The sequence below is a fragment of the Camelina sativa genome, chromosome 18 (genome assembly GCF_000633955.1).
Source record: "Camelina sativa cultivar DH55 chromosome 18, Cs, whole genome shotgun sequence".
In the NCBI taxonomy this organism is placed as follows: Eukaryota; Viridiplantae; Streptophyta; class Magnoliopsida; order Brassicales; family Brassicaceae; genus Camelina; species Camelina sativa.
The window spans coordinates 2,222,415-2,287,539 of record NC_025702.1 but is presented as its reverse complement, the minus strand read 5'-3'; the positions used below and the strand labels follow the sequence as shown (position 1 = coordinate 2,287,539).

Below are 65,125 nucleotides of genomic sequence, written 5' to 3'. Positions count from 1 at the left end.
ATTTCTTTAGGGTAGGAAGAAAAATTAACTTCTTTTTCTTATTTTCAGTATTCTAATGTTATATATATATATATATATATATATATATATATGTATTTGTGATAAATACTTTCACAAAACTTTTGTTGTTGGTTTATGTTTGGTAAGTTTTTTGTTTGAAAGTTTCATACACAAAATAAAATTTGTATGATTCTTATATATCATTTAATCATATTGCAAAAAGATCAATTTGATGTTTAACTAAATCAACACCAAACAATCAGAAAGTTTCATTTAAAATAATTAATTACAAAGTTATATTTTAATGTTATAAGTAGATTAGTATATGCAATTCCAGATAATATTATTCTCTTCTGTTTTTTATTTTAATATTTTAATTTTTATACACTTGCAGAAAATTTAAGAGAATCAAAAGAATACAAATGTAATCCTAGCTACATCTGATACTATTTAAATATTTTTTTTAATTAAAATGTATAAGTAGCTTTGGGGTAAAATTTGCATATCTACTAAATAGATCAAATAAAAATATTACTCAATAATTGGTGTAATTAATCATATACATTTTTATTGAGATATATGTAATTTTGCAACAGGTCAGAACATGTAAACAATATATATTTATACTATATACTCGCTTATATATCACACTCATTATAAATCTAATGTATAGGGAAGATCGGATACGAGACGGGAACAAGTAGTAATTTAAAAAAAAAATAAAAACATTATATAAACTATATTTCATAGAAAAAGAACAAAAAATAAATATATCAAGATGGGATTATAAAATTACGATAGTTAAATTAAATTTCATGTGAATCCAAAATTTATGGTGAAGCGGTTATTATTTCAAACGGTTAGAAATTTGATAAAGGTAAACTAATATAAGTTTATGTTATAAATGCTATACCAAATAATAATATTTACAAATAAAATGTTATGTGGATGCGAATCTTTTACCTACTTTCTTATTTGTTAGATTAAAATTTACAATCTCAAATTGATAAAATATTATTAAAATTACGGTTATAATATAAAAAACATGACATGCCGGTATATGGGATGAGACGGGTTCCCGAAACAGACATAAACGTATGTGCGGGTCCAATCCCTAGTAACCTATTATATGTCTCTTCACTTTAACATTTTTATAGTTACAAAACGCATACGTTAATTTTACATACTTCCTTCTTATATATTACAATTTCAGTCTTTTTGAATAAATTATTTAATTGATGGAAATAATATGAGAGGATCTATTTTTATTTTTTATTTTTTACTTCAACGATCTTTTTCTTTATGTAAAGGTGAGTATTTAAATTTTTTTAGAAACAATAATAATTGTATAATTTTCACAATCATTTTTTTCTCATCATTGAATCATTTTTTATCTTATATAAAAAGTAATCATTTTTTCTTGTAAAATTAGCAACTTAAAAATAAAATAAGTAAACAATATTATAATTTCAAATTTTATGATAAATATATATATATAGATAATTTCCTTATAATGATCTTTTCTAAATTTTAAAGCTGTTTAAATTTTATAATTATTTTATAATTCTGTATTACTATTTTTAAAACTGTTAAGAACAAAACTTTTGTTTTTCATTTGGAAGTTTACAAAAGCTTTTCTTATAAAGATTTTAATTAAAATTAGGTTTTCTTTTTTTCTATTTTATTTTTGTATAAAACTTTTTTATAGTAGATTTTGAATTTTTACATCTGAATAATACAATTGACACGTGTAACTTTGACTTTAAACTTTATATAATAAAATATATACTATTATTTTTTTTTTTTCTTTTTTCTATTATCCCTAATAATATATTTATTTAAAGAGATTCAAATATATGAAATTAGTGGAAAACATCATTGAACAGGAAACTTTTAGCAAATCAAATCGTTTATCTACAAAAGAATACTTAGCGTAATGAAGTTTACTTGTTGTGTGTGACTATGAATGATTCGATGATTTGATGGAAATTAGTAGATTTTTGTCGACTCTTTTTTCTTCTTCTTTTCTTACTTTGATTAATTAAGCTTTTAACTTGCACGAATGGTTCTCTTGTAAGACCGGAATCCTTGAATTCAAATTACTTAATTGTAAAAAGACAAAAATAAAGATTCCATGTTTTTGATGAGATTAGTGATTTTGATCCATGAAAGGTACCCACGTACTACTGTACGTAACTAATAAAGAGTAACAACGTAAGTAGTCTACGTTTAAGAAATACGACTATTATATATAGTTACGTTATAGGTCTGGATAAGAAAACCGGAATCAAAAAATAGAACTGAAATCGATTCAAAAAAATAGACCCAAATCCGAACACAAAATTTTGGATTTATTAACACTCTTTTATCCGAAAATCTGAACCTGAATTCGAACCTGAAAATAATAAAAATATATATTATTAATTTAGAATGTGAATACTAGATATTTTTAATCAATATCTGAAGTAATATCCAAAATTTCAAAATTTTATAGGAAATTCCGTAAATAAAACTTATATTTTCGTTTTAAATAATAGTCACGATAAATAATATGGTTTTTTAAATATTAATTTAAAAGTCTTTGTAAAATTTAAAATTATATGCGTCAAATAAGTGTTTATATATGGGCCCGTTTGTTTCGTGTACTACGTCAAGATACACAAACTAACATAGTCTGTACGCAAAACTTCAACATATATCTCTGAACACGGAAATGAACATAGTGTAACTAAAAATATAAATCCAAGCAGAGTTAAGTGAACAAATTAAAACTTGACTTCAGTTTGATACTGTACAGAAAAAATAAACTACGTAATAAACATCAACCATCAGTTAGTTATGTATAAATGTATGAGATCATTACTTCTAAACCAAAAATGCTTTGATTTGGATCGGTCACTACATGTGAAGATTACCAATTACATCCAATCTTTTTTTCACTATAAAACCCCATCTCAATACCCTTTTGGAATAATCAAACTAGTACCAAGAATCATTTTACTTTCCTAAAGCAATGGCTTTTAAACTGATGCAAATATGTTTATTGGTCTCTCTAATTCTATCAATATGGTTTTCCATCGCTCTTTCTCGTCCACTCGAAAATGAACTCATCATGCAAAAGAGGCACATCGAGTGGATGACTAAACACGGCCGCGTTTACGCGGATATGAAGGAGAAAAACAATCGCTACGTTGTGTTCAAAAGCAACGTTGAACGTATTGAACTCTTGAACAGCATGTCTGCCGGTAGACCGTTCAAACTTGCGGTAAATCAGTTTGCTGATTTAACCAATGACGAGTTCCGTTCAACGTACACTGGTTATAAAGGACTCTCGACTTTGTCTAGCCTAGGCCAAACGTTTAGGTACCAAAACGTTTCTTCTGGTGGTTTGCCCATCTCTGTTGATTGGAGGACGAAAGGAGCTGTGACCCCTATCAAGGATCAACGCAGTTGCGGTATAAACTAGATCTTTATTCATAATTTTTTTACATCTTTATAATATTTTGCTATGTTTTCATTTTGTTTCATACCATTTTATTGAGATAGTATATGTTGTTACGGGTTATCCAATAGTATATATACATGAAAATATTTATGATGGTGACACTAACGAAGTCATATTTTGTGTAGGATGTTGTTGGGCGTTTTCAGCGGTAGCGGCTATTGAAGGAGCAGCTCAGATAAAGAAAGGCAAACTTATCTCTTTGTCTGAACAACAACTTGTGGACTGCGACACAAACAATTTTGGCTGCGAAGGCGGTTTAATGGACACCGCCTTCGAGCACATAAAGGCGACCGGCGGTTTAACAACTGAATCAAATTATCCTTACAAAGGAGAAGATGGTAGTTGCAATTCCAAAAAGACCAACCCGAAAGCAACTTCTATCACAGGTTTCACTTTTAGCCGAACAGAACCAAAATCTGCTTATAAACAAAATTGGTTTTTCATTTTAACAGCCATAATCAGAAAAACCAAATTAAAAAGTAAAAAATACATTTATATTAATTAAGTCAAGGTAACATAATTTCTTTTTTTTTCATAAAAATAATTAAGTTAAATTTTAATCAAAAAACAAGCCCGAAATTCATTAGCCAAATATGTTGAACTTATTAATCTTGACATGGTTACACATCGTATATACATAGGTTATGAGGATGTTCCCGCTAACGACGAGAACGCACTGATGAAGGCAGTCGCACACCAACCAGTTAGCGTTGGAATTGAAGGAGGTGGTTTTGATTTCCAATTCTACTCGTCTGGTGTGTTCACTGGAGAGTGCACTACGTATCTTGATCACGCAGTGACTGCTATCGGATATGGTGAATCTACGAACGGATCGAAGTATTGGATCATCAAGAACTCTTGGGGAAAAAAGTGGGGAGAGAGTGGATACATGAGGATTCAAAAAGATGTCAAGGCTAAAGAAGGATTATGTGGTCTTGCCATGAAAGCTTCTTACCCTACCCTATGATATCAAATCCGGTTCAGTACCCGGTTATGCTTTTAATTGTGTATTTGCGTGTGCGGTTTATGTCTATAAATAATCTGAATTGTTTGTGTAAGAAAAAATTGTATTCAGAATTTCAGATGGTTGTATGCATTTAGTGAAATTGTAATTACGTTTATCATGTGATGCAAAAAGATTTGATAATTTCGAAACATTTCTTTTACATATAAGTCGATAAATTTGGACGGTATTAGCTAGGGGTAATTTGAAGCATATACACAATAAGATTTCACTGAGTGAAATTGAAAAATTGATAAGAAATGAAAGTTTAGATTTTTTCTAATAAACAAAAAATTCAGATATCTAATGGTAAAAATAATATCAGTTATCAGTTTATTTTGTTTTTTGGCAAGTATAGAATACATGCCAGAAAAATAAAATAATGTTTTTATGCATTTGGGATCCAACAATATGAAATTTTGGTAAACATAATTAGGATCTGTATTTTTTACACCCTTGCCCAAAAAAAAAAAAGGATTATGAATGGTTCAATCAAAACAACTAACAATTAAAACTGAGAAGACAGTACAAAACCGAATTTGGTTCGGTTTGGTTTAGTTGGTAGAATCTCAGCCGTTCGATTTATGTTTTGAATTTTTAAAAAGTTAAACCGGTTTTGGTTTGCTTCGATTTAAAGGTGACCCGACCCAGATTGACCCTGTTCCTTACACGACTCCTCTTTCTCTCTTCTCTCCGTCATCGTCGTCTTCGTCTTCTTCTTTCTAACACTTATTGACTCTTCTCATTAGCAAAATTGCAATCTCGCAGAGAAATAAGATCAGCCATGTCTGAGACAGAAGCTTCACCAACCGTTCTTCAATTCGCTCCATTGTACAGTTCCGTCGACGAAGGTTTCTGGCATAGCTTCTCGTCTTTGAAACTCGATAAACTCGGAATCGACGATTCTCCGATTCCAATCACCGGTAAGCACAAATACCCAATTCATCGATTTAATTACATAAATTCTGATGTATTAACTTCTGGGCAAGTTTTTATGATCCGTTTAGGTTAGAGAAACAAAAAAACTTTAATAAATTCAGATTTAGGTTTCCTATGTTTTTAATGTGGAAAATTTCAGGTTTTTATGGACCATGTTCACATCCACAAGTCTCAAATCATCTGACTCTTTTATCAGAGTCATTACCTTTAGATGAACAATCATTGATTGCTAGTACTAGCCATGGAAATAGGAATAAGTGTCCTGTTCCTGGGATTATGTATAACACCAATACCCTCGAAAGCTTCAATAAACTTGACAAACAAAGTCTGCTCAAAGCAGAAGCAAACAAGGTTAATTCAAAAACTTATCTCTGACTTGGTTCTTCTTACCAGTTCTTTTGTGGTGAAGTCTAATCTTATTTTGTTGGTGAAATTTATAGATTTGGGATGATATTCAATCAGGAAAAGCACTTGAGGACCCTGCTGTGTTATCAAGATTCCTCGTTATCTCCTTTGCTGACCTTAAGAAATGGAGTTTCCGTTATTGGTTTGCGTTCCCTGCGCTTGTACTTGATCCTCCTGCAAGTTTGATAGAATTAAAGCCAGCTTCAGAGTATTTTAGTTCTGAAGAGGCGGAGTCAGTATCCGCTGCTTGTAACGAGTGGCGCAACTCAGATTTAACTACTGGTACTCAACATTCTTGTTCTGTTCATGTATTATTCAAATTCAATCAGTAGTAGCTGAAAACTTATGTTACGTATCTGTGTGTTTGCTGTAGATGTTCCATTCTTTTTGGTTTCGGTTTCTTCTGATTCAAAAGCTAGTATCAGACATCTTAAAGACTGGAAAGCATGCCAAGGTGATCATCATAAGGTAGTAAGGTGTAACTAACTCTTCCATATACGTTAGGTACTAGGAAAATAATTCACCTTTACCTATCTCTCTCTCTCTCCAGTTGTTTTTTGGTTTCTATGACCCGTGTCACCTTCCTAATAATCCTGGCTGGCCACTTCGAAATTACTTGGCACTTATACGTGCAAGATGGAACCTCGAGACAGTTTGGTTCTTTTGCTACAGGGAGAGTCGTGGTTTCGCTGACTTGAACCTTTCCCTTGTTGGTCAAGCCTCAGTTACACTTGCATCAGGTGAATCAGCTGAGACTGTACCTAACTCAGTGGGATGGGAGCTTAATAACAAAGGGAAACGAGTACCCCGATCCATTAGCCTTGCTAATTCCATGGACCCAACAAGGTAAGTTTTTTGGTCTGCGTCAATGATTTCATCAAATAAATAGGTATAGTCTGATTAGAGAAACGGTTTCTCGTCTTATCGCAGGTTGGCTGTTTCTGCTGTTGATTTAAACTTAAAGTTAATGAGATGGCGTGCATTACCGTCTCTTGACTTAAACTTATTATCCTCTGTCAAATGCCTTCTTCTTGGAGCTGGTACATTGGGCTGTCAAGTTGCTCGCACCCTTATGGTATGTATCGAAGAGAGTGCAAGATCAAACAATCTTACAAAATCACTGATTAATTAAACTCTTCTTTATTTTTTTCTTTCTCTAGGGATGGGGAATCCGCAATATCACCTTTGTTGACTATGGCAAAGTAGCTATGTCTAATCCAGTCAGGCAATCTCTCTACACGTTTGAAGATTGTGGCGAGTTCAAAGCTGTTGCTGCTGTTAAAAGCCTCAAACAGATATTTCCAGCAATGGAATCTAGTGGAGTTGTTGTGGCTATACCGATGCCAGGACATCCGATTTCTAGCCAAGAAGAGGATTCTGTTCTCGCAGATTGTAAACGCCTTAGCGAATTGATTGAATCTCATGATGTCGTGTTCTTGTTAACCGATACAAGAGAAAGCCGGTGGTTACCTTCTCTTCTTTGTGCTAATGCCAATAAGGTAACTAAACTCTGTTCTCTTTCTTTCTATCTTTCTTGCTGGTTAAGTATAAGTATTAACAACAAATCTGCTTGATTTGAATTTCAGATGGCTATAAATGCAGCTTTAGGTTTCGACAGCTACATGGTAATGCGCCATGGCGCTGGCCCGACCTCCTTATCTGATGATATGCAGAATCTTGACATGGATAAGACAAACAAACAGAGACTTGGATGTTACTTTTGCAACGATGTTGTTGCACCTCAGGATGTAAATTCCCTTGGCTTCTTTGGTTTTTATATTTTGTTGTTGTTTTGTGATACCTCTGGTTCAGTTCTGATTCGTCGCTCTTTTCTTATATTTGCAGTCAATGACTGATCGAACTCTAGACCAGCAATGCACTGTTACACGCCCAGGTCTAGCCCCTATTGCAGGAGCTCTTGCCGTTGAGCTCTTAGTTGGAGTCCTACAACACCCACTTGGGTAAGTCTTTTGAAAACCAAATACATTGAGAATTCAATCCTCAGCCTTATCATCTTACATATGTTTAATACAGTATCAATGCAAAAGGCGACAATTCGAGCTTGAGTAATGGAGGAAACAATGATGATTTGCCTCTCGGGATATTACCTCATCAGATTCGAGGCTCAGTTTCTCAGTTCTCACAGATCACGCTGCTTGGCCAAGCCTCCAACAGCTGCACCGCTTGCTCTGAAACCGTAAGTTTTTCCACATGAAAACTTTTCTAGCAGAACCAAGCTCTCGCGAAGCTCATAACGGTTTTTTAACTTTTATTATATTCAGGTGATATCTGAGTATCGAGAGAGAGGAAACAGTTTCATTCTTGAAGCTATTAACCATCCTACATACCTGGAAGATCTAACCGGTTTAACCGAGCTTAAGAAAGCTGCTAATTCATTTAACCTGGACTGGGAAGACGATGATACTGATGATGAAGATGTAGCTGTAGATATGTAAATGTCCATAGACTAATATTGACAAGATGGTTTTCATATGATTCACTTAATCATCATTTTTTTACTACAGTGCAAATTCTAATCATAATTATTAGGTCTCATTTTATCACAATGAGAATTGTGAAATGCGATTGAAAACAAAAAAACTAACTAAAAATAAAATAAAACACAACAAAACTATTCGAATTGTGCATTGTTTTAATTCGTAAAGCGGTGGCATTCTGTAGCGGCAGTGCAACCTCGTCGGTAAGTGTTATCCGGTTGATCAGGTTTACCATCTGGTTTAGCTGGTTTGTTTTGCTTCATTGCATCGTAGTTTATATATCTTGAAGCTTGAAGAATCCTACAGCTCAAATCCAAACTTGATCTCATCTTCTTCATCATGGTGATCTTTTCTTTTTCACTGTTAATGCAATTGACACATTTCACCGGACGAGTTCCGAACACCAACGCTGGAAACAAAGACGCCGAGATGATGACGGCGATGATCATCAAGAACTTCATATCATTCATCATCGAGAATTTAAAGAGTGTAAAATAGAGAGTAGTGTGTTGATTTGTTTACGAGTTAGAGGTTTCTGATTTAAACACTTGGTTAGTCTACATTTTTATTATCGTTCATTTTTTGTAGGTTCATCGAATATTTCAACAAGATTCTTAGTCAGAAAAAAAAAAATTACAACGTCAAATTCATGGAATAAGAAGTTAATACGTCGACCTAAAAGATGAACCTACACAAACAAATTAATAATGATACACTGGACATGCTTTTGCCTCATATTGAAAAGTCAGTCAATTCAAATAATTAATTGGTAAAAAGGTGATTAATGATTTACATTTATCATAGATACATAAACTCAATAATAATGAGTATGTGATAGCGTTTGATACATTGGTTAAATAAACTACTTAGGGGAGTGTTTATAGCAAAACTGAGATTTGGGAAGATGCACTGAAACATGATTAAATTAATTGGAGGGATTTCGAATTTGGTGCAACTTTGAACCAATTTTTTTGGTGATCCAAGATTTTCTATTAATTCATAGAGTGTTTTTTTAAAAAAATTTGGTGACAGAAAAAGTTACTGCTGTTGTAACGTTTCTTTTGTCTTAAGATATTAACGCAAGTTACTGAAACGAAAATTATATTGCTAATTCGAAATTGAGAATGGCGTATCCTTAATTTAATTGGAAGAAGAACTGTAAACTACTCTACGTTTTTTTTAGAATAATGGGGAGAGAGAGGGTTCGACCTCTCGTACTCATGATCACTCACTAGCTATGGGACAAACGGAATAAGTGGTGCGCAGCAAATGAAAGTTATTCTTAAAAAATGAAAACCATGACCAACGTGGAGTGGACTAAATCACACTCGACGGCACCGGAGAGCATTTACGAGTAGTCAAAGAAGCCGCCTCCAACCACAATCCCCGTGCATGAAGTTGTATCCCTAATAGTTACAAGACTATCTCCCACGGGTTAGAAAATCCACGTACAGCAAACCACCACCACTATTTAACACTGAAGATCCCACCGGAGATTGTCTTGGAGCAAACCAATGCCGCGTCAAAACGAAGCAAGCTTTACGGATTCAAAACAGAAGCCGAGAGACAAAACCTTGCAGGCTACCTACAACCAAAAGTAAAGGAGAAGATTGCACCTCGTAGGTTTATAAAAAAAATAATAATAATAATGAATTTAAATATTTTACATACCAGGAATTGTTTATTTATAATATATGTTAGACTAAAGATGATATGGTACATGTTAAATTGTTTATTTATATTATTTAATTTCTTTAATATAAGTTAAGTTTATCAATGTCATAACTTTTTTCCTCTCTTATTATTGAGTTTAATAACCTTGTTATTAAATTTTTGTTTAACTTTGGTATTCCCGGATAATCAATAAGTGACCGATCATAACGTCTAAGAAGCAATAATACTTGTAGCTTAGGATGGTTATGGTGATATGTGCGTATTTATGGGTATTTTGTGGCCTCGCACATAATCTTTAAACGTATAAACAAAACAAACATGCTTCTATTAAAAACCAACATCGAAACAGGAAATATGCGTAGATATATTTTTTGGAACATATTTTTTTGTTAACAATCGGACACATACACTTATCATGTATGATTCCTTCTTTGTCTCGATATGCTTTTATTATTGTTTTTAATAAAATGATCAATTTGATTATGTAATGTAATTTCATTATAGACTGATGATATTGTGCATGTTGATTTGATCATATATATTATATATGTATGTTTTCTAATAAATGGTCAATTCAAATTTATCATTAAAGTATGTTTTTATATTAAATAATAAAGTAATAAAGTCATCAGTTTGACAAAAAAGTAGTATTACACAGACATTACATTATACATATATACGGGTTTTATAATACACAATATATAAATTATTTTCTCCTTTTTTTATTTATTTTAGGATGCATATAATACAAGTACAGTTGATAGAATAAATAGTACAATTACAACATAATTAGTTTAATTTACAACATTAGGTAATTTAAATCGACAACATGGACAGGTATGATGTTCTTGTAGCCACGTAACAACACACTACTCGTCATACACATGTCCACATTGTAATCGTATGAGTGTATTTTCATATTAACTTAGGTGATCTCATATCTTAATGATAAGGCTCACTTTCTCTCCTTTTTTGCTTCTGTATTGAATTGTGTTCATCTAATTGTTTATTGTCGGTTTGTAAGTTCTATGGAGAGATTAGCTTGATGAGTTTGTTTATTTTCTGTTTCTGAGATTATCGTAGGATGATTATTTGATCAAATTATTAACCGTGTTCCATTACATAACCCATCTCGTTGACAAATATTACGAATAAGCATGATAGGTGTATTAACTTTAAGATATAATTTATGATGTGGGAATCCTGTTAGATTGATAGTGTTTAAATACTCTACTGGATAATCTATACCAAAATCAGTCCCTTCGTATTCGTTATTACTAACTGAATCTGCACTGATGTACACCTTTGTGTTACCAGGTACCCAATCTAACATAAAATTATTAATTTCATCGACAGTATCATTTCTTGGAGTAAGTATAGCTCTTTCTTTCAAATAATTTGGATTGGCATGGTTTTGCTCAAATGCTGGGTAAACATGTTCTGCAATGGCTGAGATACTATCATCTTTAGCTTTTAGTAATAAACCATCATCAACAATTATTTGGTCAACTTCTGAATATTCTTCAAATAAATCATCCACTTTTTTAGCAGTACGGTTACCAACTTCCAAAATCCATTTTGCAAAATCTAATTCTGATTGTTTTAATCGCATATTAACTGATAGAATGAAAACTTGAAAATAATTCCAAAGATATGATCAGTTGATTGAGGCTGCAACACTATCTTGTCTGCTCCGTTTGATGAATAATAGGTAATGTTTGTCGAAAATCACCTCCAAACAGAACTGTTTTGCCACCAAAAGGCTTCATATCAGAATTTGGATCACTACTCATCATTACATCTCTCAAAGATCTATCTAGAGCTGCAAAAGCATATTTATGTGTCATTGGAGTTTCATCCCAAATAATAAGTTCCGTCTCAATAAGTAAATTTGCTAATAAAGTATTTGCTTTGATCTCACACGCAGAATCATCCATTGGAGATAAAGGTATTTTAAATCTTGAATGGGCAGTTCTCCCTCCAGGCAAAAGTAAAGCAGCAATACCGGAAGATGCTACTGGAATAACTATTCGTTCTTTTGAACGCAGGCGATTAATGATAGTGTTGTAAACAAATGTTTTACCTGTTCCACGTGGGCCATACAGAAAGAATAAACCACCTTGTTTATTTTGAACTGAACCAATAATAGCCTCATAAATTTGCCTTTGTTGAGCATTTAATAATGGAAATTGAGACAGGTGCTCAATTTTAAGTTTATCAATGTCATAACTCTTTTCCTCTTTTATCATTGAGTTTGATAATTTTGCTATTAAATTGATGTCTAACTTTGGCATTCCAGAAAAATCAATGAGTGACCGATCATAACGTCTAAGAAGCAACTCAATTTCCATTAAAGTATAACTCTGCATTTCCTCATCACTTAAGTTCAATCTTCTAAAATTAAACAATTTTCTTTGTTCGAAAATTATGTCATCACTTAGATCTTTCTAATGAGCATTCCATAATTTTAAAGGATTTGTAACTTCACAATGAACTAAAAGCATTGTAAATAAATTACGTAGTTGATTTGCTGTAGCCCATAGAGAGGCTTCTTTCATCGCTTCATGCCACTCTTCATCTCCTTCTAGAAGTCCCATAGCAACACATGCATCTTTAAATGATTTATGAGTTATACCATCAACTGTAAGTATATCTTCGTAACATGTTGGACCTTTTATATAATTTATTATCATATGAAAATAATACAATTCACCAGAAGCAGGATGAACATTCTATATACGGCCAATTGAAGTACCAATTTTCCATTTATTCCAACTGCGAGAACTTTTGTTCCATACATATTTGGTAGGAAACTGAAAACATATGTTAAATTACGAGCTTCAGGATCCTTCTTATTAGTCTCTATTCAACCAGTAAACATGCTTTGTAGATACTTCACATTAGCGGCTATTGTGTCTAGAGAATCATTGTCTCTAAAAATACATTGTTGTTGATTGTGTAAATGAATACTAAGTCTTTAAACAGGCTGATCTTAGTGATGTATTTCAAATTTGAAAATTCGCCATGCTGCTTCACAAGCAGATACATATCTACAGTCAAGATAATTATCTATCTCATTTACTGAATCTGTGTTCTTCTCATCACTTAAATCTTTATCATTTGATTTGCTTTTCTTCTTAATTACCATTGTTGCCTTATCAACTCCTTTAGTAATATATTTAAATAAATATTTAATAGCACTCGTCTTGTTACAAAACTTAACGTTGATATGAGCTTTGTATTTCTTTAATAGTTCTAAGCTGTGAGGAACGACGTAGCGGTTATCTAACCTTATATATCCCTTAAGTATAAATCTTGAGATGATATTTCTCCTTCGGTAAATTATATAACCATCTTTATCAACTGAAGAAGAACAACAAAACTGACGTAGATATCTTTTACTGCAAACTCCAAATTGCATACAAGAATTAGTAGGTCGATCTAGACCACATGGTCCGTGAATCATGTGTTGTTCTACCAATTTATATCCATCTGAATCACTATTCGCATCATGTAATTCAGCAGATACAAATTTTTCAATTTCTTCAGATGTTGGATTTTTAAGATCTGCCTTTAACCAAATAAGTATATGTCCGTGCGGGAGTCCACGTTTTTGGAATTCAATAGTATAAACACCTATAAAAAAGAAGACAATAAATTAACAAAAATAGAAACATAATAAATAGAATAAAAAGTTAAAGTTATATACCTCCATTGGTTGGTCCAAAAAATATTTTTTTTTCGATATCATTAACAAGTTGTTTTAATTTTATATGAAATACTCGTGATTCAACATCAGGTCTAGCATTTCCTGATGAATCACCAGTTAAATATAAGAACTCAATAATCTCTTCCCATTTTGGGTTTGCAGTCATTGTAATAAACAAATCTGGGTTTCTATAACATCGACAAAGAGCCATAGCATCTTGATATTTTTCAGTCATGTATATTGGACTGCCTGTATGGGAAGATGGCAACACTATACGCTTTCCAATACTTCGTGCATCATTGTCACCTCTTGTTACAACATCTCTAACATTATTATATATATCAGCTCTTATTGTTTTTTGATTTAATCTTATCCTTTGTAGACGGTATGATTCTATTGTTGTATAAGCATCTACTATAAATTGATGAAAAAATCTCCCACTTTTAACTATAGCCGGAAATACACACGACCGTGAATGTATAAGGTGCATGTAATATTCTCTCATTGATATAAATTATCTTTGTCCTTTTTCAGCTGAAGTACATTTATATCGTATACCTTCGTAAAATCCAATTTCACCATATGGAAATAATAAAAGATATTGCAAAGTCATAGAAAGGGGATGTATACTCCAAATTCGTTGTAAACTTCCAGATTTCAGTTGTAAAATTATGTCTCTCTCTCCCATTGTGGAACTAAAGCCACCAACAACTAAAGCAGCTATTTCATTTGTCGAAGGCAACTCATACTGTCTTTTATTTTTTATCATATCCAATTAGATGAATTTGAAAATCTTCTTCACCAGTATTCTCATACCTATCTCTTGCTTTTCTAAATATTTTTGCTTGAACATTAAATTCATCAACCATTTGTATTAGCAATAATATTGTTTGTTCATCAAGCTCATCAGCTTCATCTCGATTCATCACTGCAAGTCGATTTTTTAACTCATTTGCTGTATCAAATATATACATTTGAGAGAATTTAGGATCATCTCCTTCACCTGGCAATAAGGATCCTATTCTATGATAATTTTCTCCATGTATCTTAAAACAGTACAATCCATATGTGTTTTGGACCGAGTAATCAATTTTTGCACCCATAGAAGTGAAAGCAAGAATATAGTTATAAGCTCGTATATTTCTAAGAAACAATGGATCACTTAGAAGTTTCTTTAATACGGAGGGAGGCTCCTTAGGAATTGGTAGTGAAATAGACCTTTTTTGCAACAGACTGAAAATAATGGACGTTTAGTAACTGGATCTTGTTCTGAACTTTCGTATAACCAAACCCAAGCATTACAATCTCCACATTGCATTAAAATATTTTCTGGATTTTTTTTAAATGGTCGAACTTTTTTCCTAATAAAAATTAAATATAAACAAATTATTTATTTTAACTGCCAAATATAGAGGAACTATAAATATACAAAAGAAAACATGCATAATGTCCAAACGGCAATTGCAAATGCGAATGTCCAAACGGTTATCTTCTGGTTCTGGATCTTCAAACACGTCCTTCGGAGGGCGGTTTGTGTTAGTTTCACCGGCGTCGTGGGGCATTTTCTCCACGTTTTGATGGTGGTTATCTCCACAAAGCACTTTCGTCTTCGTGATGCCCATGGAGCGGTTACTCGAGATTATCTCTATAAAAGCCGCTTAAGAGATCTCCAAATGATTTACAAAATTCTTAAAATATCAACATTTATAATCCTTCCTTCCCGTTATTACAGTGTTCTTGTTCTAATGGCTGATAATTTGAGAAGAGCGGTTCAAGATATCAATTTGGGGGCGGATGATGTTCCTGTTGCAATACCGGCCGATGTAGTTGCTGTTGCAGCGGCGGAGAACCGTTTCATCATCATGGGACATCCGGTCATGCCCCGACGCCAAAATCTTCGATTCATCATTGCTTAAATGCCCCGTATATGGGGTCAATCTAGCTTGATCCATGGGCGAATTGTGGGTGGTAACAATTTTCAGTTTATCTTCCCAACTGAAGAAGAACTCGAATTGGTCCTCCGCTGTGGACCCTGGGCTTTCAACGACCGTATGTTGGTTCTTCAGAGATGGTACCCGAATGATAATCCACCACCCATGGATTTTATTCCTTTTTGGGTCCAAATCTGTGGTATCCCTTTTCAGTATCTCAATCGCGAGGCCATCTCTTACATTGGTCGCTCAATTGGTAACCTTCTGGATATCGATTATGATGCGGAAGCGGCTGCTCGTGTGGAGTTTGTGCGTGTCCAGATCCATTGGGACATTCATCTCCCTCTCCGGTTCCAGCGACATTTCCAATTTCAAAATGGTGTCAATACCCTTTTGCGATTCCGGTTTGAAAGACTTCAGGGTTTTTGTGAATTTTGTGGTATGCTGACTCATGATACCGGAGCATGTGTCCTGCATAATGGAGGTGAAGAACCTCCTGAGGACCCTAATGATGATGAAGGACTACCACCCTATGGTCATCGTAATGGTGGTGTGATCATTCGTGAGATGGATGAAGAGGATGATATTGAAGCCGACCACGTGGATGAACCACTGCAAAATGATCAGATTCAAGAGGAAGCTGTAGATGTTGTGGAACTTCATCATGATGCTTTAAACTTACCTGACAATGCTGCAACTGTATTTACTGCAAACACTCACCAACAATCTGAAGCACCTAACTATGAAGATAGGAAGGCTCAGGGTAAACGCAAGAGAGAGGAGTCCTTAGAGCATTCTGACAGACCAGAATGTTCGGCACGAATGGAGGATGGAAATGACATTGGTGACAACTCATGGAACAACCTGTCTCTCCATGGACGTGAACGAGGCGCGGTGGGCCCAGAACCACCATTTCTTCCATGAGGACAGCCGCTTGGAACTGTAGAGGACTAGGCGATGACCTCGCAGTTCGACGTCTTAAGGAGATTAAGAAATCTTATTCTCCGGACATCATGTGCCTAATGGAAACGAAGCAAGGAGATGATGCTGTTAGATCTGTGTGTGCTGAATTAGGTTATGATCGGGTAGTGACAGTTTCCCCTATAGGTTTAAGTGGTGGTATTGCTCTCTTATGGCATAGTAATATTTCTGTTTCAGTTCTTTATCAGTCCCCAAATCTTGTAGACACTTATGTTAAAATTAATGGATTTGGTTTCTACTTGTCTTATGTTTATGGCAATCCAAATCCATCTCTTAGACACTTGGTTTGGGAAAGATTGGAAAGAACTGCAGTAAATAGAACTGGACCTTGGATGGCTATAGGAGATTTTAATGAGATTAGAGGTAACCATGAAAAGAGAGGTGGTCCTCCTCGCCCTAAGAGCTCTTTTGTAGATTTTAGAAATATGATTCAGATATGTGATTTCCATGATCTGAAACACCATGGTAATCCCTTCTCCTGGACTGGTAAACGTCATTCCCACGATGTTGCTTGCTGCTTAGATAGATCTATGGCAAATAATGAGTGGCTTGCACAGTACTCAGCTTCTCATGTTGAGTACTTGGAACTAATAGAGAGTGATCACAGACCAGTTATAACCACTATTTCTAATGATTTTAATTCCCGGAAGGGCCAGTTTTATTATGACAATAGACTGGAACCGTAGTAGACAGGGGAACATTACCAATTTAAGCAACAGACTACGAGAGTGTCGGAAAGCAGTATCAACATGGAAACGCAACAACATATCTAATTCAAGGGAGGAGATTACTGTTCTGAAATCGTTGATTGACAAAGCACATACTGATAGAGCTCCTACTCAACAAATCTGAAACCTTCGACAGCGACTAAGTTCTGCTTATGCAAACGAGGAGGAATTCTGGCGTGTTAAAAGTCGGAAACAATGGATGTCCTCTGGAGATCGTAACACCAAATTTTTCTTTGCTACTGCAAAGAGTCATACAACCAGAAACAAGCTATATTCTATCCTTGATGATGTGGGTAATGAACATCGTGGAGATTCACACATTGGTTATGTGGCACAACATTATTTCACTAATCTCTTCAAGAGTGAACTGTCTCCACAAAACAACCACTACCATGTTTTCAATGACTTCCAAGCCAAAGTAACCCCAGAGATTAATGTAGATCTCACAAAACCTGTTACTGAAGAGGAAATTAAGAATGCTATCTTCTCTATAGGAGCCACAAAAGCTCCTGGTCCCAATGGTTTCACAGGAGGTTTTTATCAACACTTTTGGGAGACAACTAAAGATGCAATCATTCACGAAGTTCAAGCTTTCTTTGCCAGTGGTACCTTTGATACGTCTCTGAACCATACGAATATCTGTCTCATCCCAAAAACAGAAGGGGCAAGACATATGAGTGAATTCAGACCAATAACTCTTTGCAATGTCAGTTACCAGATCATATCAAAAGTTTTAGTCTCAAGACTAAAGCAGCATTTGAATGCAATCATTTCTGAAGAACATGCGGCTTTTATACCGGGAAGAATCATTACAGACAATGTCCTTATTGGACATGAGCTTATCCATGCCCTCAAAGTTAAACGACGATGTGCCAATTCCTTCTTAGCGATCAAGACAAACATCACCAAAGCCTATGACAGACTAGAATGGGATTTCCTACCAGAAACAATGTTCAGGTTCGGTTTCGATACTAAATGGATCCAATGGATAAGGACATGTGTTCATACTCCGACTTTTTCAGTAAATATCAATGGCAACCCCCAAGGTTTCATACAACCAGAAAGAGGAATACGTCAAGGTGATCCGCTATCTCCATATCTGTTCATCCTCTGTGCTGAGATCTTAAGCCATTTGATGAAGAGAGCTGAACGACAAGGAGAAATTAAAGGATTGAAGATAAGTAATGCTAGTCCTCCAATCACTCATCTTCTTTTCGCTGATGACTCTCTGTTCTTCTGTCAAGCTAATATGAGCTCTTGTGCAGCAATCAAAGAAATACTAACGCAATATGAACGAGCATCAGGACAACAGGTCAATGTCAGGAAATCTTCCATAACGTTGGTAAAAGAGTCAGCGAATCAACCAAAACTCAAATACGGAGATTTTTTCAAATCCATAATGAAGGAGGTTGTGGTAAATACCTGGGGCTTCCAGAACAGTTTGGACGCAAGAAGATTGAATTATTTCAATACATTGTGGAAAATGTCAAAGGAAAGACAAAGGGTTGGAACAATAAGTTTCTCTCCCAAGGAGGTAAGGAGATTCTTTTGAAAGCCATTGCTTTAGCCATGCCAGTCTATACCATGAATTGCTTCAAACTTCCTAAAGGAATTTGTGAGGATATAGAAAGAATAATAGCACATTATTGGTGGAATACTCAACAACAAGGCAAAGCAATTCATTGGGTAGCTTGGGACCGCATGAAATATTTGAAAAAAGAAGAAGGTTTGGGTTTTAGAGACATTGAGAATTTCAATGAGGCTTTACTCGCAAAACAAGCTTGGAGAATACTCCAAAATCCCAACTGTCTACTGTCGCGAGTCCTGAGAGGAAGATACTTTGCAGGATCGAGTATACTTAATGCCAATAGGGGAGTACAGCCATCGTTTGGATGGCAATCAATTCTTCTTGATCGAGATTTACTATGGAAAGGTATGCATTACATTGTTGGTGATGGAAATCAAATACAAACATGGTCAGACCCTTGGCTCCCAACACACCCTCCGAGACCACCACGAAAAGCTCCTACACACCAATCAGAAGACATCCCCACTGTAACCAATCTTTTACTCCCTGATAAAAGTGGTTGGAATGAACGTTTAGTAAGAGAGCGGGTCCATGTAGAGGATGTTTCTCAAATCCTCTCCACTAGAGTTACTAGATGGCAGCACAACGACTACCTTGGGTGGCACTATATAAAGGATGGCTTATATACTGTGAAATCAGGGTATTGGCTTGCGACGCATCATCCGGATCAGTTATTCAATGCTAGACCACCAGATGGAGACCCTTTGCTGAAGAGAGAAATTTGGAAAACAAGAACACCACCAAAGTTTAAACACTTTTTATGGTGGCTTCTCTCGAATGCTTTGGCTACAGGTGCTGAACTTGATCGGAGAAATATATCAACAAATGATTACTGCAAAAGTTGTACAACAGAGATAGAAACTACAGAGCACCTCTTTTTCTCGTGTCCCCACGCTCAACAAATTTGGCGAGCATCAAATGTTCCAATCTGTTGTCTGCTAGATCCCGGAACTACTATTGAAGTGAAGATAAAAGGGATTTTCGACTTACACAAACATCAACGAATACATGATAGACTCTCACATCTTCCTTTTTAGATCTTGTGGAAACTGTGGACAAGTCGAAACAAGCTAATTTTCCAAAATCTGAGTAAGAGTTGGCAACAAAATCTCAGAGAAGCCAAACAAGAAACAGGTGAATGGATATCTTTATATACTCATCGGATACAGAATAATCCTCATACCACTACACGCAATTGTAACATTGGCCGACGTCAACAGAATTGTATATGGCGACAACCCCCTAAGGATTGGTTTAAGTGTAACTATGATGGCAGCTTTTTAGATGGGACTAGACGAGCAACTGCAGCTTGGTTAATCCGGGATGATAGGGGCAGTTTTAAAGAAGTAGGACAAGTTACCGGAATAACTGTATCGACAGCCCTTGAAGCGGAATGTCAAAGTCTCTGCTTTGCAATGAAACAGACATGGCTAAGTGGATTTAAGAAGGTGATTTTTGAAGGAGATAATCAGTCATTAGTTAAACTTCTCCATGAGGATAAACTGCGCTTTGACATTTACAATTGGCTAGAAGAGATCAAAGGATGGGCATCATGTTTTGAATCTGTGGAATTTAGATGGACTGCGAAAGGCAAATACTCTTGCTGATAAGATGGCTAAAGCTCAACATAATGCAGTTTCAGATCATAGTTTCTATTTAACTATCCCCAGATGTATTCAACCCCTTTTCAACTCTGTAACAACATTATATTAGCTAATGCAGTTCTAGTGTTAAAAAAAAAAAAAAAAACAAATTATTTATTTTATAATAGAACTCAAGAAGAGGTGTACATACTGTTTTAAATTATATTCATATTCTTACTTACGTTTTTCACTTGTTTGAGTGCTGACATTTGATATTGTACGAACTTGACAATCTGAAAATTGTTTAAAGTAATTAATTTTGTAACATTTTAAAAAAATTAAAATTATATATCAAAATCCATAAGTACTAACCAATTATCTCTGATTGTTTAGAACTACTTCCCACTTCCATCTTACAATCCATAATAATTTTTTTTTTATCTGGTACAAACAATAATTTATCATGTTATTAGTGGAAAACTTGTCATATAAGATAACAAAAAACTTTGTTAAAAAAAATTCATTATATATTAACAACTAAATTATAAGTTGTTTTCATCGGTCAGCTATCATGTTGTTAGTGATCATATTTAAGTTTCCATGTTTCACTGTTAGATTCATGATAATAAATTTAAGTATACCAAAAATAATTTAATTGTAAATCATTACCCTAGAATTTGTAAGTATTTAAAAGTAGTTTTAAGAATAGAATTCTATAAATTCTATAAATAATGTAAAAGTAATTTTAGTTAAATCTACCTTTCTGATTATAAACTATTAGTTCCAAAGGTTTGATGCTATTAACATCTACTGTTAAATCACTTGAAATTTGGTTAAAAGATTCCTCTCTAATACATTTATCAACAAAATTGTATGCTTCAGTAATAGAACGTTTAGTCATTTTTAAACTTTTTATAAAATGGCAGTTTTAATTCGATATTCTATTTATACTTAGAAAGAAATGCTAATAATGAACAGTTGTAATCAACCATCGTGACTATTTGGTGTCGGTTATATTAATATAGACACCAAAATCGAACACATATATTATTAACCATGTAGTTCTAATTAAAAAGCTATATACGCTGGTGCATATGGATGTTATGCAGAGTAATATACTAAACGATGTAACTTTTGGTAACACCTGTTCACGCTTCACGGTTACAGTGAAAAATCAGGGGTATATATTTATTAATTAATAGTTTAAATTCATTCTTTTTTTCAAACAAAAAAATGATCCCTTCGTTTTGGTCTACATTGATGAATACGGTGATGCATTCATTTAATGTTAATATAGAAAGTGGGTCTAATCATGTTTATGAAGGTAAAATCAATGTTGAGGCTAAAATTATTCAAACAGAAAGAGAGATTGAGAAGTTGTTTTACACATTTACAATAGAAGAATTTATTAATGAAGAAGAAAACGCTATAAAAGAAGATTTGTATTACTCTTGAGTAATAGCTGGCGTGGATGCAGAAGATGCAGATGTAGTGATTTCAAATATGATTATGTTGGCATCAGATATTGTTTTTGCAGAAGGATACAGTAGGAAAAATATCCTCAATATTTCATTCAGTACTTTTGCATATTTGTTTGGGAGTGATTATGACATTCATGAAAACCTACTATTTGAAGAATCTTTCGAGACTACAGAAGTGAAATTTCAACCAGCATCTAAGAAAGCAATAGAAGGCTTAAGTGTACAACTATACAACGACGAACAATGTGGCCTTCAGGAAAAGTGCGTAATATGTTTAAAATCATTTTTAAATGGATCTGAGATTGTGATTTTAGCATGTGGACATAAATTTGGAAAAGAATGTATTGGAAGATGGTTAAATACAAGTAACCTTTGTCCAATATGTCGCTTTAATGTAGATTCTTTTTAAAATTGTACATTACGACTTATCAGTTAATTTTTTTTATTTTCTTTTAATAGTTGATGGGTTACAAAACAGATAGAAGTTGATGGCTTTTTTATTCGTATTTATATGTCCAATTCTTAGTATTTCCAAATATTGAATTAGAATATTCAGTTATTTTTTTATCTTATGCCTACAAAAGAGAAAGACAACGGACTAACGAATTATACTTCTTCACTTAAAATGTGTGATCTTTTAACGGATTAATATTATTGTAAATTTTACAACAAAATGTGAACACTTAACTTAAGAATTAACAACGTACGTTATATAGTACATTCGGTATGTCGGTCAAACCAAATCACTTTTAATATGCTACGTAAATTGGCACAATTTTTTAAAGAAATATTTGATTACATATTAAATTGCATGAAATAAAGTGTTTTACAAACAAAAAGCAAATAGGATCAAACAAATCAGCAATATATTATATAAAAAACAACTAAGGGTTTTTTTAGAGTAAGAATCGCAAACTATATTCATAAGTCTATCTTCTCCCACAAACTACGAAACAGCATTAACATATATTAAAAATATTTAGTCCAGAACTATTATTAGATTCAAAAACCTTCTCAACGAATGCGTTTGGCCAATTGAATGTCTTTGGGCATGATAGTGACTCTCTTGGCAGTTGGCATGTAGTGCACACAAATTTGTGTCCTCGAACAAACCCACCAAATATGCTTCCGCTGCCTCATGGAGTGCGAGCATAGCATAGTTCTGAAACATGAGATCCATACTATTTTTTTTTTGGGCTATCTCGCGAACAAGACGTTGAAAAGGTAGTTTACGAATAAACAATTCAGTAATTTTCTGGTACTTTCGTATGTGACGTAGTGCAGCCGGTCCGGGACGGTAACGGTGAGTAAATGAATTATTTGAATTAAAGTAAATGAAATATATATGTTTCTTTTATACATTTTGTAAGAAATATATAATTTGATGTCGTAAATTACATTTATAGCAAACAAATAAACAGTTACATGATTTCATAAAACTAAATTTGTGTTGATTAATTAGTTGACTAAAAAAATTTCCTCCTTTTATATTGAAGTGTCAAATCGGAATCATTGTTTTCCTTCTAACAGATGAAATTTTATCTGGAAAAGAATACCATTTAAAATGATTCATTTCACATTTATTACAATTAAACCGTCCAACATAAATAAAAAATATACAAGATAGCCATATAGCTTGAGGATATATTTTCAGATCTGGACTTTGTAGTAATGTTAATGCAGCTTCCAAATTTTGAAATGCAACCCATATAAACAACTTTTAAATAGAAAGCATCTTTATTACCATAATGAAAAGTCAAATCCAAAAACTCACTATGTAATCCATCTAACTCTTGGAAAAACACTCTTGGTATTTTCATTAAACTTTTCTATTTAAAATTAACTAAAAAATGTAAATTAGATTCATCATTCCAAAAATCTTTTTGTTAAATCAAGAATTAGAAAAATTTCTTGACTTTTAAAAGAATGAATGTTAGAAAATAATTTAGAATGTAAAAACCGGTGAGATTGAAACTTTAGTTGATTTTGTGTCATGGCCAAAAAAATGAAAACAGTTCGAATAAACAAATATATATATATATATATATATATATTTCAAAAGACACGAATGTTCCAATCAACACAACTTTACAGTGAACAGTTGTACCTTTTCATAAAAAACACAATTGTTGGTCGTATTTTTTCAATATTCAAAAGGTACGATTGAAAATACACAACTGTTGGTCGCATTTTTTCAGATTGTTATTATTATATAGATTAGATTAACAAAATTTTCGAGTTTGAATTGACCAGATCAATACAAATAAACGGAGTTTGCGTTAATCTAAAGCCAGTCGACTCAAATCACAATTTAAGGAGATACATAGCCAAAAATAGATTTGTTTAAAAGTGAAATAGAAAATAACTTCTTAATTATAACACATTATGTTCTTTCTTTTTATCATTTGAAAAACAACATCAATCCATTTCTATCGTCTACGATGACTAAACACATTCAACTCTTGTTCACCGTTTTAGCCATCTTCAACATTTTCGTGCTTGGTATGTATCTATATATTTAATATCGACTAAATATATCACAAATAATCGATCTTTTTTCTTTTATGAATGCCATGTTATTATTTTGTATCAAAACAAATTTCTTTTAATGAAAAACTATATTTTCATATAAATTTTGGTGTAATAAACAGGAGTGGTCGGAAATGTGAATTCAGCACCATTTAGTTGTGAGGAAATTCTGTTTAAAAAGAGTAAGTGTGATTCCCAAGAGTGTGGGTTGATATATGTGTTGAAGAGGCAAGGGCTGGCGAGTTGTTCTCTGGCCAAAGACAGGATAAACTTCATATGTCGTTGCAATTATCAGTGCCCGAAGTAAAAAAAAATATGTACTATGACTTCTTATAAAAGTACTAATTTCTTGAATATTTTTGCTTTAGTTCTATTTATATTATATATATATTAAAGTAATAATTTCTTAAATATTTGAACTTTTCAAAAATCCAAAATATGGAATTTACAAAAAAAAAAAATTGATAAACTCATTTCATTGTAGATTTCAACTTTTTTGAATGAATAGATATAATTGTTACGTAAAAAGAGTAATTTTCTGTAACATGATATTTTTCTATGGTGGACATTTAATTTACCAAACAGACTTTTTTAGGATTTTCTTTTTCTTTTTTAAACAGGATTTATTTTTATCTTTGCTGCAAAACATGTAAATTCAAAAATATTTTCTTATGTGGGCTTCCAGTTTATCAAATGTCCTGTAAATGTGTGAATCTATTATCTTAAGATCAATAAACTTTCTAAAGGGTTCATTTAAAAGTAACGTACTCTAATTTTCCGCGTCCTTTTGCTAATTTCATTGTCATTTACCTGAATATTTACTACTTGCTATGTACATAATTCACTACGTTTTTTTCCCAGTCTATTAGTGTAATGATTTGTGTACGAACTGTAAACCGAGCAGTTAACACAAGCTTAACAAGTAGAAAGAGATCTTAATTGATTCAAGAACAAGATTCAACAGTTTGTTTACAAGAATCCTTTACTTTCGTAAGGGTACAACTAGGGTTTTCTAGTAGCTGTCGAGTCTAGGGTTCTTGAGTGTCAAAAAAGAATTGTCTTGTCAAAAAAGAATTGTTTTGTTGGAGCTTTTTCTTCTCCTTTTTATACTTCGGGAATTCGATCTCCAATATGTGTAGTTTCCTTATACGAGGGAACTTTTCCTTTCTCTTCAACTGGTGCATATTCTCTATATATTCCACTACATTGCCCTCCAAGTCGACGTCTAGGTCTAGCTGGGGTATCAACTCGGTAATCCTCCTTTAACAACCTTCTCCGAGCTGAGAGTCTTGATGGGTCGGGCCTTGCTTTGTTCCTTAAATCCTGTATGTGCTGGTTTACTCCGGGCTAACCGGGTAGTGCTAAATCACCCTCCTACAATCAGTCCCCCCAAGTTCGGTAAGGGAGGGTGCAACTTGGAGTTCAACGAAGTGAACTAATCTATTAGCTTGGTGTAAAAAATCACAAACTTAATTCTTGAAAGGCTTCCTGAGGAAGCTGCCGTATCTTGACACATGCTTACACCTTTGTGTTTATGTGTGTGTGTTTTCTTGTTGTCCCATTATAATGGACCGTCTAATACATGGACACAGATAATATGTGCTAGGTTGTGGACCATTAGATCTGCTTCCCTTAATTTGAAAGCATCCAAGATAAGTTTAGCGAGGTCTGTCACTGAGTGGTTTTTTATGGGTTCAAAATTTCAAATCCATGTGTCACAACCTGTTTGCTTATAAGCTATTTATTACCTAACGAAACCTCCGCTAGTTATAAAGTTTTGTGTGAAATACTAATGTTTTGAATGTTTTTTGTTAATGAAATTTATTTTTAGTTTTTTCTCTTCCCAAAATTGTCGTTAATAAAGTTAAACCCGAAAATATGATCTGCTTATGCTCCAGATCGAGCCTCATGTGAATATGATCGAATTTATAGGTTTTCAATTATAAATTAAATGTAATATTTTTCTTTAAGAAAATACGACTTATAAAGGTGAGTTAGTGTTATTATAAACAGGTCTGGTAAAACGGCCGGAGATGAGACCAGTTGCAATGTGGCGGTAAGCTGCCTCAGTTAGGTGCATTCCATCCCAATTTGCGTACGTTGATGGATTTTTGCAAGTGATCGAACCCGTTTCTCCGCACCGCACGTTTGGTTTCGCGTTGTATTTTCCATCTCTTCCTCCACAACATGCCTTTAGGACACTTCCAGTGAAACCTATTATAAATTAAAAAACACCATATCAAATAAAGTATCAAAATTGATTGTACCAATATTTAAATACACTTTTTTCTTTTCTTTCAAAACTGTTAAAACACTTCTTTTTTTTGTTAACCCGCTAGACATGTCTTTTAACTAGGAAAAAATATCGAATTCTCGGATTACCGTATTTGGCAGGAGAGTTGAAGAATTGCATGGCGGAACTGTAATAATCAGCATACATAATTTTGGCATGAGGGTATTTTAGCCTTAGAGCCTGAAGGCCTTTATTGAGCTTATCGTTGTGAAGCTTAGCCAAACTGTTCAATGGCTTGTGGCATTGGTTCCTCGAATTATAGAGTCATCTATTATTATCATTAAACCGCTCTAATAGACCCGCCATACAACCGATCGGAAAGTTTTCTGGAACCATCAGTGTCACCGCACCTTCCTCTATCAAGGCCTTAAAATTAAAATAAACCAAATTCGCTAGCTAATGAACGAATATTTGGACTAGTTACCATTTTTAAAAGAATATGAAAATTTAATGTAAATACTTCCTACTTACACTTGTGACATTGATGATTTTGTCAATGACGAATGGTACCAAATCCATTGCATTTTTAAAACTTCGGAATGCTAAAAGAGGGTAATTATAATCGTTTCCACCAATTTTCCGACGAAAAACAGAGATTTTCTAAAATATTTGTCACATTCTGCAAATACAAAATAATGAAGATTATGCAAAAATAACAGTTATTAATTTTTTGTATTTGAAACTTTTGAAGTTTCAAGATAAATATAATTATGTATTTAAAAAATAATTAATGTATTTAAAAAAAAAAAAATACCTGGTTTGGTTTTGCACAAAGAAGGTTTCAACTTCTTGAACCAATCAGGTTGAACATCCAGTGTCTTGTTCGTCAACAACGTTACTGAAAGACCTCTTGTTTTAAAGAAGTTAAACTCGTTCGCCGTTGCTCCAACCACCGCAAAATTTGCTCCCCTCTTGAAATCTACCGAATTGTTCGTCCGTGCACTTTGGAGATACGGTGGAAGGTATGGTAGTCCACTTGCCTCAGCTGCATGAAAAATCATATACTTTCTGCTCATAAGTTTCATTTTTCGCCAATATCCAAAAATTATCATATTAAATCGAAGTAGATATATCATATATACAACTGATATTATATTTACAGTTTTACTTATAGAGGTGATAGTAATTATTTTTTGAGAGAGATGAGAAGTGAACCAATGAAATCGATGATGAGACGTCCATTGGAGCAACGACCGGTGGAACGGTTAAAAAAAGTTTGTCCGTACGGTGGTCTTCCAATGTTCGGAATGTAAGCACCCAAGGATATCAAAAAATTTCCGGTATCGCTTAGAGAATCGCCGAAATTAAAGATTGACTCGTATTTTAGAGTTGGTTTCATCGGTAATGACTGAACTGAGACTAGAAAAGACAATGCCACGATGAACAACAGATTGATTCTCATTTTATGATCTTTCGAATATATAATTTCTGTTTTAGTTATTTTCATTCATGAACATTTCGAATAAGACTTTATATATACTGATTTTGTATAAGAAAGGATCATTAATATAATTATAACGGTGACGAGTCTAGAGAGTAATGTTATGAAAACATATAGACATTTTTGTTTTGTAACATTTGCGACTGTTTAACTGTTTCTTTTTGTAATAAATAAGCTTTAGTTTTTTTTTTTTTTTTGTAACATCTGAAATTATTCACTATTAAATAAGCTTTAGTTATTAATCAGAAACAGTCAGCATATGCTTAATTGATACACGAAAACAAAAGTAAACAAAAACTCCCTACTAAAACAAAGTGTTCATACAAATATAATACATGAACAATCAGTCGCAATGTTACAAAACAAGTGTTCATACAATATTAATTCATAATAATAAATGAATCATTTTCCCTACCGCAAACTACAATATAACATAACGTGTGAATTTATTAAATGTTACACAATTTAAAATTTTAGTTAAAGTTTTCTCTAGATCACTGACATTTACTGTATATTAAAATTTACTTTATGTAACCAATAAACGGTGCGGTTAGACGATTAGTATAAATGTGGCGATAATTATAAAGTTTAATGATAAAAAACCGGTGGTACGACGTCACGTCATCAATCATTTGATAAATATTAGATAAGTAATGACATTTTTTAAATTAGTTTATAAAATTACTACTGTAGATTATAGTGCAAGTGGTTAAATAACTTTATTTATCACTTTTTGTATTTTTCTTTCAATGAGTGATGTACTGATGTTATACCAAATTCTTATCACACACATCTGTCATCTGTGACTATATCTCTAGCTATCTTAGACCATCATCTCCAACAGAGAGATTTTGGTCGGTTCTTATGTGAAAATAAGAGAAAAAATAAATCAAAAATAGAGAAAAGAATAAGAGGTAACTCTAATTTTGAATCAATAAATGGTGCCTCTTATTAAGATGTGTCACCGTCTCATTGAAAGAAAGTTTAATACATAAAAAATAAATTATTTCGCCTTTTTTTTGTTCTTTTTCTCTTTCTCTCTTACGCGAAAATCTCTCAAATACGAAATCAAAGAACGAGAATCGTCGACAATCGAATTGTTATTTGAGGTTATCGGGCGTTTTATCATCATCTCCACCGTAACCGAGTCTCAACAGCAATTGTGGTTCAGATAATCGGTGAGTCTGTTCATTGAAAACGCTGAATCTCATTCACCAAATTGAAGCTTTTCTTGGACCAATTCGGAGGTTTTATTCTACAATTGTCTTTCTCATTGTATGTTTCTATTTCTGATTATATGAATTAGTGTTAGGTAAGGTTTAGAGATTAGGATTCTTTAATTTTGGAAATTAGTGCTATTCGAAATCAGTTTATTTCTGTGTTCGTAGGCATGATTAAACTTAGGGCTAAGGAAATTAGCATGATTGAAGATGAGTTTAGGCATATATTGTTTGTTTCCATCGGTCTTGTCCATTGTTTGAGAGTGTGGCTATTAGATATCATGTTTTTTTTTTATGAGTTTAATCTTAAACTGATCTTAGGTAAGCTAAGCTCCCTTTTCCTAGACTGAGATAACATCACATGTTTGTTCTGAATGTGCTTAAACCCTCAATCTGACTGAAAGGATGAATTAGGCTAATCTTTATCCTGTTTTTTTAATAAAAAAAATATTTGTTCAGGAAAAAAGATTACATGGTATAGTATCCTCGTTTCAAGACTCAAGTGGAATCCTTCTCACAACGTCATGCAAGGACAATAGGTTTGCTTTTTATGACTATAACCTCTCTTAGTGAGAGAGTTTCGTCAAACCTGATTCCAGATTTAATTTAACAATTTCTCTCTATTTCAACAATCTGTTGCAAAATCTATTTATACAACACGTTGCAGCTTGACAAAGGATCTGAACAATCTTTCTCTGGCTGCCGAATAGGTTTTTTTCGTAAGGGTAATGCCTTCTCCACAATTTTTACTTTAATCACACAATTGATTTCCTTATACAAAATATTTCACCTGCCCACTCACTATCTCAATATTCCTCTACTGAAAATGATTAGTCTTGATGGTGAATATGTTTTGAGCGGTTCAAACGATGGAAACACTTACAGATGGCATGTTTGAGTCCTTTGTTACTTTGTTTGACATATTCTAACAAATCAATTGTTTCAAGACTTATCTATGCTTAAATAACCATTACTAATTTCAGGTCAATAAGCCTCACGTAGTTCCTACACTCTTAAAAGGCCACGACTTTGAAGTTACTGCAGTAGATTGGTAAATCCACTTTACCTTTTTCTATTTTTCTTGAATCAATCATTTCAACAATAAGAAACAATAAAAAGTTAATTCTTTATTCACTGCTTTCAACTAGCTAACAACTAAACGGTGCCATATCTCTTGTGTAGGTCACCGTCACAGATTGAAAAAGTTGTAACAGCTTCAGATGATTTTATGGTAATAAAACATTTCATATATGTTGATACAAGCAAAAAGGTTAGGATCTTTAGCCTTTTTACTGACTTCATGTCAGTTCATAATTAAGTACGACTGTGGAACATAGAGAAAAACCGTTTTTCGAATGCAAACTCAACAACATTATTTGCTCTCAAATTTTGTATTTTCCTTTTTACTCATAGGCCTAATCTTGAGTCTTTCTTGGCTCCTCTTCAGGCCTTAGTCTGCATGCCATAATATTGGCTCCTCATGGGGCCTAAGCCCGCATGCCATAATATATAAGGGAAGTCGATCGACATCCGTAATCCATCTAGTTTAGTTCACGGATGATACAATAGTCAACAAGAAACCTACAGTCCAGACGCCAATCCGTATGACAGTGTTTCATCAAGTATTGAAGTTAATGCATCCCAATTCGCTGTTTTTAGTAGCTAATATGCTGATGCTTCAAGTGAAGGTGGAAACACAAATGTAGACCGTAGATCAAGAATACATGGACACCAAATGATGTTGTGCTCATCAGTGCATCGCTAAACACGAGCAAGAATCGAGTAGTTTCAAATCAGCAAAAAGGTGGAACCTTTTGGACACGGATTGCAAAGTATTTTGCAGCAAGTCCGAAGGTTGCAAGTCGACCACATAGAGAGGCAAGTCATTGTAAGCAGAGGTGGGGGAAGATAAATGATATAGTCTTTAAGTTTGTTGGATGCTATGAGGCTACCACAAAGGAGAAATCAAGTGGCCAAAATGAGGATGATGTGATGAAGCTAGCAAACCAAATCTACTTCAATGATCACAAGGTTAAGTTCACCCTGGAGCATGCTTGGCGAGATCTTAGATATGATCAAAAATGGTGTGCTTCTTCATATACTAAAGGGACTAGAACCACAAAAAATAAGAAAATGTGAGGACGGTTCTGCACAGTCCCCAAGCTCGCTTCCACAAATCCATGGAGAGGATGAATCTATCAATCATCCCCCTGGTGTTAAGGTTTCGAAGGGAAATCGAAAAATAATGTTAACAATACATGCACCGTTGAGGGAGAATGGAAGACTTTCTTAGAGTTTCAGATGATGGAGGTTCAGAGGCTGCTTGAGCTAAACCGACAAGATTGTGCTTTGAAAGAGAAGAATTTTGCTTTAAAATAGAAGCATAGTAACCATATCATGCTTGAAAACCTACTTACAAAAACAGATCAACTTAGTGAAACAAAAATTGCTTTGAAAGACAAGCTTATTAATGACTTGTTGTCAAGCAATTCAGTTTGAGAGTTTATGTTCTTTGAGTTTATGTTATATTAGTTTATGTACATTTGAATGTTTCTTCTGTATGAGTAATATATGTTTCTTTTGTATAAGTAATATATCAATTTATATATATCTTTTGTATTTCCATGTATTTTTGTGTAGAATGAGTTTGCGTTCATGATATTTGGTGCTTTTTTTTGTTGTGTTCTTGTTTCCAATTTGACAGGATATTGACTGTATGTCTCATACGTATATAGACAATTTATGAACCACTTTGATAATTGAGCCGAGTGTAAAGATGACCAGCTGAGTATAAAGAGTACCATGTAATAATAGTAGTATTGGTTTTGTAATACTGCAAAAGTTTGTTTCTCAGTAGAGTTTTGGTGGTTGATATCTCTTGTTTGCATGACAAACTTCATTTGGAGGCTCTTGAAGTTCCCATGGGGTCTCACCAACTATGTGTGCCGTGAGCGTCAGCACAAAAACCATATTCCCATTACAAACTCTTATAGAATGAGTTTGAATTATTTGTATTTTTGGGATATCACCAACCATGTGAGCCTTGTATTTGAACCACTAATTTTTGTACTTGTACTTTTATCCTCTTCCCCATAACAAATTTTTGAATATTGTATTTGTTCTCCTTTTGTTTTTTCCTAGCCACACCACTATTTTCTTACAAGTTTTGTTTTTTTCTTTCTTATACCACAAACTTTCTTTTCATACTTGTTCTCTCTGTGACAATTGCAATGTTTCTAGACGACAAATTTGCAACGTTTATAGACCACAAACTTTTCTATAAAACTCATGTAATTTGGTAAAACAAATTTCACAATTATTTTGTTTTAAAAATCAAACACTCTCAATATTTTCTTTCCCTTTTACAAATCAAACACTCTCCATATTTTTTTTTTCACTTTTACAAATCAAACACTCTCCAAAAATGGCATAATCTTCCCGTAATAATTTTGATGATACCATTGATGAATGCATTGATAATGTTTGTAATCAAATTACGATCAAGCGATAGAAAATCATTTAAGTCAACATGGTGGTCATCAAGAAGCAACAAAGCCAAAGAAAAAGCGAGCACACGTTAAAAGAAATCGTGAAGAAGGACACAACCGCTTGTGGAACGATTATCTTTGTGAAAATACAACATACCCTTCTCAACTATTTCGTCGTCGTTTTAGAATGAGCAAGCTCTTGTTCATGCGTATTGTTGATCGACTCTCGAGTGAAATTCCATTCTTTCAACAAAGAAAAGATGCTACTGGAAGGTTTGTTCTCTCTACAATACATAGGTCTACAACAGCAATTCATATGATGGCATTTGGTTGTGCAGCTGACGGGGTTGATGTATACCTCTGGGTTAGTGAAACCACTGCGATTTCATGCTTGAAATATTTTTTTCAAGGAATCATAAATTTATTTGGAGATGAGTACCTAAGGAGACCCACACCAGCGGATCTTGAACGACTACTCGATATTGGAGAGATACACGAATTTCCCGGGATGATAGGAAGCATCAATTTTTTGTATTGGGAGTGGAAGAATTGCCCAACCGCATAGAAAGATCAATATACATGTGGATCTAGAAAGCCAACCATCGTTTTAGAGGCTGTAACGTCACAAGTCTCTAAATATGACACGCGTTTTTGGACCTCCAAGTACATTAAACGATATCAATGTTCTTGATCGCTCACCAGGTTTTGATGATAATTGCAAGGTCGTGCTCCAAAGGTGAATTATATTGTCAACGGGTGCGAGTATAAATTGGGCTACTATCTCACCGATACTATTTATCCAAAATGGGCTATTTTTATCCAATTTATTCAGCTTCCAGAAGGTCTAAAGGCATCCTTATTTGTTCGTAAAGATGTCGAGCATGCTTTTGGATTCTTGCAAGCTCGATTTACTATAGTCAAAAACCCTGCTCTTATCCATGATAAGGAAAAAATTGGAAAGATAATAAGAGCGTGTATCATACTACACAATATGAAATAGAAGACGAACACGATGGGTATACGCAGTTTGATATAACAGAATTCGAACAAACAAAATCAAACAAAACTTCACATGTGGACTTCAAATATTCTACGGAGAGGCTTTCAAACCTCACCAATATGATGATCACGCGAAATGACATTTGTGATAGAAGAACACATCAACACTTGCAAGATGATTTGATTGAGCATATATGGCAAAAGTTTGGCACAAATCAAGATTACAATCAAGAATACAACTAATCTATTTTCTCATTTATGATTTGTATTTCTATTTTTACTATGATTTTATAATTTGTATGTTTAAAAATTGATGCTTAAAAATATATGAAATACAATAATTTCTTATCTTTGTAAAATTTAAAATATGTGAACATTCAAACTAATTATATTTTACTTCAGATAAAAATCATATTTTTAAAAAATAAGAACCTCAATAAAAGCTTTATCATCGGATGAGCATAATTTTAATTAATCTTTTAGAAGTTTTTATTTTTTAAAAATACACAATAAAATATTTAAAAATTTTATGAGCCTCAAAATTGTTTTATTCGAATGGAAGTGCTCTTATAACTTATTGCATCGTATATCTTACCCAGCTTTTACCACATCTTATATTAGCTATTCTTAACATATTTTTACCTTTTTGTCACAAATCAAATCCTCTCAATATCATGTCAAGTGGTCGAGGTTAGCATCGAAGGTTCAATGGTGAGTAGGCTCTCTTCTCCGTCAGCGGCGGTGTGGTGTGTATCCATGCTGATGTAGTTGTGGATCTGGTCAGGCGGAAGAGGAGCTTTGTAGTCGAGCCCCTGTTTGAAGACGTCGGATGGTTAGCTTCAGAGTTCCTCACGGCTTAACCGTCCTCCTAGAATCTGCGGTTACGGCGGAAGTCGGTAAGGATATGGTGGCACTACAAGAAAACATGGAATTGTCGACTGCAATTTGCGACTTAAAACACAGTCGCTAAATTTAGCGACTGAATTGCGATTGTGTTGCTAATCAATAGCTACACAAATAAAACAGTCACCAAATAGACGCTAACTCGATACTAATGTATAATGTCGCATTGTAGTCGCCAATTTGCGACTAATTTGGCGACCGGTTTTTCAGTCGCCAATGGTTGCGACTAAGCAGCTACTATTCAGCGACTGATTTATTTAATTTGGGCCGTAAACCAAATTTGGTCCGTAAGAAAACGTCCCAAACTCAAATTGATCTCATCTTCATCCCGAGAAAACCATAATCCCTCATTTCTCTTTTTCCCCGAGAAAACGCTAAATCTTCATCCCGTTCTTGTTTCTCTTTTGTTGTTGATGGTCGGAGTAAAGAAAAGAGAAGGAGGAAGAAGAAACTCCTCAAATCCAACCGCTGGAACCTCACAACCGGCGAATCAAAGACCCGCGAATCTTCCCAGCCATTATGCCTTCACGCTGGCGAACCAGCGAGACCCAGACACTGATTCTCAGGGAATTCCTGTCCCAATCCTCCAGTGGCAAATTACGGAGAGTATCCACCTCCGACAAACCTGTTCCAGAACTTGAGGAGCTTTCCAGGAGCATCCCCTTCCGGCGAAACTCCAATCAGGCGTCCTTTTCCTCAACCTCTCGCATGTGCGACGGATCTACCAGAATTCTCGAAGTTTTCTGAAGTTTTCCTCAGGACTCCAATCAGGGAAGACCGCCAACTATTCCTGAAGTTTTTGTCAGGACTCATACCAAAAAAGTTGGGACTTTTGTGGATAATAAGGCGCAAGCAGTTCATGAGGCATATAAGAAAAAAAAAGGGAAGCTAAGTTGGCTGCTCTGGACAATGACGAGTCTTCTGATGGTACATCACGTCGATCGGAGCTATCACACGAGGAGGATGATGAGCTCTTTCTTCAGGTAATGTTGCTTCTTTCTAATATGCTATTAAGTTTTTCATTGGTAAGTAATGATGTTAACTTTATCTCTGTTTTGTTATGCAGTCTACTTTCATAAGCGATAGAGGAACATACTTTGGAGTTGGAAGCCTAGGGAGTTTCATCAACGGCAAGCGGAAGTTCCTTGGAAGCTCTTCTTCTTTCAGAAGCCTGCAACAACAGCTTGAAGAAGCTAACCGCAAAATCGAGCAACAAGCAGTTCTACAAGCAGAGCGTGAAGCTGAGGCTTCCCGGGTTGCAGCTGAGCAACAAGCAGAGATCAAACGCTTGGTGAGCTTCCTCAAGACTAACCCAAACTATGTTGCCTTCCTCGAGTCTGAAACGAATAACCCCAACCCTGCTGATGTTCAAAGTTAGGTGGTTCCTTCACTATCCCTCCTTCCCTCATGACCTTAACATTTGTAATGGTTGTACTTAAACATTTAGAATTTGTGTTTGGATGTTTTTTTTTAGAACTTATGTATGTTGAGACTTCTTTGTTTAATTTCATGTTTGTTAAGTTTTAGTTATAGTTTTCATAATCTGTTTTGGTATTACAAAATCAAATAATTCAATTTGACCGGATTTACAAGAAAAAAACCTGATAAATCGATAATTAAACAGTCGTTAAACAGTCACGAAAACGTACACGTNCTGCAACAACAGCTTGAAGAAGCTAACCGCAAAATCGAGCAACAAGCAGTTCTACAAGCAGAGCGTGAAGCTGAGGCTTCCCGGGTTGCAGCTGAGCAACAAGCAGAGATCAAACGCTTGGTGAGCTTCCTCAAGACTAACCCAAACTATGTTGCCTTCCTCGAGTCTGAAACGAATAACCCCAACCCTGCTGATGTTCAAAGTTAGGTGGTTCCTTCACTATCCCTCCTTCCCTCATGACCTTAACATTTGTAATGGTTGTACTTAAACATTTAGAATTTGTGTTTGGATGTTTTTTTTTAGAACTTATGTATGTTGAGACTTCTTTGTTTAATTTCATGTTTGTTAAGTTTTAGTTATAGTTTTCATAATCTGTTTTGGTATTACAAAATCAAATAATTCAATTTGACCGGATTTACAAGAAAAAAACCTGATAAATCGATAATTAAACAGTCGTTAAACAGTCACGAAAACGTACACGTATCAGTAACCAAAACAGTCGCAAATGAGTAACCAAATCAGTCACTAAAGCGTTGCAACTCAGTCGCCATTTTAGCGACTGTTTCGCGAGGGAACAATGACCAAAACTATCAGTCGCCAATTCGTAGCTATTTGCCGACTCTTTAGCGACTGATTATTTTAGCGACGCTCTGTTTAGCGACTACGGTTTTCAGTCGTCACTAGGTATTTGCGACTGTTTACTGACTGTTTTTGTAGTCGACAATTCCATGTTTTCTTGTAGTGTGGGTTTGCTGTGTGACGAGCTGGTTTACAGTAGGTCTCTTTTGGATCTTAGATGGCGGTCGTGGGCTCCGTGTTCAGAAGTTTTGTCTGAGCCATCAATCTTCTGTCTCACCGCGATTAGCTTCCACCCGTCCGGATTGAAGAGTTTCTGCTCTGGGAAATTGGGGAGTCCGGATCTAGAAGAGAAGGGTTAGATGCCAGTATGTTAGGTTGCTAGGTCGGGATCTAACATTGTCGATCTGGTTTGTCGGAGGGATTAACTTTCGAGGAGGTTTGTAGCTTAAGTGGTCTACCGGAGGAAAGAGGTCGATGGTGGGAATCGGGTTTCTTCCGCCGTTGATCTTCGATTCTTCGGTGGCGTCGCTAGGCCATGGACCTTGAACCTCGCCGGATTTAAGGTTTGATCTCTCTACTTTCCGTGAGATCACATAGAATCTGAGCTTCATGATTGGATTCAGCAACCTCTTTTTTTTTTCTGTTTTGTAATTGGATAAAAAATGTGTAAAGCCTCGGCCAGCCGGTTAGGGTTTTTTAAAATGAATATTAATTAATTAAAAAAAATCCTCTCAATAGATACATAAACCTTCATAAAATGTGGTCGTGCATAAACATGTGTTATTGACATTTGTAGGTATATCTTTCTATTAGTGTTATTAAACAATAAAACATGAAAGGTCGGTGAGTAGTGGGTGATAGCATTTAGTGCATCTACTTTTATTTTATTTTTATTTTATTTTTGTATCTCCAATGATAAGCCTTTCCTTGATCATTTCAGCAAAACCACTACAACTCCTTCTTAACACATTTTTCTCAAGAAACACAGAGAGAGAGAGGAGAACTTATAAGTTATAACAAGAAAAAAAGGTAGAGGAAGATGATAAGACAGAAGATTTTTCTCTTTGGTGATTCAATCACTGAAGAATCCTTTAGTGACGGTGGCTGGGGCGCTTCTCTCGCCGATCTTCTCCGCCGCAAGGTATAGATATATACACACATATTTATATCTTTGTAATTAATCTTATACATAGGTTTTGACTGATAACTCTTTGTTTCTATATATAAGTTTTTCTTACTAATCATGATTATTTTAATTTTTAGTAGACATAGTGAAGTTTTTTTATGTTTAATATATCACTTTTTTTTTGCTCTTACTAGTATTTAACCCTTTTTCAAAAAAAAAAAATAACTAACACTTTTGAGATATAAAATTTATTAGGCTGATTTGGTGCTCCGAGGATACAGTGGATATAACACGAGATGGGCGTTGAAAGTAGTCGAGAGAGTTTTTCCGGCGGCTAAAGAAGATGGCGGAGAATCTCCGGCGGCGGTGACTGTATTCTTTGGTGCGAACGACGCGTGTCTGCCGGAGAGATGCTCGGGGTTTCAGCATGTGCCACTTCACGAGTACAAGCAGAATCTTCGCTCTATTGTTTCGTTTCTCAAGGTGATCATTTTATTCTTGGACATGCGTATATATATAATCATCAATATGAAAATGTTTTGTACACTCGAGAATATGAACTAGGTAATTCATGTTGCACATGCATATATAATGATCAATATGAAAATGTTTTGTATACCCGAGAATATGATTATATGAACTAGGTAATCAATGTTGCACATGTATATATAATCGCCATCAATATGAAAATATTTTGTATACTTGAGAATATGATTTAGGTAATTAATGCTGGACATGCATATATATAATCATCAATATGGACAAAAATAATCATCAATATGGAAATGTTTGTATGAACTACGTACTTGAGAATATGAACTAGGTGATTCATGTTCGATCTATTTATTTGCAAAAGTGAATGGCAAATAATATATTATTTTACCGTCGTATTTGTTTTCCTAATTTGCGAGAAACTTTGGTAGAGTTATTAAGCCATAATTGCTGAGTTTATGCATCAAAAAATTTGTGGTCAAATAATTTTAAAATTTTTGTCCTGAGACACTTAGAATATAAACGCTTAGCGGAAGTGAAAAATAAAATCAATTGACTACAAAATGATTAAAATTGAAAGAAAGAAAAAACTAACTGGGTGTGAAAATTACATTAAAACTATTGAGTTAGCCTCTCTTTTTTTTTTTTGTTTTTTTTTTCTTCAAATGGTAGTGTTAAAAGCATTAATCTATTGACTAATTTAAAAATGTTGCCTTTTCGACTAAAAGGCCAAAGCTTTGATCATATATATCTCCTTTTGGGAAAGTAAACTCTAAAGCACCAAATGTATATACTTTGTCGAACCACTAAAAGTGAAAAAGATTTTATACATTCTTACCTCTACATAAATAATGGATTATTATATTAAATGAGAAATTTATGCAACGATGATTCTCAGAACCGTTGGCCACAAACGGCCATTATTCTCATAACTCCTCCTCCAATCCACGAAGAGGCCCGCCTCAGGTTCGAGTCCTCTATTTTTTTTTGTCATTCATTATTTTCTTGTACGTCTTGAACTAATTTAAGACATTTATCTTTAGATATCCTTATATCGAAAACACGACGGGGTTGCCAGAAAGAACGAATGAAGTAGCCGGACTATACGCAAAAGCATGTGTAGAAGTTGCTAAGGAATGTCAAATTTTGGTCATTGATCTTTGGTCCAAAATGCAGCAAATTCCAAATTGGCAAACAGAGTGTCTATGGTCATACACTAACTCTTACATATACACCTAGTATACGGTGCATTTTGGAAACCGATTATTTTATGCTCGATTAACTAAATTTGTGTTTTCTCGAATTTTAGGGATGGGTTACATTTGAGTCGGCTCGGTAACAAAGTATTGTTTGAAGAAGTAGCAAATAAGCTTAATGAAGAAGGCATTGGAGCTGAGGAATTAGCCGTGGATCTTCCCCTTATAGAAGCTGTTGACCCAAAAGATCCTCTCAAAGCCTTTCATGAGTTTTGATGCTTTATATTATCATCATGTAGTTTGGAATAATAATCGTCTTAACGATATTAGTTTGGAATAATTATGACCCTCGAATGATGTTATAATCCACTCTTATCAAATTATATTCACATTTTACTTCGTTTAGTTTAGTTTTTTTTTTGGGTGTGTATACTCTAGTTTATATTTTTAAAAACATGTTAATGACAACATATAAACGAATATAAATCAAATTCAAGTTTTGTCCGACCAAAATGGTACCCAAGTAAATACTATTAGAGGTNAAAAAAAAAAAAAAAAAAAAAAAGAGAGAGAGTAAATATAGACCAAAAACCTTTTTCCGGTAAGCCTAAATTAGTTTTGAGTTAAAAAACCTTCAAGAATTAATAACAAGACTAATTAATTAATTATAAATTAGTTAAGTGATTTTTAAATTAATAAACAAACACTATAAAGAATAAATTTTAGTGAAAACCTTTTAAAGTACTGGCCGGTCCATTTTAAACTCTCAGTAAAATTACTAGTAAAAGAACCGTTAAATATTGAAATAATCTCTGCTAGGCTGATACACAAAAGTTCAAACTCTTATTACCATAGATGAAATAAACTTTGCTAGGCTGGTACGCAAACGTTCAAACTGAAAAACAAATTGATAGTCTCCCATGATTTGATATCTTAGTTAAAATTAGCAAATCTATCTTAACTGAAAAACAAAAAAAAACTGTAAATGCAAAAATAGGGACGTATATGTTGCTTATTAATACACGAAAGAAAAATCAAGTCTAAACAACCAAGAAAAAATCTATTTTTTTTTTAAATGAAAAATCTCACAATCATCCTACTTGTTTTTTGTCTTTGTATGTTTGGTTATGTATCTAGCGCTGGAAATAGAACTGTGAACGAACTCAAATTATTCTGAAGATGATGTACTAGGTCCAACAATAATACCAAATGGAGGGTATTTTACAGACTATTTTTTATAATTTATTTGGTACCACACGTTTCATGTGTACTTTAAAACAAGGACCTGGATTTAAACACAATCAGAGCTTTAGAACATTTAAAAAGTCTGGCTTATGGGACTGTAGAGCAAGAGAAGATGAAATCTATTTAAGAAGAATATATAAGGCGAGATTTGATGACTGTGTAGAGAATCTCCATAAAGAGCATGATTGGATACTTTAAAACATTAAAAAACTTCAACACTCTTCGTTAAGACATCACATCTCTAAAAGTACAGTTTCATTATTGCTTTATAGGTGTACATGACAATTCTTTATTTTTTTTGGTATTGACAATTCATAATATATATATATATATATATTTCCTCAATTCATTTTTTATATAAATTGAAAAAATAACACCAAATTATAATTTAATATTTTCTAGTTATCGTTTTTTCTAGACTATATATAATGGTTTTTAAAAAGAAAACAAAAAAAAAACAGTTTTCTATAGTTAACTCATTTAAACTTATTTATAGTTTCAACTAAATGCATGCGTGACTCTACTATATCAATTGCAACTCACAAAATTATATCTATTGCAACATGCAAATGAATATATTTAGAAGCTTGGGTGAACCAATGACCTCTACAATTGCAATTTTCGTGTCCGATTTCTTTTGTTACAATTTTTTTAAGTTAATTAAAGAACTAAAAGTGAAACCTTTTACAAAAGAAATAAATCAAGTCGCATTGGTCCAATGGTAAATAGAGATAATTTATGGCACTGAATTCGAGTAATATTGCTACCATAGTCTAATAAATTTAAATCGGTTTTCATAGGCTCCAGGGATTAGTTTTGGACCTCCGAAACTTTTGGATCTAGAAGATCATGATATTTACCTATATCTTAATTTTGAATATTTACATTTATTTCTAAAGTATTAGATACATGTATTTTATCTTATAATATGAAATTTGGGTTGTTCATATCTTATTATATAACGTTCAGTTTCAAATCTAGTCACTAATATGATCGCAATGCATGTCACTATCGGTAAGATTTTAATAGTGACAAAAAATATTTATTTTCTTTAACAAAATCGGAATATTAACTATAAATATATCAGTATTTACCAATAATAATCAACAAGTGTATATTTGGTTTAGCTTTGATGTCATAAGCAAAAAGAAAACTAACAGAAAAAAAAAATTTGTAAATAGTTATTTTTAAAAATAATGTTGTTAATTTTTGTTAGTTCTTAATACCAAATAGAGATTTTTAGAAAAACAAGATATATATTGATAGTGACATGTGGTAAGCTTCTAATTTGAAATATTGATGTGTCAAAATTAGTCAGTAACATGATCAATATTTTTCACAACATGTGTCAAATCATTGATTTAAGATTACAACACATGTAGAAAATAAATATTTAATTTTCTTTTATATCTTTTAAAAAATCAATGTGAGATTAAGGTAAATGTAGTAGATCGCTGTATGTGTCAGGTTTTCATTTAAAATTTTATATTATTTAGTTTATTTTTATCTTATAATTAAATATACATGATAATTAAAATATATTATTTATAGAAATTTTCTTTTTTAGTTTAGGAACAGGTAAGATCAGTATCAATTCTTTTCTTAATGTCTGTAAAAATAAAAATAAATTGATATAAATTCAAATTTCATATTTTAACTTAATTGGACGACTCCAAAGTTTTAAACTTTTGTATTCCACCGTTGAAAAAGCTAATTCATCCCAAAAAAAAATACACTTGAGATGATGTTCAAAATTATTGGTTTGTGATTAAAACACTTGGAGTAGTCATATTGATTTGATTAGTTTAATATTAATTATATAATTAATATAATTATAAGCAATTTTTAAAAGTTTTTCTAGTGGAATTGGTCAATCTCAATCTCCGAATCTCCCTCTCTCTATCTCCTTATCCAACACAAAAACGAATTCTCAAAAATAAAAGAGACGAAATCGGAGAGAGAGCTCACTAACAATGGCGTCTCTTCTCGGAGCATTCTCTCCTTCTCCAATCTTAACTTGCCCTCGTCGTCTTTCTCCTCTTTCCTCATCATCTTCAATCTCCCCTGTCTTCTCGGGACCAGGTTCGAACCTTTTTTTAACCCAATTTTTATCTGCTCATTACACAGAAAGTTCAATTTTTTTCTCACAAGTGAAGCTTAATTGAAGATTAGAAATTTGTTAAATAACTGTTTGTGTTGTTCTGTTTTTGCAGGGAGAATCCAATTAAAGCCTAAGAAGAACAGATCTCGTTATCATGTTTCTGTTATGAATGTCGCCACAGAGATCAACTCTGTTGAACAAGTATGAGTCTTTTTTTTTTTATCAAACATTATGTTCTTGTAATTGATCATTTAGTTGATGTTCTTCTTGATTCTGCTGCTTCTGGTTGGAACACTGTTGAAAGAGAAGGGATTTCGATTTCTCACCCTGCTCGGTTTATCCTAATTGGTTCAGGGAATCCTGAAGAAGGAGAGCTTAGACCACAGCTTCTTGACCGTTTTGGTATGCATGCGCAAGTAGGGACGGTTAGAGATGCGGAGCTGAGAGTTAAGATTGTTGAAGAGCGAGCTCGTTTTGATAGTAATCCGAAGGAGTTTCGAGAATCTTATTTAGCAGAACAGCTGCTGCTTCAGGAGCAGATAACAACTGCAAGAAGCAATCTTTCTGCAGTTCAGATTGATCAAGATTTGAAAGTGAAGATCTCAAAGGTCTGTGCTGAGCTAGACGTTGATGGATTGAGAGGAGACATAGTGACAAACAGAGCAGCTAGAGCACTTGCGGCACTCAAAGGAAGAGATCAAGTTACAGCTGAAGATGTTGGTATCGTTATACCGAACTGTTTAAGACACAGACTCAGAAAAGATCCATTAGAGTCTATGGATTCTGGAATCCTCGTTACCGAGAAGTTCTACGAGGTTTTCAGCTAGTCTAAATACAGATTCTTGAAAACACATTTAACATATGCTTCGACTCACTAAGAAGATTCGATTTGTATCACCTTATTATACATGAAAGTTTTGTTTTTTTCAAGAATCAATTGGGCTGATTCCAGAATCTTGGCTTACGTTCTTGAAACTCTGGTAATCTCTGATAAACAATGGAGGCAACTCTGATGAGAATACCAGCAGTGAGTGCCCATATGATAAAGTTTATCTTCGGAATAGTAATCAAAGTACTGAAGAAGATATTTATGTCCTTCATACTCTCGTTCCTCCGCTCGCCTGTTCTTTTCCTGTGTAAAACCAGACAGAAGAGAGTCACTAAAGAGTAAAGTTTGGAGATGGAGTTTAACCAGAAACAGGGGGGAATCTTCAGTTTTAAGAACCTGAAGGAACATCTCTAAAGGAACATCAAAGATTTCTTCTACTTCAGCTGGATTTGGTAATGGTCTAAACGCTTTCTTATCGAGTAGAAATCCGATAACTGGTACAACAGACATTCCCTTCTGCAATATCCGATAAAACTATTAGATAACAAATTTAGTAACTTGAAACTGTAGATGTTTTGATGTAATTTTTTTACCTTGTTAACAAATGGTTCAAGAACAGAAATGCTTGTAACAAGAGAAGGATCTAGACCGATTTCTTCACGAGCTTCTCTCAACGCAGTAGCTATATCATCTGAATCTTCTTCGTCTCTTAATCCTCCAGGCAATGCAACGTCCCCTGTTTTTTTATTTTTACACAAGTTCCTCTGTTTCTGGTATAAAGATAAAAAACTTTACTCTGAATTGAGAGAGATTTTGATTTTACCTGGATGAGAAGAGAGAGTAGAGGAGCGTTTGGTTAAGATTACGCGTAGCTCGTCTTTGTCTTCTCTTTGTTCTTGGTATAGACAAACTAAGACAGCTGAAGATTTTGCAGGAAAATGTGGGAGAAGATGAGGTTTGTTGTAATTTTGAAACCGTTGGATCAGATTTTGCAACTCTGCAGAATCTGTTGTTGTTGAAGAAGACATATTTGAAACAGAGACTTTAACAGTTGAACTATGTTTCTTCTTCTTGTTTCTTCACATCTGAATAAAGCGACCTTGTTTTGGTAATAGATCCAGAACTTTGTTAGGGAGTGGACAACAAATAATTAGTAAGGNAAAAAAAAAAAAAAAAAAAAAAAAAAAGTGAATTGCGCATTAACCTAACCACATCAGTTACTGATCTTGTTCATTTTACTTTTTACAAATAGTTTCATCAAAAGTGTTTACTATTTTAACAAATTTTGCCTGTTGAAAACGTTTTTAATTGTCTTTACTCTTTACTAGACATCAGTTTTTGAAACTGAGATCACAACATTACCCTTGATATACGAGTTCGACCTTGGAAAAGTGGCCGCGAAGTAGAGCCTCTTGTGATCGCCGGTGCTAGCAGTGAATCACTTGTTTCCGGTGGTAAACTTCTGGATCCGATGAACTAGGCCTGGGTAAAATATCCGAATCTGATTCGAAAAACCTAACTCGAGTCCATACCCGAAATTTTAAATATCAAACGGATAACTGTATTTCTAATGCAAAAATCCGAACCCAAATTCGATCAAAACCCAAAAAAACTAATCTAAACCCGATCTGAATTCGAAAATCTATAAATACCCGACTAGGTCTTATATATACATCCAAATCCAAAAATTTGAAATATTCGATCCAAACCCGAACGGATATCGGAGCGCCCAGGCTTAAGTCGCTCTTTGTGCAAAAAACTCGACAAAGGTTGAAGTTTTTCTCTATTTTGTAAGTAAAAAAACATTACCCTGAATTTGATATTACAGGCAAGTACTTTAACCGATTTGAACCAAATAAAATTTATGCACAAACCATTCAACCGTTTGGTTTGAAATGGAACCAGACCAATAATCATATTGGCGTCTTTTCAAGAGAATGAATACATACCATTCTGAACGGGTTTAGTTTAATTTTGGGAATGTCATCAAGTAGTACTTTCTACTAATAAGGTGGTCAACCCTATTGTGAAAAGTATCACAAGATATGAAAATATTTAATCATATTTGGCTTGAGGGTTTTCTTGGCTTCGCTATATACTAAGGGCATGTTGAAGAATAAATTTGTGGTTTGTGGTGTTACTTTCATTCTAAAATACCTTTCTAAGATTGAAGAACTTCAATGATTAAAAAGAAGAGAATTCTCCGTCTCTAGTTTTTGTTTTTAGGAATATGATTTTTTTTTTGTGAGTTTTAATATTTACTAGATTTTAATCCATGGTACACCGCATGCATATAATTTTTATTATTCTTTATATTTTATGTTGTATTTGTTTGTTAAATATTGGATGTTTTGTAAATAGAAGAATAATTAAATTTTCCGGCTATTTGTGTGGCTAAATATATATATTAATTTTTTAATCTGTAATACATTTCATGACCATTTGTTTGTTATATTTAGTTTGTTTTGTTTAGTATTTGAGATTTTATTTTTATTTTTAGTTATTATTAAAAAAAAATAAGGGTGGAAGTTGATACTATACGGAGATGGTATGGAGGATCATTCTAATAACAATTGTCAAACTATTTGTTGATACTATCGGATGGAAAGGAAGGAAGAAAAAAGAATAAGAAGATTAATGATTGATAATTCATAGTTTAGTGTCGAANNNNTTTTTTTTTTTTTTTTTTTTTTTTTTTTCATTTTTTGTACTTTGTTGGTAAAGCTTTTCTTTTTTTAAGGCTTTGTTTCTAACTTCGCATGATTGATCTGTTTTAACTTTTTTTACCTGATTTTATGTGCTACCCCGGCTTGCGGAGATGTTTAAAAAAATTGATTTGGTCACCTATTTTACCAAAGTATACTTATATTTGCGGTTAAAGATTCTGAGAGAACTCCACAGTTAAGTGTGTTTATGTCTGAGTAGTCTCGGGATGGATGATCTTCCGGGAAGTGATTGTCGGAACTGTGCGAGTGAAGACAAAACAAAGGAAAAGATCATTTCCTGATTTGTAAGGACGGTAAACAAGTCTTTAAAATCTCTTGGACATAGCAAACCGACTGTCGGATATGTATGGGCTCACGAGCCTAATGAGAAAACATGAAACCCATTAAAAAAGGTGGGTCCATGAACTATGATTGAACATAGAATCCAGTAAAAAGTGTTAGTCGGCGCGTTACAGTAGGTCTTTTCTAAATAAATAAGTTTATATCTCCTTGTTACTTAAAATATACTATATATATATATATATATATAACTATCAAATTACGGTTATTTGTTTTGTGTTTTGTTAGTTGACTTGTATTTTCCAAAGCCAAGTAGCACTAAAACAGAATTTATAAAAACAGAATTAAATGAACTGAAACTAAAAATAGACTAAGATGTTCACCTCTAACTGATAAATTTTAAAACATTAACATCTACCATTAAATGATAATATTCAAGACAGTAACATTTCTCAGCTTGTCTCTTTCTAGAATTGTAAAATCACCAACCATCTTGTATTTAATAGACAGTATCTATAAATCAATATATAAGCATTGTTTATCATTCATTTAAACTTCAATAAATCAATAGAATATCAGAGTCTTATGAATTTCTTGTCAACAGCATAAATTATTTAAAACTTCAATTTGATGCTAACACAACAATGCTAATATCATTGTTAATTTATATAAGTTTTACAATACTTTTCAGCTAATGATTAAAATATTCTTGGTCCTGATTTATATTTAGATACTAATGTTGTATATATATTAAATTACAAAATGTTATTCTACTGATTTACAATGATTTTCTATTTGGTTTTTTGTATATCTCTTGCTTTCTCACGATCCACTTGACCACCTCTGTAATTATTTAGTACTACAAATTAACACGAGTGAGACTAGCCATTGGATCGTGAGAAAAGCAAGAGATACTGTATACAAAAAAAGGTGATGTGTCTAATAAATATAGGTCACACAACCACCTAATCTTACAAATCATTCTACTATCTCTATTTAAAGTTACAAAGCAATTAATGTCACCTGCATTTTCTTATCTTTTTTCTTTTAATATTTTCCTCCAACTAAATTCTTGAATTTTGCCAGTTCTTGGTTCATACTTCATAGAATTGTCTAGTAAAGGTTGGGATTTATCATAATAATGGACTCATGCATGAATTCCCTATTTAATACATAATGGACTGGTCGACTGGACTAGACCGAAGCTTAGAACACACAAAACTATGTATATCGTTTGATAGTTCATTTAGAAAATTATCTTCTGGCATTGTTTTATTTTATCCAAAAGTATATATTTTCTTTCTTTTGAACCTTTCATATATTTTTCTCGAGTAGTTGAAAAAATAAGAAATGATATCCAATTTTGTCCGGAAACTGCATTAAATATATTGACCCGACCTTGTGTGTATATATGTATAGAGTATAGACACACATTAATAGTTGGCAAAAAGACTACGATAATTAGTACTTATACTTAGTAGGTACCCTAATTAATACTCCGGCAAGGATATATGACCATTTTCTAACTGTTATGTTCGCAAATTTTAGGTGACCTAAACTATTTGGAAACTCTCATCATCTCATGTCACCAACAAAGTCAGTGTCAACGTCCTTTATTTTGTCAATGCTTTTCCCTTTTAACATTTTGGTATTAACAGTACTCTCATTATATACTTTAATTTACTTGCCTATATATAAGGATTTCTCAATTCACTTTTCCTAATTTCTCTACGAATATAATTTTCTTCTTTCTCATAACTTCCTAAACTACAAATCTCAATCTCTTTAGACTTGTTTGTGTGTCAAGTTTAATCCAACATTCTCCTGCTTAAGCTTGAAACACATTTTCTCTCAGTCTTGAACTCCCATGAACTCTCTCATCTCCTTGAACTTCATTTTTCCCAAGAATATCAGCTTTTTGTTCGCTCCCTGAAACATGCTCAACCTCAACTTCTTCATTCTCCACACATCCTCTGATGAAGTGAAAATGTCTCTGAATATGTTTGCTTTTGCCATGGAAAACATGACTCTTCGTGAGAGCTATTGCGGATTTATTGTCAATACGAGTAACAGCTTTCTTGACTTCGACTCCCATAATTTCGCTCAGCAAATCCCTCAACCAAATAGCTTGTTTAGTTGCTTTGGTTCCACCCATAAATTCTGCCTCACACGATGATAAAGTCACTACATCCTGTTTTCGTGAACACCACGAAATAGGACAATCTCCCAAATAGAAAATGTGTCCTGTTGTGCTTCTCCCATCGTCCGGTTCAATATTAAGACTGCTATCACTATAACCAACTAGCCTTGGTATTTTCGAGCTTCTTTCAAAATTTAAGCCAAGAGTTGTTGTTCCTTTAAGATACCTCAAGCACTATTTCATTGCCGCCCCATGTGACACCCTGGGACTATGCATATACCTGCTCAAAACACCCACACAATACGACAAATCAGGTCTTGTATGAATTAAGTAACGAAGACAACCAATTTTTTTCCTAAAATATGTGGCGTCAATCTCTTTCTCATCCTCTGCTTTCAACAGTGTGAGTCCAAACTCCATTGGTATGTACTCAGGATTGCAATCCACCATCCTTGTTTCCTCCAATATTTTCTGGGCATATATTCGTTGACTTAGAACAATTCCATTCTCATGTTGGATTACCTCTATCCCAAGATAGTTAGTTAACAAGCCAAGATTACTCATTTCAAATTTAGCAGCCATCTCCTCCTTAAATTTGTAAATGATTTGCTTGTCTGTTCCTGTGACAAATAAATCATCTATATAAACTGCAATAACTAAGATTTGTTCTTTCTCTATCTTCCGATAAACTGTCGGTTCCTTCGAACACTTCTTAAACTGCAGCTCCTCAAGAATCTGGTTCAGTTTGTTTTTCCAAGCCCTTGGGGCTTGTCGCAAACCATACAATGCTTTATTCAGCTTATAAACCTTGTCTTCACACCCTCTTTTTTCAAACCCCTCAGGTTGAGTAAACTGTCTCCTTGAGTTCTCCGTGGAGAAAGGCTGTTTTTACATCTAAATGATGTATCTCCCAACCGTTTGTCGCAGCAATGTTTATGAGTAGTCTTATAGTTTTGATGTGTGCAACATGAGCGAAGACTTCCTCGAAATCGATTCCATATTGTTGCACATATCCCTTAGCAACCAGTCGAGCTTTATACTTGTTGATGTTGCCATCGGAGTTTCTTTTTAGTTTAAAGATCCATTTGAGTCCTATTGGCTTTATAACAAGAGGTAAATCGACTAAGCCCCAAGTATTCAGTTTTTCGATTGACTTAATCTCTTCATTACAAGCACTGAGCCACTTATCTGATCCTCTTGCTTCAATAAAACTTCTTGGCTCATTGTTAAGACACAGAAGGAGTGTTTTTCCTTCTTCTTCGGCAAGTAGGACATAGTTTGCGAGATACTTAGGAGCATTACTCTGTCTTTGGCTTCTTCTTTGAACCGGCTGATTGGTCTCCACAGCATCAACTTCTTCTCTGTTTTCTGCAATCTCGAGTTCTGTTATTTCAGGTGTGTGACCATTGTTCTCTGTTTCGTCTCTCTCGTCTTCATTATCATCATCAATATTTTCACCAAACTCCGGGTTATCACCCACAAATTCTCGTTCATATATTATCCCATGATTCCCAAATTCACCTAGAACAATATTAAAGCTTCCATTACCGTCTTGCTCTGTAAAGTTTTGTTTCCAATTCCAACATTTACTCTCATCAAAAATCACATCCCGACTTACAATAACTCTTCTTGTATGTGGATCATACAGTCTATATGCCTTAGAACCAGGTTATATCCCCAAGTGGACTAACATCCTCGATCGATTGTCTAGTTTCTTTAGCAAATGTTGATCAATTTTTGCGTAACTTATACCCAAAGATTCGTAGATGATCAATATGAGGTTTCTGTTTCTTGTAGACTTCATATGGGGTCTTATCTGTTAACGCTCTTGTAGCTATCCTATTTAGCAGATATGTGGAGTGTCTCACTGCTTCCCCCCACAGATAGTTTGGAACTCTCATGTGTTTTAGGATACTCCTTGTCATCTCCATCATTGTTCAGTTCCTTCGTTCTACAACACCATTCTGCTGTAGTGTATATGGAGCTATAAGATGTCTCTGGATCCCAGCATTCTCACAGTACTCATTAAAATCTTGTGAGATAAACTCACCACCTCTATATGTTCTAAAAGTCTTGATTCGAGCTCCTGATTATTTTTCAACACGATTGTTAAAAGTCTTAAACTTCTCAAATGCATAGCTTGTTTCCTTCAACAAGGTGATCGACATGTAACATGAATGATCATCAATGAGGACAAAGATAAAACGGTTTCCACCAACTGTACTCGGTGTTATGGGTCCACCAAGGTCTCCGTGGACCAGTTCCAGAGCTGAAGATGCTCTATATGTGGTGGCTTGAGGAAACGTCTGTCGTTTTTGTTTTCCAAGTAGACAGGACCTGCAGATCTCCTTTTCGAACGCTATGTGTGGGAGTCCTTGGACAAGCTCTCTCTGTTTCATCGACTTGATCGTTTCAAAATTTATGTGTCCAAAACGAGCATGCCAACGAATAGACTCACTTATAGATGACATGTTCAAACAAGCATTGTCGTGAAGGTCCATACGAATCTTGTAAAGTCTGTTCTTTGACCTTGAAGCTTTAGTGAGTAACTTACCTTGAGCGTCTCTCATTGTTAAGTATCCTCCCCTTAACCTGATATCACATCATGCTTATGTCGCTTGGCCCAAACTAATGATGTTACTTTTAAAATCAGGGATGTAGTAAACATATGTCATAACTCGAACTCACCATTCATGTCAACAAGTGAGATTGATCCTTTTCCTTTTATATCATCACATGAATCTTCTCCAAACCTTACCTTCCCGGTAACAGACTCATCCATCTTCTCAAAGTATCTTATATCTCTTGTCATGTGGTTACTGGCACCATTGTCAAGGTACCATTTATTGTCCTCTCCTGTGTTGGTTTCAAACTTACTCGGAATACATTGTTTTTCATTAAGAAAAACAACTTCATGCATCATAAGTTCATCAGCCTCTATAGAAACGACCTCCTCGACCTCTGTTTCGATAGTCGTTTGTATATTCTCGACTATTATGTGTCTCCGTGTTTGCATACTTTTGTGTCTCCATGTTTGCATACATTCATTTAGATTGATCCTCTTGTACTTCGCCAGCATCAACGGAGATTTTTTCTTCATATGCTTTATGTCGCCCTATAATGTCTCCAAAAGTGGTGGTGTTTAGGTCTAACACCTGTTCTAGAGAAGCCACTATGTGGATAAACTTCTAGTCAAGAAGGCAATTAAGAAACTTTTTAACCATCTTTGATTCTTCAATAGATACTCCGAGGGAGGCAGACTTTGAAGCTATCTCCGACATCTTTCCCGCAAACTCATCTATTTTCTATGTATCCTTCATATGTAGTAGCTCAAAGTCGGCCATAAGTGTTTGTAGGCGTGCTTCTTTCACACGTTCTGCACCCACATGCCTCGACTTGATAGGGTCCCATATTTTTTAGCCTATATCACCAATTTGCAGAACAAAAGACTCGGGGATAGACTGAAACAGAAGAGCCATAGCCATATTATTCTTGTCTTCGTCGGCTGTTTCTGTTTCAGGTTCGATAGCTTCCCAGACCTTGTGAACCTTTAGAGCAATCTTCATGTTTAACGCCCACATCGTGTAGTTTGTTGAATTGAGCATAGGACATTGGATGGACGTAGAGCCGACTTCTTCTTATGGCTTAGAAGCAACAATCGCACCCTCAGACATCGCTCCCTAGGATATCGTCACGCTCTGATACCAAATCTAGAAATCAAGAACAAAGTTTAACACAACCTCAAAGAAATCTCTTTATTACTTTAGGAAATAACTCAAAAACTTAAGAGAAGGTTATTGGTTCTATGACTTTAATGGATTTGGAAATTCAAACAAAATTCATGTGTTATTCAATCATTGATTTTAAAGTACTTATCAAAATTATGTGTTATTGGTTCTTTTTTTTTTTGTCAAACAAGTTTCCATTAAACTTAAATCCTCAAAGAGGAGAGCTCATACAAAGAGAAACATAGAAGGTTACAAAGCTTAATAATGTTACAAAGCATATAAAGATATTGGTTCCATGAGTTTTCCAAGAAGGTGCAAGACTTTGGGAGGCTAGCAAAGCTTGAAAGATCTGTTGGGACCATGGTGGAAACGCATTTGAAGACATGCTCCGCGACTTCCTCGATCAACAAGTGATCAACAATAGCTCTTGCAAAATATGCAGTGGAGCGTTGACAAAGGTGGTTCATAGGTGGAGTGAGGGAGGGTGCTCTTGCCAATAAGAGAATGTTCAAAACATATTGATCGAAATTTAAAGCAGTTTCTGGCTCAATTCTCATAACATGGATGAAAGCTACAACTGGGAATCGAATGTGATAAGTGCTATATCGTAACAAAGCAGGTTGGTCCTCCCTCTCATGAAGCCAAAGGTCATGGAGGTTAAGGAGACCCACACAAAGCTTGTAGCCGATATTGCATTGTGATAATAATACATACCCGAGCTTGGCACTTGGAGGAGATTGTAAGATAGGATTGTTTTATGGTTAAACCTAGGGAGAGGAAAACAAAGGCGTAACAGAGCAGGTGGGTCCTCCCTCACATGAAGCTCAAAGCCATGGAGGTTAAGGGTTCCCACACAAAGCTTGTTGTCAGTTTTGCTGTGATGTACTAAGATATACACTAGGTTAGAACCAAGAGGCAAGTGGTGATGATACAAACTGAGGGGTTCAGTGTGCTTTTGGTATACACTTTCTAGCTGATCTTGACAAAAGGATTTACCTAACCAATCTAGGAAGGCAATTACACAACTATATGATTGTTTGCGGCCAACCAAAATAGAGGCAGAATGACCTAACCAAGGTGGATTCGATAAACTTCTAGAGGGACTAATAGGCTTCAGAATAAGACATGTAACCAAGACTAGTCGAAATACTCTATCTACCAGGGTTCGCATATGAGAGTTGGGCTCAAACCTGGATCGAAGGGACAAAGAAACCTTTGGTAGGGGGCTGCATTGAGGGCCTGAGTCATCTAATCTCAGTCCAAGAACAAGGTCGACATAAAGCATAGTGGTGTGGTTTGTGAGGCAAATCTTCAATGGATAAAGCGGATGATCGGAAGGGAGAATAGCCAACACACAATCTAACGAGACCAAGGATGCAGGGGGGATACAAGGTCACCATAGATGAAGCTTTTAACGACCAGGTATCGCGCAGTTCCGGCGTCAAGACAGAGCTCACTTCTAGCATCAACCAAGTAGAACACTTAGTGATGGGGTAAGGACCCAAGGAGGAAGGAGGTGATGGGATTGACAACCAGGGGAACCGGTAAGAGAGGCGAAGATCGATATACACATGGAGCCCAGAGATCTCAGATCTGTCATCGGCTAGCTGGAGTCTCGAGAGAATCACCTCGTTGAGACGAGCAACCGGTTGAGCAGAAAGGGCGATTAGGATTTGAAGCTGGAGCATGGCTGGAGTAGCATGGCAAACCGAAGAACCTCCGGTGGATTCAAAAGCGGTCCAAAGGCAGATTTGATAACAGAGGATAGAACAGCGGTTAACGGGAAGCAGCCCAGCGGCGCCGATCTGAGTCGACGCCGCCGGGAAGAGGAGTCTCGAGAGTCGTGCCAGAGAGAGAAGCGGCTAGGGTTTTCAGGGTGAACAAGCTTATGTGTTATTGGTTCTATGATTTACAAATACTTGTTAAAATCTCATGTTATTCATTTATTGATTTGTTTTTGAATTTCAAAATCCACATTATGTTTTAAATGGATTTGAATGGATTTGAAGGTGTAAAATAGAAGGATTCAAATCCAAGGATAAAACATGTTATTTCAAAATCCATGTGTTTTGATTTTTAGCATTTACAATTCCATATGGATTTAGAAATCACCTCTCCAATAAGAACTCCTAAAGTTATCTTTTCTCTCAAAACTCAATAATAGGAAATCACATCTTGACAACTCTATGTATAAGGATCTCTTAATTCACTTTTCCTAATTTCTCTAGAAATATAATATTTTTATTTCTCATAACTTCCTAAACTATAAATCCCAATCTCTTTACACTTGCTTGTGTGTCAAGCTAATTCCAACAATAGTATCAACTATCAAATAATTTACAATGCACGTTATATTATTAAAATAATTGCACTCCATTTACATGTTTATTGCAAATGAAAAAGTCATAATTTGCTTTAAAAAGTCAATTTCTTAATATTATTTCTTATCTACCAAATGATCTGATTTGTGATTTACATATTCAACAAATCAGCCATAAATGTGTTGGACACCGATGCCTCTGGCTACATGTTAGAGACTGACACGTTACCTCTTGGTCTCGATCCAAAAAAATATAAATACATAAAGAATTGGTTATGATCTTATATTGATGTATAACTATTCGATGTTTTTTTTTTATCTTCTGAATTTTATTAATGAACTAAAGAAGGATACAAATTGAAATTACAAGAGCTGGTGGACTACTGAATGTCCCAGAGTCATTAGTCAAAAGAGGGAAGCTGATTAAAAACAAACGCTTAAGCAGAAATCTAAAGAGGTACAAATGATTTGGAGAAAATGAACCCTAAACACTATAATTGTACAAAGGCACAAGAGATTCCCGCTTGGCTTCTCTAGAGAACATTATGAGTCGGAAGCACCAATTAGGCCGGATTAAGCCTCACACCGACGCCAAACCAGAAGCAAAACCGACAGAGAGGAAAGCAAGATACCATCGCGAACAAAGACACAAATACAACTACCCAAGCACCTCACCAGCCAGACGATGAGAGCAAGAAACCCTAGGGACAAAGAAACCCTTGAAATCGACTGGAGACAAGCCACGCAAGATCAACTGTTCTTACATATTGACACTCGTCGACCCAGTTTCAGCCACCTACAAACATAAAACTGGTGACGTCCTCGCAAGAGAAGAACTAGAGAACGATTCCACTGCTTCGACTAAAACCTAACTCTAAAACTTCACAAGGAAACTCAAAGAGAGGCTAGTAGGTGACTCAGCAACAAAATACCATCCAAATGACTAACACCAAGAGCGAATCCAGAAAAACTCACAACCACAGTCCAGCAAAAGGACTCGAAGCAGAGGTAGTGCAAAGATCCAAAATCAAAACCAAAAACACGAGCCATATCCAACAATTCAAGCCTAACATATCACAAAGAACCTTAACGGAACCCATGGCCACACCATACAAACCTAGAAAGACCTCTAAACAAAGGACGTGGTACCCAACAAACCACTATACTAAACTCACAAACAACAACTAAAGGCACCATCAAGCAAACATGAGATATACCAAACACGCTTAACTTAGTGAGATTGAGATCGATTATGAGACATGGAATCAAATCTACCTTCCTGTAATAAGAAACCCCTCGATTAAACACCACCGAGCATCATAACGGATTGGATCTGGATCTTCAAGAGAAGGGAGAGACTCCACCGAAGCAGCAAAAGAAGACAATTCATGGCCAGACAAGGACATAAGCAAGAAGAAAAAGCAATTAAACACAAAAAGGCACAACGTCGGGGCTATAAGGCTACCGGATGTTGGCCGAGAACCTTTAGCGGCGGCTAGTTTGTTTATTTAGAGAGGAGAGACGTGGGAGAGAATTAGGTTAGAGAGGAGAGTGTCAATCAAAAGTAGATTATCCACGAACTACCATCACCCTTTTAGACTTTAGAATTGTATAAAAATATAGTTCTAGTATCAATAACTATTTGATGTATCAGTTTGTTTAATTAGTGAACATTTAAACCGTGAATATAAAAGAGATGGTTACCTGATTAAGATGTTAACTAATTATGTATCTTTTTTTCCATCATGGCCAAAATGGCTGTGTTAATTACTCCACCGCATTGGATATATATATATATATATACTAGATTAGGACCCGCCCGATGTGCGGGTTTAGAGTTTTTAAAATAAAATAAAATTTAACAAAGAATATAAAATTAGTATTTTTAGTAAGTAAAAACTATCTATAAAAGTAAATAGATACATCGAAGTGTCCAATGTAAATATCTGGTGTAAAAGGTGCGACTCTACGGTTGAGACTATTAATCACATTTTTTTTTAATGCCTTCACTTGTGGGAAATTTAGGATTTATCTGTAACTCCGGTCTCATCAGAGGGTTTTCCTTATGAGTCGATGTACTCAAATTTAGATTTTGTTTTCTGGAAGGATGTCTCTCAACAGGGTGATCCTTATCAACTTCTTCAATTACCATGATTTTTATAAGCAATCTGAAAGGCCATAAATATTTTTTTTTTAAGGTTTAGAGATCGAGGCGTATTATATAATTGCTCACGCTTTGGGCGATAAGTTAGCCTGAGAAGAGGCGCTATCTTTTATGGCGGTCATGTCGGCTCCATCTCCGTCCTCGAATGTCCAGGTTTCTTCACCTTGTTGTCAAATTGATGATTATTGGAAAGCACCAATGAGCATTCATGATTGGGCTGGTGGTGTTGCGTTGGTGAGGAGCGAACCTTGTTGTTGGGGGCCAAGTGTGTAAGACGGAGCCCCTCCCCCCTGCATTAAGAGTTAGAAACGTTGTTATAGGCCATGGAGCGGATACGTGCTGAAGTACTCACTATGGTGTATTCCCCTGAATATTGGCCATCCTTCTTCAACTTGCTCGATGAGTTTAACTCGCTGGAGTTTTTTCCACTACTCTCCATCTCTTGGATCCCGCATGCAACAAATTCGAAGGCGGATTGTCTTGCCCGTGCTTCGTATTCTCTTATCTCTAAAGTTTCTTTTGTAAACCCTTTCGCTCTGGCTTGGGCAACTAACCGTGAAAATTCCTTTAATTTATTGTTTGGTAGTAAAGAAACATAGATACACTTTTAGTTAAAGAAAATAGTGGTAGATGAGTTCAAAAGTATTAATATTAAATTAAATTTAAAAAAGAATTTATATTTAATTCTTTTCGTAAGTAAAAACAATGTATAAAAGTAAAGAGATAAACTTTTAGTTATAGAAAATAGTTGTTTTTTTTTTTGCTATAATACACTCATGTATATCCATTTACAAATCTACTGTCTACATTACCACTAAAAGTTTATTTGTACACACAAATATATTTTAATGTTAATATATACTCTTTAGGCTTAACAATTACCAGCAAATTGTCTTTATGAACACATTAAATAACCTATTATATGTCTCCTCACTTTAATCTTACATACTCCTATCATATATATTACAATAGCATTCTTTTGAATAAATTATTTGATTGGTGAAAAAAATATGAGACGTTCTATTTTTTTTTTAACTTCAACAATCTTTTTCTTTATGTAAATGTAAGTATTTACATTTTTTTAGAAACAGTAACTAATTGTATAATTTTCAAAATCTTTTTTTTATCTTATATAAAAAGTAATATTTTTCTTGTAATATAGCAACTAAAAATTAAATTAAGTAAACAATATTATAATTTTGAATTTTATGGTATATATATAATTTATCTTATAATTAGATTTTAAATAAAATTAGATTTTATTTTATCTATTTACTTTTCTATAAAACCTTTTTAGGTTAGGTTTTGAATTTTTTACATTTTTATTTTTTGAAAATAATGAATTGGCACATATATATATATATATAACCCACAAAACTTACTGTAAAACAAAGAATAATTGTGGGCTTTATTTTTAAATATGTTATAAATTTTATGTTTTTCTTCGGAAAATTTGTTAGATCGGTGGTTTAGTTTCATTCTATTTGTAAAGACGGTGGTCAACTTATCACTTATACAGTTATACATATGATGATTTGGGAGGTTAGTATGAAATTTAGTTGAGCAGGTACGATTCAAATTGAATATACGGTGACAAAACAATTTGTACTGCATGCCAAACCAAAACTCAATTATATGACCTCATATATATATATATATATATATCCTACTATATTAATTGGAAAGTATAAATATGAAACTTATCTTCAAATGTGTAAAAAATTACATTCAATTGCCATTAGAAAAACTTAATTAAGTTTAGTTAATTAATTAAATAAAGGTAATTAATTAAAAAATAAAAAACTCTCACAGATCAAATATAAAAAAAATCTAGATAAATAAAAAAAAAAATTTCTCTCTAATAAATTATGGACGAAAATTACTAAATATATTTTTTTAAAATATAAACCAATCAAAATTTCTAAAACTAAGATTTTATATCCAAGTACACAATATAATTATTTTAATAACTAAATTTTGAAGATTTTGCTATTTTATTTACAAATTGTTTGCTATTTTTATATAATACTTAGGATTAATAAAATGCACAATTTTTTCTGCATATGTTGTGATTTGAATTTTTTAAAACGAATATATATTACTCAATCTATAAAAAATGTGTGTATTAATTTCCACATTGGCGGGTTGGTAAAACTAAATTTATATAGATGATAAATTAATAATTTTTATTTGTTCACAATTATAATTTAAAATTACTTCTTCATATTTCACAAAATAATGATGCAAATACAACAAACAAACAATATAAAACTGTAATATACGTCAAAAATAAAATACTATAATATTCTAAAATAATTAGTATTCAAAAAGAATAATAGATTTACAGAACAATTAAAAATAAATATTATCTTAAACAAAATAACATTTTTAAAAAAAATAACAATAATTTTTATTATTATATTAGAAATTTTTATAAAAATGGTGATCCGTGCTTTAAGCCCGGGATATCTCGTAGTTAGTTAAAATATGGGATTCATATCTAAAGAGGGAAGTACGGGGTTGGAGTATTATTTCAACAAATATAAGTAAAATATTATAAAGCTTTTATATATATCAGATACCAAAAATAGGTGAGACTGTGAGAGACAAGAAAATCATAAAGATATGATTGATATCATAACATAAAATTAACCAAGATCTCAAATTGAATTTCTCTGTTGGCCACATTACTTTTTATGTCTCAACCAACAACATTACGCCAAGCTGTCAAAAAAACTCCCTCTATATATAACAGCATCCTTAACACAGACCATATATGATATTTACATCAATTCTCTCAAAAGAAACTTTCTAAATAAAAATTAGAAAAGTCTCACGTCCTTCTCTATCTATTAACATGTTGATTGTTGCGTTTGTGACTCTTTTGGTGGCGGGAGCTTTACAGCCGTTACCTTCAGTGGTGGCTTTGGACGTTCATCTTCTTCGGCAGCTAGCCGCGAAGCACAATGTGACATCTATACTTGTGTTTGGAGATTCTAGTGTCGATCCAGGAAACAATAATTTCATTAAGACCGATTTGAAAGGGAATTTTCCGCCTTATGGTGGAAATTTCATCAACCATAAACCCACTGGCAGACTATGCGATGGATTACTCGCTCCCGATTTCATCGGTAAGCTTTATATTATTGTTAGAAATTAAAGCTTTACTTATGAACATACTAAAGTGTATATATGTTTTATTTTCCCCCAGCGGAGGCCATGGGTCATCCTCCCATACCGGCTTTTCTTGATCCAACCTTAACCCCAGCTGATCTAACTCGCGGTGCAAGTTTTGCCTCTGCTGGTTCTGGCTATGACGATCTCACGGCTAATATATCCGTAAGCCTATATATAATTAAGTCTCTTTTTCTTGGCTTCTAAATAAAACAAAAGTTGGAATTCTCTTTACACCAATACTTAAGTTTAACTATTTTGTTGGTTTGAACAGAACGTGTGGAGTTTCACAACGCAAGCCAATTACTTTTTGCATTACAAGATTCATCTGACTAAATTGGTCGGTCCATTAGAGAGCTCAAAACTGATAAATAATGCGATATTTCTTATGAGTATGGGATCAAATGACTTTCTTCAAAATTACTTAGTCGATTTTACTCGACAAAAGCAATACACGGTTGAACAATACGTCGAGTTTCTCTCCCGTCGTATGCTTTACGACGCTAAGGTATGTTTACGTCTCCACTAAATTCTTGTTACTTTACGTATGCATTAATTATGATGTTTATATACGATAACTATATCATACATAGTTTACTGTATATACATGTTTCTTTTCTTTTTGTGAAGAAAGCCGAGTACGTTTTAACCATTGCATGGATTTATTGATTTTTATGAAAGAACGTGTCTGTGTCTGAAATTAATATTAGCTGCTGAAATAAATGCGTATGTAGTGGAATTGAATAATTCTACAAGTACGTGTATGTGTTGTTGGTCCTCATAATTAATCAGATATAAATAAAAAAGTCATAAATTACGGCAAAAAAATAGAGGAACAGTGTACAAATAAAATTATACGAATTCTATCTGGTTGTTGAGATAATTAAATTTGAATACATAATTTCTACCCTACAATGATATGAATTTTTGACTTTTTCATGTCGGGTCTCTGGAACTTGTTCATGGATCACAATTAATTTTGTTAGTTAAAAAAAAAATGATTTCAGAACCACAATGGTCATGGTCATACTTTGTCCCATTTATTGGGAAACATTATTATACCAGTAGAAGTGTCCAGTGAGATTTTTGTTTTACTATATGTATAATGTTTCATTGGAAAAACTAGTTTGCGAAACCAGAAAAACTTTAATTTAAACTTAGTCCACCTTCAATCGTTATGAAATATATTTCAAAGTGTTACAGTGTACTTTATTAATTTGTTGAATTAAGTTTTGGTTAATTTGGTAAATCGAATCAAGATAGATAAACTATGATAGGCACATGCACATATACTAAAAAGGATACGAATTGCATTTTAGTATTATATATCGAAAGAAAGAAGATTCATAGCATCTTGTGAGCTTTCTTGTTATTATATTATTGAATTTACAGATGTTGCATAGGCTTGGAGCTAGGAGGTTGGTGGTGGTGGGAGTTCCTCCCATGGGTTGTATGCCCTTAATTAAATACCTACGAGGCCAAACAACTTGTGTAGATCAACTAAACCAAGTCGCTTTCTACTTTAACTCCAAAATCATCAAGAATCTAGAGCTTCTCCAGTCTACAATCGGTTTGAAAACCATCTACGTTGATGCTTATTCGACCATCCAAGAAGCCATTAAAAATCCAAGAAAATTTGGTGAGAGTTTATATCATTTTGCTTTAAAAGTTCACAACTTTGAGAGACGGTCTAATTTATGTCCTTATTTGGTTTTAATTTATAGGTTTTGTCGAGCCTTCGAAAGGCTGTTGTGGAACAGGTACATACGAATATGGAGCGACATGCAAAGATATGCAAGTATGCAAAGAGCCTACCAAATATGTGTTTTGGGACGCAGTCCATCCAACACAAAGAATGTATCAAATCATTGTCAAGAAGGCAATTGCATCCATCGGTGAAGAGTTCCTTGTTTAGAATATACTTTATGTTCGTATTACTATTATGATTTATGTAAAATTCGAGTATGCAACTGCAAAAAATTTAAAATGTTATATTTAATGGTTCAAACATTCTAGTCTGAATAAGTAGAAGAAATATTACACTAATGTGATATTACTACATTTTAACACGACTACATTTGATATTATTACATTATAACACGACTACTTTTGATTTTGTTACATTTTTATAAACTATTATGTTTTTCATATTGCTTAATTAAACTTATGCGCGTTTATCTTTTTTTTTTTTCCACAAATGATGTCTATTGATTAATGGAAATCATTACAGAGAGTTTGAATCAGCCAATTTGGCACAAAGACAGTATTAGAGTAATATTGATTATCACTGCAACCAAATTTAGCTAAAACATGTGCCACTCTATTGCTTTCTCTCCTATTGAATTCAAAGTAAATTTTATGGAATTTAGAGGACCAAAATTTTATGTCATTGAGAAGGTTTGATAAAGAAACATTCAAGAGTTGACCGTTAACCAGTTTGATCAAGACTTCACAATCTCCCTCAAAGATCACTGTTTGATATCCTCTTATCCAGGCTTGCTGCATGGCAATAAGAAGACTTTTTGTTTCAGCTTCTAAAGGTGATCCAGCATTACTTAATCTTGTTGCACCCCATGCTTTGGCTTCCCCTTGATAGTTTCTAAATATCCAGCCGCTTGTTGCTTGACGGGTATGCGAATCATAACTAGCATCAAAATTACATTTGAGATACGGTTGCAACGGAGGTGACCAACAATTGATGTTTGATTCAGTAGATGTCTGTCCACTCCTTGAAGGTTTTAAATGTGTAATCCACTCCTTTGTATTAGACCTCGATTGTAACACTGTCTTAGATGGGCTCTCTCGGTAATCATTAAAGACTTGATTGTTCCTTGCTTTCCAGATTCGCCATAGAAGAATGAACGGCAGAACTGAGTTGAATATATTAGCACTCTGTGAATAGTGGGAAACAAGTTGACTAATGATGTCCTCTATAGATTCTGGTAAATCGTTGATGTTTAAAGCATTGGTATTTGAGAATCTCCAGGCCATTGTAGCAAAAGGGCATGAGAACAATGCATGATGGATAGTTTCCTCAGTTTGGTGACATCTTGAACACATTTGATCAATATTCATACCCCTTGTCCACAACCTTGTTTTTGTTGGAATAGCTTGTGAAACAACTCGCCAGAGAAAATGTTTTATTTTAGGAAGAAGTTTGAGTTTCCAAATTTTATTTTTTAATTCCACAGAGCCATGTGGGATATTAGGTACAACTCCTGGATCAAAGGGATAGTGTGTGGCAAACCAGTAGCCGGTTTTGACCGTATATTCTCCCGAACGCGTATAATTCCAAATAAGTTTGTCAGGTTGTTCATCTTGAGAAAGGTAAATGTTTTTGTTTAGCTCCTCCTCTTTCTGATCGACTAATAATGATAACTGGTGTGTGTCCCACGATGTAAAACCTCTGTCATTCGAGATTACATTATGCAGTAGCATCTCTGTTTGTGGTATTGTGGTTACAACTGCTCTCAGGGGATGAGTGTCGAGAAAGTTATCTACTCCTAGACATATTGTTTTCCCATCACCTACAATGTAACATGAACCTTTTTTTATTATTTCTAGTCCAATCAGAATAGAAGACCAACCGTATGACTGTTTTTTTCTTTCTTTTGCATCTAGAATTGACTCATCCCTTTAGTATCTATGTTTCATGATTCGCGCAAAAAGTGAGTTAGGGTATTGTATTAAACGCCATGCTTGCTTGGCCAAGAGAGCATCATTAAATTTTGCTAGGTCCCTGAATCCCAAACCCCCTTCCTTCTTTGGTTTTTGTAATTTTTTCCAAGCAATCCAAGGAATACTTCGTCGGTTTGAGTTCTTTTCCCACCAAAATTGCATGAGGAGAGATTCTATTTCTGTAGTTATTCCTATTGGCAATTTGAAGCAACTCATAGCATAGACTGGCATAGAGAGAGCCACTGAATTAAACATGATTTCCTTGCCTGCAGGAGATAGTTTTTTTGCAGTCCAACCGGAGGTTCGTTGCTTAACTCTATCTATTATATATTCGAACATTTCTCTCTTTTTACGACCAAATTGTTCCGGGAGTCCTAAATATTTGCCTCCGCCACCATGATTAGGGATGTCTAAGATTGACTTCAGTCTTGTTTGAGTACTTGCAAAGACACGACTTCCAAAAGTGATCATTGATTTGGAGGTGTTAATTTTTTGGCCCGAGTAGTACTCATAAATGTCAAAAATATCTTTCAAAGCTTGGCTGTTTTTGTTGTTAGCACGGCAAAAGAATAAGCAGTCATCTGCGAACTGTAAATGTGTGATACTTGGAGCACCATTACCAATTCTAATGCCTTGCAGAAGTCCTTCTCGTTCACGTGAAGAGATTAGGTGACTAAGAATGTCAGAACAGAGGATGAATAGGTATGGTGACAAAGGGTCTCCTTGTCTTATTCCTCTTGTTGGTTGGAAATGACCATAAGGAGCCCCATTGATCAGAACAGAGTAATTTACTGAT

At 34.2% G+C, this 65,125-nt stretch overlaps 5 protein-coding genes and 4 pseudogenes across 5 annotated transcripts; 6 read left to right on the top strand and 3 right to left on the bottom strand.

The window, feature by feature from the left end:
* On the top strand, positions 3,014-4,634 carry LOC104760313 (senescence-specific cysteine protease SAG12-like). Its single transcript, XM_010483217.2, has 3 exons — positions 3,014-3,455; positions 3,631-3,891; positions 4,147-4,634. The coding sequence occupies exons 1-3, from the start codon at positions 3,014-3,016 to the stop codon at positions 4,470-4,472; spliced, it is 1,029 nt and encodes a 342-aa protein (XP_010481519.1). The 3' UTR covers positions 4,473-4,634.
* LOC104760312 (ubiquitin-like modifier-activating enzyme atg7) lies at positions 5,185-8,395 on the top strand. The gene is made up of 11 exons (XM_010483216.2): positions 5,185-5,431; positions 5,587-5,798; positions 5,888-6,134; positions 6,226-6,320; positions 6,403-6,698; positions 6,783-6,927; positions 7,013-7,351; positions 7,439-7,600; positions 7,698-7,813; positions 7,887-8,049; positions 8,135-8,395. The coding sequence occupies exons 1-11, from the start codon at positions 5,293-5,295 to the stop codon at positions 8,306-8,308; spliced, it is 2,088 nt and encodes a 695-aa protein (XP_010481518.1). The 5' UTR covers positions 5,185-5,292; the 3' UTR covers positions 8,309-8,395.
* LOC104760311 (protein RALF-like 18) lies at positions 8,506-8,823 on the bottom strand. Its single transcript, XM_010483215.1, has one exon. The coding sequence runs from the start codon at positions 8,821-8,823 to the stop codon at positions 8,506-8,508; it is 318 nt and encodes a 105-aa protein (XP_010481517.1).
* Positions 26,536-28,249, bottom strand: LOC104763071 (annotated as a pseudogene).
* LOC104760310 (GDSL esterase/lipase At5g45920) lies at positions 38,023-40,350 on the top strand. Its single transcript, XM_010483214.2, has 5 exons — positions 38,023-38,272; positions 38,513-38,740; positions 39,648-39,715; positions 39,793-39,957; positions 40,059-40,350. Exons 1-5 carry the CDS (start codon positions 38,171-38,173, stop codon positions 40,219-40,221), a joined length of 726 nt encoding a protein of 241 aa, XP_010481516.1. The 5' UTR covers positions 38,023-38,170; the 3' UTR covers positions 40,222-40,350.
* LOC109130452 lies at positions 41,021-41,388 on the top strand (annotated as a pseudogene).
* LOC104760308 lies at positions 43,082-44,310 on the top strand (annotated as a pseudogene).
* Positions 44,212-45,242, bottom strand: LOC104760309 (annotated as a pseudogene).
* LOC104760307 (GDSL esterase/lipase At5g45950-like) lies at positions 60,257-62,712 on the top strand. Its single transcript, XM_010483213.2, has 5 exons — positions 60,257-60,608; positions 60,689-60,816; positions 60,926-61,159; positions 62,044-62,290; positions 62,376-62,712. Exons 1-5 carry the CDS (start codon positions 60,335-60,337, stop codon positions 62,564-62,566), a joined length of 1,074 nt encoding a protein of 357 aa, XP_010481515.1. The 5' UTR covers positions 60,257-60,334; the 3' UTR covers positions 62,567-62,712.

What these genes read in the sequence shown, in the direction of transcription:
- LOC104760307 (XM_010483213.2), top strand. Translation starts at nt 60,335, where the DNA reads ATGTTGATTGTTGCGTTTGTGACTCTTTTGGTGGCGGGAGCTTTACAG. An exon ending in ACTCGCTCCCGATTTCATCG is followed by an intron (nt 60,609 to 60,688) that starts GTAAGCTTTATA and finishes ATTTTCCCCCAG; the next exon opens with CGGAGGCCATGGGTCATCCT. An exon ending in ATCTCACGGCTAATATATCC is followed by an intron (nt 60,817 to 60,925) that starts GTAAGCCTATAT and finishes TGGTTTGAACAG; the next exon opens with AACGTGTGGAGTTTCACAAC.
- LOC104760312 (XM_010483216.2), top strand. Translation starts at nt 5,293, where the DNA reads ATGTCTGAGACAGAAGCTTCACCAACCGTTCTTCAATTCGCTCCATTG. An exon ending in TTTGTGCTAATGCCAATAAG is followed by an intron (nt 7,352 to 7,438) that starts GTAACTAAACTC and finishes TTTGAATTTCAG; the next exon opens with ATGGCTATAAATGCAGCTTT. An exon ending in GTCCTACAACACCCACTTGG is followed by an intron (nt 7,814 to 7,886) that starts GTAAGTCTTTTG and finishes TGTTTAATACAG; the next exon opens with TATCAATGCAAAAGGCGACA.
- LOC104760313 (XM_010483217.2), top strand. Translation starts at nt 3,014, where the DNA reads ATGGCTTTTAAACTGATGCAAATATGTTTATTGGTCTCTCTAATTCTA. An exon ending in CAAGGATCAACGCAGTTGCG is followed by an intron (nt 3,456 to 3,630) that starts GTATAAACTAGA and finishes TATTTTGTGTAG; the next exon opens with GATGTTGTTGGGCGTTTTCA. An exon ending in GAAAGCAACTTCTATCACAG is followed by an intron (nt 3,892 to 4,146) that starts GTTTCACTTTTA and finishes GTATATACATAG; the next exon opens with GTTATGAGGATGTTCCCGCT.
- LOC104760310 (XM_010483214.2), top strand. Translation starts at nt 38,171, where the DNA reads ATGATAAGACAGAAGATTTTTCTCTTTGGTGATTCAATCACTGAAGAA. An exon ending in CTATTGTTTCGTTTCTCAAG is followed by an intron (nt 38,741 to 39,647) that starts GTGATCATTTTA and finishes GATGATTCTCAG; the next exon opens with AACCGTTGGCCACAAACGGC. An exon ending in CACGAAGAGGCCCGCCTCAG is followed by an intron (nt 39,716 to 39,792) that starts GTTCGAGTCCTC and finishes ATTTATCTTTAG; the next exon opens with ATATCCTTATATCGAAAACA.
- LOC104760311 (XM_010483215.1), bottom strand. Translation starts at nt 8,823, where the DNA reads ATGATGAATGATATGAAGTTCTTGATGATCATCGCCGTCATCATCTCG.